Here is a 60,948-nt window from a genome sequence, read left to right as displayed (position 1 = left end):
ACGCATGTTATACAATAGCTAATGAAGCGAAGTGATTAGAAAGACGAAATTAAGTAGTAGAATATACAAACCAATGGATCAATAACTGAAAGCTATATCCGTAAACAAACGAATGATTTTCCCATCAAATAATAAATTCATTAGAATTAGAAGATACCGAGTTTCAGACTGAAATATAATAGTTTGGTATTAATGTATCTATCACAGAACCTGAAAGCACGATATTTAATAAAAGAACTCAATAAAGTAGTACTTCAGAACATTAGATTGAAACAGGACGGTTGCGTAGAGCTCTCTGATTTTCATTTATTTTAGAATATAAGTTGACATTATGTACAAAAGAGAGAATACACAAAAAAGCCCAATTAACAGTGCATTTTACAGTCTCATCATCATTCTTCTTCGTATGGCAGCTTATGAACAAGTTAGTAAGAAATAAATTAGCACCATTGTGGTTACATTCAAATATAAAATGGTTAATTTTGGGAAAATATAAATGAAAATTTTCAGATAGTAAATTCCCTTCATAAACTCTTGTTAAACAAGAACAACAAACATTTCAGGATGAAGTGAATTCATTTCATTTAGAAAGCTCTAAATTTTCCGCATACGAACTGATTTACATAAATAAATTTATTTGCCCATTAATGTTTGTTGTTCTTGCTTTACAAAATAAGAATTCCTCACCATTTTCATTTCTTTTGACATCATGACCGTCTTCTCATTCAAATCCGTATTTTCAGAACCTAATTTTATTAATGTCTGTTTTTCAGTTGATAATTTAGTTGGACACATTTGTGACATAACCTTAGGTACAATGGCTAATTCACAAGAATCTTCATCACCTGAGTGTGGAATGTTCCTTTCATCTACTAGCACTGCCGTCGATGACAACAGTGAAGATAGTGGCATTGGTGGAGGTAATGATGGTGATTCATTCATCGTAACTCTAAGTGTAGTATGTTCACTCAGTTCTGACTGAACACAAAAATTCGGCGGATTCTATAGACAAACATAAAAACAAATATATATGTTCATGAATTAAAAAATTGTGAAGCGAGAATACTGAATAGTTGTAATCTAAGAATAAGAATAAAGTAAACCACTAAGGTTGACATAAAATATTGGGTGGAGTAGATAGGAGTAACAGAAGAAAAAAGGGTAAGTTATTACTTATATGATAACTTACAGTAGTTATGAGATATATTTGTAGCCATATGAAGAATCCTAAAACTCTTGATTGAATTTTAGAAAAAAATAAAAATCGATGGTTATGAATTTTCACAAAACTGAGTAGAAACTTTTATTAGTGAAACAGGTTCGAATACATTTTCATCCTCATCTTGCCACAAATTTTTACCTTTTCATTATGAAATTTGATATTATATTCACTTTGATGTTTTACCACTCGCTATGCGTTAATTATAAAAGGCGTTTCTATTATTAATGTCTCCAAGTGTAGCTGAATAAATGGTATTCCTTATATCTCACAACGATTTCAACCACCTATAGCTGGTTGATATGCAAACAACTAAGTCCCGCTACATAAAATTGTTCATACTTTATGGCCTAAAAGTCACGAGTTTCCTGTTATCTGATAACAAAACCAATAAAACTCACTAAAAAATGTTTGCATGAAAATGAATCATTTAAGGAGCAATCATTTATAAATTAAAATTATTAAATCAAAAACTTCAATAAATCACTAAATGCAACAGGCAGACAAGAAAACTATATGGTATATAGATAGTCTGCTGTTAGTAGAAAGTCTTATGTTGACTAACAAATTAAAACTAACCTTGTAAACACAGCTCACACAGTAACATCATGAAATATTTACCTAAAGATTGTATAAAACGCACCAATCTTTTAAGATGTAATTAATCAGATTCCTAATTTCACCTTACTTCAGCTTCTTTTCCACACCTTTGCCTATTTCCAAATCATACTAGTTAACGAAATTTCCCTTATTCTACATGCTTGAGCTTTTTCCCATTTCATTTACATGAAAGAACGGAAAAAATCTAGCATCAGTAATATACTGAGAACAATCAATTTTACATATACACTTAGTAGCAAATCTGCCTTTCACAAACAGGTTCAAATAACAAACTATCCAAACTAGTTTTATGAAATTGATGTCGCTTAAAGATTGAACCGAAACAACCAATAAGTTCGAACTACGATCCACGATGAATCCTGAATGCATTTCACTAAATCAATCCGTTCACAAAGTTTGGCATTTTCATTAAACCGTAAGCTTCATTTGAGTGTTGAATAGTCAGTATCCATTTCGTATCTTTATCACATCCCTGACAAGTAAGTATCCAATCGAAAATACTTCTCTAAGTGTTTTGCTTATGACTCTGTCCATAAACACAAGTTGGAAGATTCATCAAGACTCGGAACTAATCCATAAAGTTATTGACTTTAAGTCTGGAGCGTGTAAGGAGATATAAACATTCTTATTTTGGTGTCGATTGTAATCTATATAAGGAGACCTGAAGTGAAATCTCTGAAAAAAGATTTCTATGAAGAATATGTATTGGTCTTTTTCTCCCTCTGAATCTTGATTGTCAACATCAAGCAATACCTTGAGTCCTTCGATTCCATCCAATGTTTTTGAAATTTACTCCTCATTTTTAGCTTTCTGTCGCATCTGAAACCGGTTTCGTTCTATTGTCTTTTGCCTAGTTCATTTCTTCTCTAGCTATTCAGATATGAAGTACGTACACTTGAACCAACACATATTTGTGTCAGATCGTACCTTATCTACAAGTGATCGATGAACTTTCGTCAACTGAGATTTATGGAGCATAAAAAGGCTTATATAAGTGGAAGACTAACATAAATGTACGTCAGGTGTACCAGTTTACCGTTTAAAATGGTAAATAAAGTAAGTTATAGAGTGTATGAAAGCCAAATGTTTCATAGAATACATAAAAAGGACGTCGGATCCCACATGCTAAATATTTTAGTCAGTTCAGACTAGTAGGACAATTTTATTTATTCAGTTGAACTGAATTCCATTTTAGGTTTTTAAAGTGAGATTCCCGATAGTACTTTGCATATAATGATAAGTTTTCTTAAATTAGAAAATTATCAGAATAAGCCACCGAAAACAATTTCCTTAAAAAGACTACGCATACTTGATTACCCGTGTCTCTAAGGCACTTCTCACACATAGTTGGACCGGTGAATGAGTGATATTAACATCAGATCTAATTAAGGCGCAGGGCTTTAAGATGGACACACTAATTTGATACTAACCCATAAACCCGATAAGGGTTTACGTGAACTTTGTTATAGAATATAAGGCATCTACCCTGGAGCTTTACTATGTAGAAAGCAGTGGATACTGATGAAAAGTATAATTAGAGGTTGAAAAATCGTATTAACCTCTTGTTGAGGTGCAAACAGAGAATAACTTATTCCTCAATGCCTATATATTTCGGATCGTACCTTCCATCAGGTTTTTCTCTCGACATTGTTGAATTACCTTCACTATGGCATACTGAAGTACTAAAGGCCAATACGACTTACTGTCGTACTGGATCTCACATTTTATCGATAAGTTAGTCCTATTATAAAACTGAATGGATAATGTCACTAACTCCAAAAGAGACCAGAGTTTATACTTTATTATTAAGAACGAAATCTTTTTTACGTAACCATACATTACACTAATCAGTTCAACAAAAATATGTCATGGTTGAACTCATTACTAGTAAATGACCAAATAACATCTCCATTTTGTACTTTTGAAAAAAATTATGAAGATTTGGTTAATTGAAAATAAGAAACAAAGTAAATTAAAGGAAACTTCAATATAAGCGTTCAAAAAAATTTGTAAAAACATTCACCAATATTGAACAAGCTAGTGAAGTCCAAAACTAAGAACTTTTATGGTATCTGTCACTTAAGATGTTGGTTAATACTACCATTTTGACAAATTAAAATGCAAAGTAGTACAGACAAACGCCTAAGTAATAAAATACATTTTGGCAACTAAATATGTCATTAACAAACCTGGGATATTGAAGGTATTTGAACAAATGAACGGAAGTATTGCATGTGAGATACATTTTCAAAAAACTTCTTGACAGAAATGTGGAGATCTCTGAATCTTTCTCTGTGACCAGACATTGTTCCATTGCCTAATAATTCATGTAACTTAAAGATGACTTGTACGCTTAGCTCATAGAGTGCTGCAGCATCTTGAATACATTGAATGAGTGGAAGAAGTTTACATTGACCAGAGGGAGTGAATGAAGCGGCTTGAATACCCTCCAAAGAAAGGAGCACAACGTCTTTGAAGCGTAATGTTTCTTCTAGCATATCCATAAGATCGACACTAAATTGAAATCTTAAGAAAAGGAACAAGGTAACCATTTATTCAAGAAACCCTGAATCCTGATAATAGAAATGAAACAAACCATAAGATGTTTATCTACATACTTATATAATATTAGCAAAAGTGTGATTTTAAATGATCATCATTTCAGCTATAATCAAACTGATAAAACAACAATCAGATCGTCTGATATGGTGTATATCCTTACTACTGAGCACTAGCCAGAAAGTTTTATTAGAGAACTGGTAGTTATAAGGTATATCGCCGATTCAATATCGTATTTAGCAAATTTAGTTTAAATTAACTCTTTTTTAATCTTTTACTGCCACTCGACTCCCAAAAGATTAAGTTGTCTGAGAATTAGGTTAAAGGTTACATAAACTAGCATGAATCGCAGAACAAACTACAAGTTTGATACTAAATATTTCTTATCTTACAGTTTGTAGCTGTTACATAAAACATGAATATTAGGCCGCTCCACATCTAGTAGGAATGGTCACAGAGTAGAAAATATTGAAGAAAGCTCTACAGAAGTTGCGACATGATGTCAATCAATGAGGAAATCCCTATAGGTCTGCGCAGAGAATGACAACCTTCCTGACTGACACCCTAGAGATTTTGAGAACCAATCTTTGTATAATAAAACTGACAGGCTAAACATCTACACTAAAAACATGGGCAAGGTTGTTTTAGACTCTCACCAGTCCCAAAATATAGATACAAGCATATTCGAAGTTTTTAAGGCTTTCTACTGAACGTCAGAACGGTTTAGAAACTAGGCTTAAAGACAATTTGAATTTGATTTTTTGATTTACCAATAAAATCCTTTTTTCTAATCTCTCCTTTTCTAATAGAAAAGATAAATAAACACTCAGAAATATCCAAAGCATTTATATTCACACACTTTTCAAGCCCAAAACTATTGCTTAACATTTAACACTACGTTGAGATGTTACATGGTCGGGTACATATTCTTATCTGAATAAAATTCTATAGTTGCTGGCTTAACCTATCAAAATGAACCAGTCAGTCAGTTACGTGAAGAGTATAACCTGACACATGTACATCCATCCAAGTTTATATTTCACATTACCACAGCAAGATGAAATTATCAAGACAAATCCCAAGAAAGTAAAAGTAGTAACAGTATGAGTAGTAATGGAAAAGATTAGTTTATCAGAATATCTGGAATATTTTCAGCAATCAGGTATTACGAAAAAATCTTTGGAAAGCCATGGCTCTCTCGCATGAAACTGTTGTAAAAGCAAGCTTCCAGACAAAAAACGGTCGTATAACAAGAAACTTGGCATTTTGAGTAAGTTCATTATGACTTATGTTTTATGATTATAATCATTAGACATAAGTTCGTAAGCTACTTGGGCACAAACCATTTTCTGCCATGAGGGTAACTCATGGATGGAAAATATAGGTTTAGTACTAAAATGACTTACAAGTGGTCTACTTGTGCAGAAAGACAACTCTTCAACTCACTAGGAGTTAGCTCCAGACTTCCAGGTAACACTCCATACTAAAATATATTGATCTAATAAATTTACATAGTACCTTTCTGTGTAAACTGATTTTTCGGGTTATTAGTTGACAAAAATCTACGATCGGGTATCCGCACTTTGTCGCATGATTACTCTAAATTATACTAGACTTATTAGCTAAAATTTACCCAGGCGGACTGCAACTGGGAAACTCTGGTTGCGTGACGTAGTCCATCACTTACGCACTAAAATAAGGTATAAATACATTAATCAGTTGTATTGCTATACAATACTTCACGGTGCCCATCTCGGAACAGTTTATGGATAACATATAGAAACTTCCAGCAGACTACAGGGTTAGTGTATATGGCGAGTTTAAGTGCGGTCTCGTAAAAAAATGACGATGACTTTCCATTAAACGTAGCTAAAATAATTCCACGAATATGCTTTGGCTTTGGTGGGACCTCGTGATCCGTGATTCCCTTCAAAATATGCACAACCTAACAGTTTTTAAAATGAAGGTGATTGAATACTTGTTGTTTGTTTGTGTTGTCTTTCCCGACGGCGATGTTTTTTAAGGAATCAAGGTTAGGTAGCGGCATTCTTCACAGTTTGCATACAAAAACGACCTTGAGGTCTGAAGCACGCTCCTTTGGGCCCATTAGCAACGCAAAACTAACAGATTCAAATGGTTGTGCACGAAACATTAGTTCCTGTCTGGCTTAGATTGTTTTCAGGAACAGTTCTTCTTTTATCTACCCCTCATTTTGGCAGAACAATCAAGTTGCGCTGATCTGGCAAAACTACTGTAATACCCTTAATACTAAATACGCGACTGAATATACGATTGAGATATGTACCCAGTACATCATAAGAAAAGAGAATGGCAAATAATCATGTATTTGAATAAATTGCATGTATACAAATATTTGAATTAAATCTAGTTTAATATGTATATTCATGTTATTACATCGAAACATAAAGTAAATCCCAAATAATGGGACTTGGTTTGTCGAGTGTAAGCACACTTATCTCTTCGATATCTCTGTCGCGAGTCGGTATAGACTGGTTGATTTCTTTGGGCTCACGACTTGGTAGCGTTCAATGTGTGGTAACCTAGCCACCCGATTACAGTAATTCTGGTCAGTTTGATAGTTGCTTGTGAATTTGTATATTTTACATTTCGAATTCGCGAGTATGTCGCATGGCAGTAGGTTTTCTAGTACCGGCGGCTATTTTATTACCAGGTGAGAGGTCAGGTGGTCTCAACGTGCAACGAACAACTGGTGGTTCAAAAATAAAGCAAATCGGGTACAGAGTTTGCAATAGAGGGATTGCGGCAAATGAACAATTATTTTCTTAAAATGTCAAGCTTAACGGCCTCTTGTAATATTCTCCGGTTAACAGTTGAAACAGATCTATAGTAAGAAGAGCTATAAATATATATCAGAGGTGCCAAGAAAGAGACAGGACAGAGTCATACATGCCATATATGTGTTTTCGGGAACGTGCCACTGTGATCATGAAAAAGAGAAGGAAATAACAGGGAACAAGCAAGAGAGTAGACAATGTTTCCATAACGAATGAATATGAATCATTTGTGATGGAAAGGTTGAGATGTGAGTGCTCAAATTTATTTCCTTTTGTTAGATAAATTATTACGCAGGTGTAGTTAGATGAATTAGAGGAAACAAGTCAATAGTACGGTAAAATGTGACTAAAAAACTGTACAAATAGAGGAGATTTGAAAGGGAGGAAGCAGTTTGGGATTATCCTGATCTTCAAAATGTCGTAAAAGAAATACAAAGATTAGATATCCAAACGTTGTTTTAGTTATTTTTATTCAGAATTTTTGTCACTATTATCGTTATTCGTTTTCTCAAAGTCACACGTCAGTCACTCCGTTTTAGCTTAAGAGTTTGTTTCAATTTGCGATAGAAATTATCAGTGAAAATTGAAGCCAATTTGAGGTTACATTAGTGTATTGAAGAGGTGGTTTGGGTAGCAAAGCAACAGTGAAACCGTTGATAAGTTACTTCCAACTAAACCACAGGGAGCCCTTAACAGAGGAAATGCTCCTCATTGCATGCGTGGATGGATTAAGATTGTATTCCCATCATCATGTTTTCTGACTAATAACGCCATCCTTCCATCTTTCGTGATGCTAGATGTTGCATCTAAATTCCCCTTTGGTCCATAATACGATCGACTGATTCACAAGTTGCTTGTTATCGGAGGAATAAAACAACAAAACCTCAAATCAGTTGCCGAAATGTTTATTCGAAGATTACATGCAATCAACCATATATATCGTTTTACTAATAACTCTCATCAATTTCACAACAAACCCCTAAATTTTAGGTTCCTACGGCAAAACCTAGGGAAAAGCAAGATCTTGAAATACAACCCAGAGAACACCAACCCAATCACACTTGATGAAGAAGCTCTAGAAGAGGTGGAATCTCTCACGTACCTGGGAAGCAAGGAGGATTCCATGCAGACGTAAAGGCGAGGATTGGCGAAGTAAGGACATCATTCATACAGTTAAGGAACATCTACAACTCAAAACAACTGTCAGCTAATGTCAAAGTCAGAATCATCAATACGAACATCAAGACAGTTCCATTGTACGGAGCTGAAATGTGAAGAACTACTACAACCATCATGGAGAATGTTGGTGGGCGGCATATACTCCTCCACGAGGGGTAACAAGTGCAAGTGAATAACAGGAAAACCTGCAAAATAACAAGTTAATATATTGTGAAACTAAAAGTGAAGTGGGCCAAAATTATAAACAAACTAGTTCAATAGTTACTTAAAACAAATATATTTACTACAATGAAATTAATGATGTTCAAATAATGGTTAATAGTCGATCAAATACTTTCAGTTCCTCCAGCAACACTCCCTGCTATAAGAAGCTTGGTATTTTCCACAGACAAATAAATTGTCAGCTCTGACCCAGGTGAGAATAAGTATCACAAGCAACCGAACAACTATCAAAATAATCATTCAGAAAAACACAGGCCTCAGAGCTTACAGTTTATTTAAGACCATACTTAACTACACGATCCCCAGAGATTCCGGTCAGTACGCTTAGGAATTCTAGTAATCATCCATCACCTACCACCTAAAGAAAACGACTTTCTAACGTCTCTTACCAAGATCTTTCCTGTCCTCAACTTAACTTGTTTCAGAGGTCCATCAATATGAGTTGTAGTGTCGGTTAATATGTCAAGCCCATATACGATATTACAGCTTCTGGACAAACCAATTCACCTATCCATCATGAGTTGTGTTTTCACCTTGTTAATTATTCACTAATTAACCCTGACCATTTATATATGAGCGTAGGTGTGTGTACACTTTCTTATCCTATTTATCACATGTCTGTCGTTTATTCTTGTCTGACTAGAAGTATTGGTTAACGCTAGAAAAAAGTGGGTTGGCTTACCCGCCATCTCCAATGTGTACCATTTTTGTTTCGCTCGCTGATATCTACTCATGTGCTCATAACTTTCCGGCCTGTGTCATTGGACAATAAACTGTAGCTACCGCTTCCTTTAACCTTCTGGTTTTATGTACCGTTAAGATTCGTATTATAACGGTTATCTAGGTGAACGATTAGCGAAGCACGGCACTACAAGTTACCTCGTTCTGCACTAGATCCAAAGGTCATCTATTTCTCCTAGAGAAATCAGAGCATATCACCACAGAGTCACCTTCCACCATATCTCTCCCTAATTGGGTTCATTTGTGACTATGTTATAACAACGAAATGCATTATTTAGGTCACTACTTCAAAAAATGCCAGTGCCGAAGAATTCGCTTTTTTAAATCATTTACGATACATGTCACTTTAATATCAGTGAATACTTACTTACTTACTTACGCTTGTTACTCCATATGGAGCATAGGCCGCCGACCAGCTTTCTCCAACCCACTCTGTCCCGGGCCTTCTTTACTAGTTCTATCCACTTTTTGTGCATTCTTCTCATGTCTGTCTTTATTTCTCGGCGTAATGTGTTTTTTGGTCTTCCTCTTCTCCTTTGGCCTTCAGGATTCCATGTGAGGGCTTGTCTTGTGACGCAGTTGGGTGACTTCCTCAATGTGTGTCCTATCCACTTCCAGAGCTTCTTCCTGATTTCTTCCTCCACTGGAATCTAGTTTCTTCTCTCCCACATTAGCTTGTTGCTGATAGTGTCTGGTCATCGGATCCGAAGTATCTTGCGTAGACAACTGTTAATAAACACTTGTATCTTCTGGATAATGGCTTTCGTAGTTCTCCACGTCTCCGCCCCATACAATAGAACTGTCTTGACATTTGTATTGAAAATTCTAACCTTGGTGTTGGTTGACAATTGTTTTGAGCTCCAGATGTTTTTCAGTTGTAAGTATGCTGCTCTTGCTTTGCCGATCCTCGCCCTCACATCTGCATCTGATCCACCGTGTTCATCAATGATGCTGCCCAGATATGTAAAGGTTTCCACATCTTCCAAAGCTTCTCCGTCAAGTGTAATTTGATTGGTGCATATTGTGTTGCATCGGAGAGTCTTGCTTTTCCCTTTGTTTATATTGAGACCTATTGCTGCTGAGGCTGCTGCTACACTGGTCGTTTTCTCCTGCATTTGTTGTTGCGTTTGTGATAGAAGAGCCAGACCATCTGCTAAGTCTAAATCGTCCATCTGCATCCTGCCTGTCTACTGTATCCTGTGCTTTCCTCCAGATGTTGACGTCTTCATGATCCAGTCGATCACCAGGAGGAAGAGAAAGGGTGAGAGTAAGCAAGCTTGCCTGATACCGGTCTTTACCTCGAATGGGTCGGTGAGTTATCCTCCATGGACGATTTGGCGGTCAAATCCATCATAGGAGTTCCGTATGATATTGACTAAATTCTCAGGCACGCCGTAGTGTCGAAGAAGCCTCCATAGTGTCATCCATTCCACGCTATCAAATGCCTTCTCGTAGTCAATGAAGTTGATGTAGAGTGATGAATTCCATTCAATTGATTGTTCCACAATGATACGTAGAGTTGCGATTTGGTCTGTACACGATCGATCCTTACGAAATCCAGCTTGTTGATCTCGAAGTTGGGCGTCTACGGAGTCCCTCATCCTGTTTAACAATACTCTGTTGAAGACTTTTCCTGGTATTGAGAGAAGAGTGATGCCCCTGTAGTTATCGCACTTGCTAAGATCGCTTTCTTTTGTGTCTTGATCAGAAGTCTTTTTTTCCAGTCTATTGGTACTTGTTCTTCGTCCCAAATCTTACTGAAGAGGATGTGGAGTATCTTGGCAGTTGCTGCTACATCTGCTTTCAGTGCCTCTGCCGGGATGTTGCCATGTCCCGCTGCTTTGCCGCTCTTGATTTGTCTAATGGCCATGCTGATCTCTTCAAGTGTTGGTGGGCCAACATCGATTGAGAGGTCTGTGGGTGCTGCTTCGATGTTGGGTGGGTTCAGTGGAGCTGGCCGATTCAAGAATTCTTTGAAGTGTTCTACCTACCTGTTTCGTTGTTCTTCAGTGTCGGTGATTACTTTGCCTTCCTTGCTTTTCACTGTTCTTTCTGGCTTACGGTAATTTCCAGCAAGTTTCTTTGTTGTATCATACAGTTGTCTCATGTTTCCCTCTCTTGCAGCCTTTTCCGCTGTCATTGCTAAATCTTCCACATATTTACGTTTGTCGATTGTGATGCTCCTCTTCACTTGCTTGTTTGCCTTTGTATATGCGGCTTGTTCCTTGGCATTTTCTGCTCTTGTTCGGCTGATATTGTTTGCTGCCCTCTTGTTCCCCCTTTCTTCAATTTTATCCAGTGTACCAACAGTGATCCATTCCTTGTGATGGTGCTTCTTTTGGCCAAGAACCTCCTGACATGTTGAAACGATTGCCTCCTTGATACCTTTCCAGTTGCTCTCCATGGTAGTTCCCTCTCCATTGAGTAGATCGTGAAAGGCCTGGAACCTGTTGCCGAGGGCTATGTTGAATTTGTTGAATTTGTCAGCATTTCGAAGAAAGGCCGTATTAAAGTTTTGTGATGTTGTCCGCGCCGTTGTCCAGTGCTTCTTAAGTTTTAGTTTCATCTTGGCGACCAGCGAATGATGATCGGATGCTATATCAGCTCCTCTTCTGGTTCTCACATCCTTCATCATCCTCCTGAACTTTTTGTTGATGCAGATATGGTCGATTTGATTCTGTGTAGTGTGATCCGGTGAAATCCAAGTGGCTTTGTGTATGTTTTTGTGTGGGAATATGGTGCAACCTATGACCAGTTTATTGAAGGCACATAGGTTTGCAAATCTCTCACCATTTTCGTTCCTTTCTCCGAGTCCATGTCGTCCCATGACGTCTTCGTATCCAGTGTTGTCCTTTCCAACCTTGGCATTTAAATCTCCCATCAGAATGGTCAGGTCCTTTGTTGGGCACTTCTCGAAGATCGACTGCAGCCTATCGTAGAATTGGTCTTTAGCGTCTTCATCGTAGTCGTTGGTAGGCGCATAGCATTGGATGACGTTCATTGTAATGCCCTCTCTCTTTGCTTTGAGGGAGGCTTTGATGATCCTTGGTCCATGAGATTCCCATCCAATAAGTGCATTTTGTGCTTTTCTGGACAGCATCAGTGCAACTCCTTGTGTATGTGGGGCATTTTCTTCTTCATGACCGGAGTATAACAGAAGTTCCCCTGAAGACAGTCGTTGTTGTCCAACCTGCTTCCAATGTGTTTCACTGATTCCAAGCACCTCCAGGTTGTATTTTTCCATTTCTGCAGCAATTTGGAAGACTCTTCCAGTCTCCCACATTGTCCGGAAATTCCATGTACCTGTAAGAATTGTCTCTCTGGTTGTTGGAAGGTGCATCGGCCTCATGACTTCCGAAGGAACTCGGCTTTCATCATGAGACGTCATAATTATTCCTTCTACTCCCCGGGCAGAGTTTAAATGGTATGAAAATTTTTTTCTGGTCAGCGTTTTTTAGCGAGTTGGTTTTCTACGGGATGGGGTCGCTAACCCCATGCCCAACCCTCCTCTTTTACCCCGGCTTGGGGCCGGCAGTAACCCTTGAAGGAGCTACAGGCGGAGTTAGGAATACCAGCGAGTACTGTCACATTTTCTCTCGACAGCAACAGCTTGGACAGTGTTATTGACTCGAGACCGTTCGAGTCATCTGTAACAGTAACCAGACTTCAATTATCAACAATACTTTCGGCGCTTATAATAAAGATTCAGGGCACTTATCTGTTAAGGATTGTTTGTTCGCGAGTGCACTTAGTACCTTGCGAGTAGAGTCAATCATGCGCTCCCAGACTCATTCCTAGTGATTAGCAACCGGAGAAGTGAAACGCCAATCAGCCCTCTCCCCAAACAAGTGAGAATGTATACATTCCTCTGCCAAAAATTGAAGGCATTCATTTGATTCATATTCGGTTTCCTCAAATTTAAATGATAATCTCAGCACCTCTCTAGTATAGCCTTTAACAGCAAACATCACTAGTGCCATGAAAATCCAGTCGTTAGTAAACTGCATACCATATTCAGAAGCCAGCTCTCAATCTTGGAAAAATAATGCCACAACCATGGTTTTTTTCGAAACGTCCACCTTAATTATGGCGGGGGTTCCTTCTTTCGCGATGAACATTAGTTCTCATCACCCATGTCACAACTATACGTCTTCTCAATAAGCAAAATCCTTCACGAACTAATACTGTCACGTGTGTAGCCCCAGCGTATCCTTCTAACTTATGATGATACTGCAAAGTCAAATCTGTAATTTTACGCATTGATGACGATATGATAGGTTGTTTTATGGAAACAGACCAAGAACTGTTTTCAAACTGCACAAAATCAAATAATAGTTCATCTATCGTCAAAGGTTTCAACATTCGTTGTGGAGAATAAGTTAATTTTAACTTTTGTACTTGTTTCAGGTGAAAGGGCATCCTAACCTTTTCCCCAAACTTCATGCTTTGAGCAGATAGAACCATTTTTGAGAAAATGAAATGTAAGTTTTCGGACTTGAGCAATCCTATCCGTAAAGCCCAATCACTTACTTCCTTACATATCCGAATATCTCCCAGAACGAGGTATTTCTTCGTTTATCTTAGTGTCGGAATACCTCATAACTGAAATATCTACCACTTTACAAAATACTCTATAATACATAGAAGCACAAACAAGTTGACATAGACATGAAAATTTAGTCCCAAATAAAATAATAAACTTCCAATGCCTTTATTTAAGAACTTTACAAATTTCAACATTAAAATTTTGTCAAGATAAGTTCTTAGACCATCCTCAAGAGGAAAGTTTCCATAGAAATCACGGCGAATTCGAATTTTGTGGTCCTTAACGGACGATGGGATAAATTGCATATAAACTCAGTACATAAGCCGCTTTTCTGAAACTAGTGACGCGTCAAGTCTAGTAGAGTGTATGAACTCGAAATCCATTTACATTGAAATGCATTAAGCCCACTGATCGCCATCACATCACTCATCGGCTTATACTTTGACAGAATGTAGCACGACCAGATTTTTGTTACACACCCAGATATTCGAACCAAGTCACACAGGAAACTAGCACCAATGTAATCAGCGATATCTCATACCTCTCTATATGTTTCGGTACAACATGGTTATCATAAGATCCTAAAAGTTCAAAGCCCTTACTATTCATCAATGTCTCATCACTCATCAAATCATTGGGAATCCTAGATTCCTCAATGTGTGGTGCTCACTTTTCGCTGTCCTCATTCAAAATCATCACACCATTTTGGGTAAATGACAAGCCACAATACATTCCCTCGCTCCCACTTCCCAAGTTATACAAAAGTGGCCACTTATGTACTGCCCATTCCTTTATTGTTGTAAGATACTTTTGAGGCTTAGGTGAATTCTTTCTGCTCTTGTGAACCTCCAGATGCTTGCGTCGTCTGCATAGATCAGTGCCTCCGAGCTAATTTTATCCAACGGATCAATAATATAGATCGGGATTAGGAGTGGACCTGAGATTGTTCCTCGTGAAACTCCTAATTTCGAAACCCTCCAACTCTCGTGCATTCTATTCACCTCGATGCGAAACATTCTGTTCTCCAGATAGTTTTGGAGCCAATGAAGAAGTGGGTCAGTGAAACCCTTGATTGCAACCTTGGTTGCAACTTCCCTGGGTGCAAGGATTTCGGCTTACTAAATACTAATCCAGGGGTTACTTGAACGTTTCTCAGACCCTAAAGTTACCATAGGTTAGAAAGGTATTCAGCGCTTGCAAACTCACGGTATAAATGCTCAATACAGTTGGCACCAAAGATCTCCCTCAACTATAAGTCAAAAAGATCTGCATCAGCACATAACTACTAGTTTGTTGGCTTAATCCTAGCCAAGAATAGATCAGGATACCTAAGGTTAGCTTTCATTTTGTCGAATAGCTCGGCCTGAAATAGCTTCCATCGCTTTGGAACTTGACGGTAAATCTGTTTCTCAATACTATGTCAGAGCTACAATCAGAATCCTCCAGGAAGACTCTCCATTTGTGTCCAACTCTCTGTTTGGTCTGTGGCAGGTATTCCTTTCCTCATTTGACCCAGGATCTTCAGCTTCTAAGTGTGCTTTGCCTGGGATCCATCGGGTAGTACAGCATTCTGAATTATATCTCTCACTATCTTCAAGTGGTCATCCACTGTTAGCCTCCACCACTCTTGTAGTCATCGAGGCGCTAAAGATACTCTCTTATGGTTGTGTAGTCTGCCTTGGTATAGTTGGGATAGGGAGCGACCCCGCTCCCTCGTCCCGAAGTATCTCGTTTGTGGCCACGATAGACAATTGTACCGTGGTCGCCACTTCCTACTGATGTGTGGGCATGGTTATCCTCAGATAGAAGCTGGTCATTTATCAACAAATAATCCGAGTTTGAGGACTTTTCTCTATACCTCACCTCGTGGAGCCATCAACATATTCAGAAAGTCATTATATTTAATGTATGTGGTAAGTCACTCGCGGAACTACCACTCAGATGCTGTATCCTGCTTGCTTCTATCTCAGTATTGACGTCAAGAGCTAGTAGTGTTTTGGTCAACCCTCGGGAGTTGATGTTTTAGTGTCAATTGCGTTATCGTTCCGGGTGTTATAACATGTGAATTGCCGGTATATTACCTCAATTAAGTACTCTGTAGCGTCCGAATGGAAGCGTTGCCAGCATGATTCTGTCATCTTGATCAATTCGGTTCTGTGTGGCGTTACGTCTTCTATATGACTGTTATTGTATGTCACCACTCCACCTCCTGTTTTGAGTACCCTATCGCCTCGGAGAAGTGCCATGCCCTGCAAGCTAACTTTCTTATCCGTAATATCAAGCGATAGCCATTTTTCAGTGAGGACTATGGTCTTCAGGCATAACTGGAAGCACATGTTTTTGATTTCTCCTAGTGTACCCCTAGTCCTCTCACGTTGCTGTTGAGGCACATGATGATTTGTCTCATCACCTAGTGCTCCCCTACATCAGAATCTGTCTCCTGGTATTTGGAACAGATTGTTGTCCAAAAAGAGTTGGCCAGTTCCGTAAGGACTGGTTGCTGTAGGTTTCATGTTTGTATAGCGTGTTCCGTTAGCGGGACCGTGGTAGTATGGGCAAGCCAATTATAGTAGTGATGTGAAGACATGCTACGTGATGGCCAACGCCGCCGTTGCATATCATACTCACGAACTTCATCCCAACTACTACCTACTAGCTCAGGCACACTGTGAACTATTACATTGTTCGGTTCTTGTATGATTGAACATCTAGTGAGATCCTTAGCGGCCTACAGTTCTCCGTGTCTAACTTGGGTTTGAGAGGACCATAAAGCGGATAGTCTCTAAAATGTCGGTAAGTTTTCTTTTGAATCGTGTGCTGAGTCTAAAATTACACTCAATGGAGTGAGTTTGCTTTATGCTTCGCTTTGGAATTTATACAGACGACAAATTTTAGCAGCATGGAAAAAATGCTACTGTTGCGTGTGCTTATGTTAAAAACGAGGATTGTAAATCCAGGTTGTCCATCAAGACACTCATCTCATGTCTTAGTTTAGATGACCATTACTGCATTTTTTTAATGAAAATCCGACGCTGTAGACGTTGTGTATAACTAGCTCAAGCTTATGATGAAACACAGACGATTCACTACAAAGCGTTGTTTTGAAAGGAACAATAACCAATGATTATTGCTGATAACCAGACCAAACATAATTATCATCAAGAAAACTAGACTGTGGTTGGTTGTATTTGTAGTATGGTGAAACCAAATGAAAGTCAAAAGCATAAGTCCAATTAGTAGTAAAAATAGAACAACCTCGATATCATTGACTAAGCGTCTGAACTCTAGCCATAATTGGATTGAAAAAACAACGCGTTCTTATCCACAGACACCAGTGAATTGCGATGATCCAGTCACCATCAATGTTTGCTGGTCAGTAACTGAACCCTCCCCGCACTTTTAATGCCAGGCCCTTTTTAAGTTTATGGTCCGGTTGTGGTTTCGTGCTCTGAGATGAGTCATATGAAGTTGATATTTCGCTATTTGGATTAGCCGAAAGCAAGTGCAGCTTTTTTTCAGTCCAAACGAAAACTCTCTTTAAGAGTCCCACCAAATATATATTGTTTACACTATGTCCCTAGAACCTTGTTTAGGATACGGACAGATTTTTATTGTTTACTTTGAAAAGAAATAAGCCTATCTGAAGGATATTTTGTCGGCTGGAAATGAAAAAGATGTGAAAGATTTGTCATGTACTTGTGTGGACTGTAGCACGCCCAAAATATCTAGATGATACAAAAGTCCTTTACGTTGATTTTCGGCTCTCGACTAACTACTGATGACGGTTTTTGAAGTGGAAAGTTCACCTTCAAACAGCTCTTTTTTCGTTTCTCCGTTTTATGTTCAAATTTTCAACCGTCATCATCACAGTGTCATGAGTGTAATTGGGTCCTAAAATGTAGTCTTTGCTAAATTAGCATTTCTTTATAAGATTCGCCAACCAACGTTAGAGGGTTCAACACTTGCTTCTTCAATACATTCATCGCAGATCTACTAATAACGCTAAAGAAGTTTCTGACATAGAAAGCAGGATCTCTAATAATGGCACTTTTCACTTTTAAGTCTCTCATACTGAAATCATTTGAAGTATTAACAGGAATTCTGAAATATTGACAGGAAAACGACCAAAGTACACCGTGTTAGTGAAAGCACAAAAGGTGGAGTTAATCACTGAATCTACGTAAAACTGTGAATTATCAGGAATAATGGAATTTAATATTCGCGAACTACCTTTCTATTTCTTAGAACAAAAACACAACGTTCATTCCCCGGCCGTTATTCTTCCTTACAATGACATCTCCATCTTTACATATACTGGCATTTACTTCATAGGGTTTGAACCCCTCAAAACCAAAGAGATTGTGAGGCATCTACATAAATTGTATCCCACTCAGAGTCTTGAAGAAATATGCTGCTCTTCTTTGCTCTCATTTTGCTACTAACTATAAGTGCCTCCTAGTCAGAAAAAAACAACATTCGGAATGGAAAAATGGGGTAGTTATGTCTGTAAACAAAGAGCTTGTCAAAGAATGAGCCTCCAAAAACCAACCCATCTTCTTGCTCTCTGCAGTTCCTTAATTATGAGCCCTTAGTCTAGCTCCATTAATTCGGATGATGTTAACAAAAAATAAACCCCGCTTAACCTCGTACATATTGGCTTGGTTCGCGTTAGTGAATAAGAGAATAAAACAAGGTAATTGGGAGAATAGTCCCTAGACAAACGTACCTTATACATCAATTAGCTCTGTTGAACAGTAAGAGAAAAGGTGACCGGAGATGGAAAGCGTGAAAACTTAATCTAATAAAGTGTGACTAAGCATTTATATTCGGACGGAAAAACAAGCTATAGATACGTGAGTGGTAAGCAACAACATATATCAACTCCTGTCACCCCTTGTGGGCTATAAGCCATCCACCAGGGATTTCCAACTAACTCTGTCCTGGGCTCCCCTTTCCAGCTGTTGACAAGCGTCACTTATCCCTTGAATGTCACCCTCCAATTCCTGGAGCGATGTGTTCTTTATTTTTCCTCTTTTCGTTATCTGTTGAGGATTCTAAAGCAGGCCTTGCCTTATGAAGGAGTCTGATGGTTCCTGCAAAATTTGGCTTACCTGTCCCCAGCGTCTTCCACATGATCAATGACTGGAATGCCAAGAATTTTTTCCATTCAATACCAATAAATGCGAAATGCTGGTGGGGAGAAACAGCGAAACTGTATTCAATACGTACTACCTGGGAAATTCTAGCATAACACTAAGAGGAATATCATTTATCATATTGGTTATAGTTCTCTTCACCAGCACAGAGTACGTTTGAGCAATAAGTAGTTCTTAGGAGGACATAAAACACGAAAGAGCTGGGACGGAAATATATGCAAAATTTTTAACTGTTCAAATCGGTTAATTGCGGAACTGCATATCGGAACTTACAATGATGACATCCTCTGCTGAATCTATCAGCGGAAGGGTCTATGATTACTTTAGTTCTGAACGTACTATGGCGGATTACCGTAAGTGCAACTCCCCCACTCACTTCTATTAGCAATTAGATCATTTTTCTTTTGAGTTTTTAGAGGGATTACAATAAGAAAGATACATTTCCGTAACCAAGTATGATCTATAACATCCTAGATACAGATCCGAAAGAAAAAATAAATCTCTAATTCCTCCAGGCAACGTTGCAAACTCTTTTTAAAACCCATTCATCACTTTTAGTTTGCAGGGCGGTCTTTAATTGTTGCTCATCGTTCTCACCGAAGAATAAATGAGGCGTACAGAGCAGTGTATTTGAAATTGTTTGTTTAAGCTCTGTAACACTTGCCTCTTACGATTCTCATAAACGGTGATTGACCAATCAGAAAGATGAAAGGGTCTAGGGCGCGAACGCCATCTTGTTCACGGGATTTCCTGGTCTTATCTATTTCGATTCTGTGAAGATCTCGCTTAAATGCGGCTTCTGCATAATGTAGGTGGTTGTTTTTACGAGAATTGTTAATGATAAATACCTCATGTTGTTTTCTTATCCATGTTTGACCTGTTCTAATTGTGTGTGCAATAATTGCATGTTACAAATGTCTTGGTGTTACTCAGTTTTCTTGTTAATTAAATCATTATATGTTATTTACAACCATAGTTTCATGTCACTGTTGTTCATATATATGCTCTTACATCGATTGTGTCTTTCAGAATTCACTTCATGGCTCAAGAGACTCAGCAAAATGAACCTCGTGGATCTATTAGCCTACGAAATACTCAACTGCAACATCCCAACACATTAGCAATTATTAATAATTACTCATCTTCTGGGGAAATTCATACGATTCAAATATCCAGTTCATCGGCTAAACTGCCTACAGCAACATCCATCTGCTCTTTGTCAGCAAATAACCAACCCATTCAATACATTGGACCGGAGGCCAGGACTTTATGTGTTCCTGTTTGTGGTGCTCATTCATCATATTCCCATTCAATTGTGCACCGTGCATCCCCCAATTCAAATGTTGGATATAACCCTGGATCAATGACTCATGCTCATTGCAGCACTCCTGCCAGCCAGCCTGATATGCTCGAGACATTGCTATCCAGAAATGTATATAATACACAGATTCATGCACAGAATCACTCTCCGCGTGTTCTCGGTCCATCAATAGTCGTAACTAACATACCAAGTCAAAATCCATCACTAATGAGTAGTCCTGCCAATATTCGCAACGCGGCTCCTGTTTCAAGCACTCACTCGATAGGTCAGACATATACGGCCACAACTAGTGCCCCTTCGGTAGTTGCAACAGATCCGGAAAAACGTCAACTCATCCAGCAGCAGTTGATCCTATTACTCCATGCTCGCCGTTGTCAGCGCCAAGAAGATGAGAGCAATGGACGAATAAGCCAATGTACAACACCTCATTGCAACACAATGCGTGGAGTCTTACAACACATGACTTCATGTACACAGGGCAAAAATTGCCAAACGCCGCATTGTGCTTCCTCTCGTCAAATTATATCACACTGGAAAAACTGTAACAATCGGGAGTGCCCTGTGTGCGAGCCTTTGAAACAAAACCAACACTACCAACGTAATCAAATGATACGTCCACCTCAAAACTCAACTCAGGTACATCCAGTCGCGAATCGCGTTCCCGAAGTAAATGGTGTTGACTCCAGTCCTCATTCCTGTGCTGCTCAGCAGCCGCCTGGCCAACCTTTTCGAGTCACTTCCATCGCTAGTGTTCCTGTTAACACGGCTGTTACACGAGCACCTAGCTCAGTCATCCCTAGTACTCAGATCTCAGACGCTTCGAACCTAAATGGTGTCAGTAGTCATGTAGCAGTGAACTGTACTCCTGCCGAGCAAAATGACTGGCGAAAAGGTGTGGATATATCTCAACGCAATCATGTTGTCCGCAGAATGTGAGTGGTGGATTTTTATTTAATTTAACATTTAGTGTTTTATTTAACATCCTCAGTCATGCTTACAATAATTGTCAGTGATATTTGCTCATGCACATATTCGTGTCCTTATAGTATTGCCGTTATCCCATAAATCTGTAAAAGTTGCTTTTTTGAGACTGGAAAATGTTTTAGAGAACTGGCTTTATAAACTAGCTCCATCGGTTTACATTCTTATTGCTCAATAGTGACCGAGTTCTTTAATTTTCTGGAAACTGGTCGATTGTTTCCTTCCATGTCTTCTCGAATCACTTATGTCGGATATTTTATTACCACTTAGAATGTTAATACCTCTACTATCAGATTTAGCTTAACGATTTCACGTCGCTGTTCTAGGGGAGTGTAGCAATCTGGACAGATGCATCCATGTTCCAGTTTCTACGTTGTGTTTAATGGCGTCTTCCTAGTTCTCTCGTTATTACCTGAACTTGGTTAGCCCAAATATAAGTAGAATTTCATATTTGTATATGTAATTTCCTAGCTCTTGTCGTCTTATCAACTATTTGTTAATATCTCATCAAATCCAGACAGTACTTCATGTTGTTTAAGATTGTTGATCTTTAAATAAGTCTACTTTTAATAAGTGCGTTCTGGATCTTGTTATGTGCCGGAATATGAGATGAGTAATTCTGCTATTTCTAAAATTCAGGCCTGTAATTTGTCAAAAATGATGAGGCTGGGTGTGTTGGCCAATCAGCTCATGGCAGTAATGAAAATATCCCATAGAAAAGTACTAGGTTAACCTGGCGATTATGTTACCGAGTAGTCTTAATGACACTTCCATTTGTTTTCGGCCTCCCGTCGTAAAAGGTTTGAATCGGCCTTGAACATCTACCTGCTCTACCATTATTTATTTATTTATTTAAACACATGTATATTGGTACAAAGGGGCACCAGATACATATGCGCCACATAAAATGATGAAAATAGGGAGAGAAAGGATTTAAAGATAAGTGGAACTGAAATGTACAACCAGACGACTCTTTCAGTTAAGAAAGTTAGAACCACTCTTTATGTAGAAAGTAAAAGGAGGTTACAGCAGGTTCGCCACTGGCTTCTATTCTGAGCCATATCTGATAACGTCTCTAGCCACTGTGTTGCACCATCTCTCGGACCCCAACCAGGGAGTCGTGAAGGACCAACAGAAGCTAGCCCTTTGCAGCTTTCTTTCATGCCACGACACCATGTCATACACTGACCTCCTCTCCGCTTTTTCCAACCAGTCCCAGAGTCGGCAAATAATGCACGACGTGGAAGTCTGTGGGACGACATTCGTTGGACACAAATGACAAAATGACGCACTACACTAACTACACTGCTCTACCATTGCTCTAAATTGACCTCACTTCGTATTGATCCCACAGTATTTTTTTGTCTGTTGTAGTAGTCCTCATCCTTTAGTTTCATTTTTGACTGGGGACGAGTGTTTTCAAATTTTTGGTGTTCCTTGACCACTAAAATTTAAAGCTTTACTTTGCTTATAGATGTACCACTATCCAAACGACTGTTGCAATATTCTTTCAGATCGACTTGTTATGTCACTGAGTCATTGCTCGATTATTTCGTACTTATGTTCCCGGGACGTGGAATCACACGATATTTTTTTCTCAATTGTTAGGCGTCAGCAATGAGAAAATGTCGGAATTGTTATCGCATCATTCAAAGCCATTTTGGCAACCTATTGTATAGACACATTAGTTTGTCGTGTTACGAAATTATTTTTGAGGTCTCAAGTAGTGCTAATTAAAGCCAGTTAGAGGTTGTTAACGTACGTTGGTCAAACTATCTGGATCTTGATACAAGTCCGGAGACTCTAAAAGCTTTGTTACTTGCTAATTGCTTTAAACCATGACACCAAAATGCTAACATCGAACCAATTATCGTTTACCCCTTGACTATTAGACTAAACGATATGGTAGTGTATCTTTTACCATTTTGCTTCAATGTTAATATTGCTCGCGTTATTCATGTTTTCTGACAGCTTGTTTTTATTATGGACTGTTGCTGTTCCGGTTACTGTCTTATTAAGGCATCCTACGTCTTTGCGAGTTGTGTCGGAAGAGATTCATATGAACGATAATCCAGTTCAGTTCAATTATCTCGGTCATATTTACTCATTTAGACGAGACTCAGCAAGATCAGATACGAAATATGGTAAAAACATCTGTCCCGTCACAGCTTGACGGTGGTTTTTGAGACTTAACAGAAAGACAACTTGAAATCTTCAAGTATGTATCCGAGCTACCACACATCACGGTTGGATACAGACAAGTGTGAAGGATTGGGAAATACTTGCAGGAGTTGGACACATGAATAGCTTGCGGAAATAAGCGCTAACCAATCGATTAAAGTTAACAACTTACCAAATAATCTACTCAATTCATTCAACACTACGCCTGTTACTATCCTTTCTCGTCGTATCACTAACGGTGCACCGAGAGCGTGACTTAAATGTTTTCTATCCACATGGTCGTTTATTAATTCAAATCAAACCGCTGTGTGGTGTACTCGTTCTTTCGTAAACTAACAGACATTTTCGTTACAGGTAGCACTAGTTGGCAGTAAGAACTTTGCAACGCTTTTGTATCAGTGCATAGGTCTCATCAGTAACTAACGGGTTCGACTAAACTCGAAATACTTAATGCGATCAGTATCCCCACTTATCTAGCTTCCCAAAGTCGGAATTAGGTATTGGCACAAACTTGTCCTTAGGTGACATTTTGGACTCCAGAGCAGAGGAGGTCGTGCCGAATAATTCTATATTATCGCTTTGGGATTAGCATTTCTATCTGGTTAAGTTAGTAAAAATCTTCGAAAAAGATCAGTCTATGAAAAACAAGAAATTTGTCTGTGACAGTAAAATTAGTAAGAGTTGGGTAGCTATGACAAACATCATTCGATGTGGTCAGCTCCAATTACCTGACCAAGTCATCGAGAAAAACACCTGGTTCTCCTTTTGATGATAAACTGCCAAGGTACCCTGTATCGACGAACTAGGATAACGCTCTCAGGTCAAGTAACATGATCATAGCATATCTGTATCCTACAAGCTGGTGAAAAAGATTCCCTTAGTTTCACGACCAGGTTTAGAACCTGGTTGGTGTTCTCAGATATTCTGTTACCGAAATCCGAATAAATATCAGATGACCTCTCAAAATCAGCTATTCAACCATAGATTTGCAGCATTACCAACATTTGTGAGATCAATAAGTAAATGGTTGTGGTTAAACTTTTCGTTTTCTCATCTATGCTATAGTATTCCTGCTGCTAAGTTTTGTATCAGTTTGCAGTTGTTTTCAGTAACCATACCACTGTTACTCAGAAATTCATCTTAATAATTTCATTTTCTTGAGACAACTTAAATCGATGTACGTCTGTCACTTCCTACATTACGTATTTCTAGCTGACGCAAAAATCCATTAAGTTTTATGTTGGCTCAATTACTCAATCAGCCTCCGTGTCTTCTATAAAAAATAGGATATTTTAGAATGGTAACTATGTGACCCATTGGGTCAGCAAAGGAAGTTATGTACGTAGACAAACCTGAGAACATACTTCGACATTGGTTGTCAGGGGGTTGACTTTGATGTTAGATGATAGGTGAAGGCGAAATTCAAAATTCGGCTCAGTAATCGTTCGAAGTTAGTATTTTCTTTGGCCCAACTGGTCTGTTGTTCCAGCTACGTCGCTCAGCTTGTCTTGTGCTCCTTGGTCAGTGACTACCGATCTATCTAACGATGTCCTCAACTCTAGATCATAAGGCGCCACAAATTGCCAGGCCCAAACAGCCTACCTTACACATTTTGTGGATAGTGGCGAACTTCTGGTCAGGGAACTATTTGGGTTTGCAAATGTTTGTGTAGTTTTTTTAACATCTTGGAATAAAGCGACATTCGTCCCCATTTTTAAAAAGGGTTTACGTTGTGTATTCTAAAACAGTTAACTTTCGTCATATTTCGCTGACTTCAAAATTCGTACAAGGTTAACTCACGGAAAACAGACTGGCTTTCATTCTTGTTGTGAATGTGTTGTTCATATCTTTATTCTCCGCCAAATTTTAAGACGTAGGCGCACTCATTGTCGATCAAAGATTGCTTTTTTATGGTCGGGCCGCCTTCGATCTGTCGGACCAGGTCTGTTATCTGGAACTGTCGTAAAGGTATGTTTCTGAAAAGTTTATTAACGTCTTGAAGGTTATATATACAAATACTTCAAGGAACGTGAAGGTACACAACTACCTTTCTCCGTCGTTAAGGAGAGTTACTCAACTTCAATATTCCTCTCTAATTTTTCTGGCAATGATATTCTGGAGACACTTCTGGTGGAAGCTCGTGGTATGGATCTGTTACACATAGAAAGGCTTTTTAATGTCGCATACTACTGTGTGATAAAACAACTTATCTAGGCAGTATTTAGTCAGTTCTCGTAACCAGGTCATGTACGTTGCACCTTTTAAATGCGAAGCAATCTTACAAGACTTGAAGAGACTCGTGCCTGCTCTCTCCGTGGTAATTTGTTACAAGCAGTCAGGAAGTTCTTGTATCTGGGTAGTTGTGTAAGTGCTACTAGTGGCATGGGAGATAAAATCGGCGCCTCTGTTCAGTCGTCGTATCTGAAGAATTGCTAACATCCATGTTAGCAATGCTGAAGTTCTCCAATGTGCATTCGTCATAGTGACGATAACTTTGTGTTACAATCATGAGGCGCCGTCTTTAGTGGATTGAAAATGTTGGATGTATGTCATTCCAACGACTTCCACAATGTTCATTGATTATTAACGCTGAGATTGGGTGAAAAAAGAGACAGTCAGTTGGAGTCCTAGTGATGGTACAACTTTCGCTTGAAATGACCGTAGCTGCTACCTTGAGGTGATGGTCTGGCTTGCCTATCGTGATGACCCAACCGAGCTATATTGACTGGTACATATGTTCCTGTAGGTTCTATCATGCCGGGCAGGTCGATTGGAGAACGGTAAGACTAAAAGCAGCAACTCAAGGTCTGAGGACGAAGTCGTAGTGCTGACTGTAGAAGGGTGTGACAACAGTAAGGTGTTTCCCTCGGACAACCAGCATCTGCAGCAATGCTGCCTTTTCGCAAGGAAGAAAGGAGTTAGACAAGGTCGACCCTGAAAATATCACATTTCACCTTACCCCACCGATTTCCGTCTCCGGCGGTAAGGCCCTTTAAGGAAAGGAGTTAACATATCAAAAACCCACAAAATGGCTGTGCGTGACCGACCTCAAGCAGTTGCCCCTTGAGCTCTGCGGTCACGCTCCGAGGTCGTTAAGATCAACATTAATCCAACTTCCTTCTCAGGTCCGTCAAGAAATACCCTTTCATCGTATGGGCAGCTGGGAAGTGATATCGGCCCACATACTCGTAACAACACACGAAACCAAGTTGGTCACAATCAAATCCTTCCTACACATAATAACTCTCTTATCTCCACGACTAACCCTTCTCACGTCCTTTTATCACCTCGCACCGCTAGGGCAAACGATTCGAGTACGCGGAACGTTATTCCCGGTCTCCTGAAACCACGCTCTAAACTACATGTAGGAACTTTTAACGTTCGAACATTGTGCCAAATAGGACAATAGACTTCCTTAGCTAGAACTTTGGAGTCTCGTACCATCGATGTGTGCTGCGTCTCGGAAACGCGCATACAGGATCCCAGTAGCGTCATTCATTTGACCTCATTATGTCAAAATAAAGAACCAACTCAATCCACATTTCGTGTATCTGGAAGCCCTGATGCTGCTTCCCGTGGCCTCGCTGGCGTAGGTATAGCATTGAGTCCTAGGGCAGAACTTGCTCTTTTAGACTGGATCCCAGTAGACAGTCGTCTGTGCGCTGTCCGACTAAACGGATCAGTAAGGACTCGGAAAGATAGGGAAACTCGTTGTTGCCTCTTCGTCGTCTCTGCCTACTCTCCCACCGACTGCAGCTCAAATGATGTAAAAGATGAGTTCTACAGAAAGCTTTTAGACCTCCTCCGAAAAGCTAGGCGTTCTGATGTAGTAATAGTGGCTGGTGATCTTAATGCTCAAGTAGGTAAACTATGCGAAAAGGGAAGACACCTGGGTGGATCTTATGGTGTCGTGGCGGAAAGAACAGATAGTGGCGACCGTCTGTTGCAGCTATGCTCAGATGACCCCTTGTTTCTTGCAAATACTAACTTTAAGCACAAGGAAACATCTTTTGACATGGCGACCCCCGAATTCGTCCCAACGTTGGACCCAACTAGATCACATCGCTATCAGCCACCGATGGAGGGGCTCGATAGGAGACTGTCGCTCATTCTGGAGCACATGCTTAGATTCAAATCATGCTCTAGTGCGAGCACGTATCTGTCTGCGTCTTACTGGACGTAAGAAAGACGCTGCAAAGAAGCTTCTTAGGGTTCTACTCAATGATAGGCAAGCTAAGAATATATTTCAGGAACAACTAGAAAAACAGTTGAGCAGCCATGCAAGTTGTGTCCACCCTGAGGCAGCGTGGAATGACATCCGAAAAGCTGTGGAAACAGCAGTGATATCTGCTAGTACGGTAAACCATAAGGTTAGGGAGAAACACTGGATCTCAGCAGCATCTACCGCACTGAAAGATGCTCGAAAACTCATCTCATCTGGCTCTGACAGGTTTACCCTTGAGATTTTTAAGGATGGCGGTCCAGTATTAGCAGAGAGATTGACTGACGTCTTAGGTAGAATCTGGGAACTGGGCGTAATTCCATCTGACTGTTCCCAATCACTGATCGTGCCAGTCTATAAGAAAGGACAAAAGTCCTCCTGTAACAATCAGAGGAATCAGTTTGACTAATATTGTGTCTAAAATATTAGCTTCAATATTATTTGGGCGCCTAACCAAAGCTCGTGAAGAGCAGACTAGAGAAAACCAGGCTGGTTTTCGACCTGGACGTGGTTGTATAAACCAGATATTCACTCTACGTCAGGTTCTAGAACATAGACACGTTCAGACGTCCCACAATCGTAGTATTTTTCGACCTTAAGGCGGCATTTGACACTGTTGATTTTGAGGTTTTGTGGCAGTGTTTGTCACTGAAAGGATTACCAAAGAAGTACATTAACCTTATAAACGCTCTCTAATCGAACACAACTGGCCGAGTGAGAGCTTATGATGAACTGTCATCAGGATTGATTACCTCAAGTGGTGTTTGTTAGGTCTGTCCACCCTCTCCATTCTTGTTTAACTTCTTGTTTTGAGTTTATCGTAGACGTGCTTTTAGAAATAACACTTTCCTCATCCAAATTTAGAGGGGTTTAACTTCTACCAGGAGATTCACTTGTTGACTTGGAATATGTCGATGATATAGTTTTATTTGGTGACGACGCTGACAAAATGCAGTCTTCTGACCACTATAAGCAACAATGCAAGCATGTTCGGGATGTGATTCTTCCCTTTGAAATGCAAAATGTTACTTCAGGATTGGGTTGCATCGACACCTGAACTAATGATAGGGAGTGAAGTAGTTGAGCGTGTTGACGGCTTCACTTATCTTGGGAGTCTCATCAGCCCTTGTGGTCTGGTGTGTGACGAAATCTCAGCACGGATACAGAAGGCTCGTCTAGGTTTCGCCAACTTGCGCCATTTATGGCGTAGGCGAGATATCCGTCTAGCAACAGAAGGACGGGTTTACTGTGCAACAGTTCGTTCCGTCCTACTTTATGGCAACGAAACATGGCCGATAAGAGTAGAAGATATTCGTAGGCTACTGGTATTCGACAATAGGTGTCTTCGAAGCATTGCTCGTATATCCTGGGACCACCGAGTAAGCAATGCAGTTGTTAGGAAACGGGTACAAGGTAAGGATGGCAAATCGATCGATGAAGTAGTGAAACTTCATCAGTTGAGATGGCTGGGACACGTATTACGTATACCTAACCATCGACTGCCCCGACGTGCAATGTTTTATGGTGTAGGATTAGATTGGAAGAAAGCTATGGGCGACCAGACCAAAACGTGGCACGAATCCATGAAGTCACTGACAAGTGGACTGAGCCATGTTGTTAGGTGTAGACTACCTGGTTGGGATCCGCGAGATGATAACAACCGATGGTTAAAGACCCTGAATGACATGGCTCAAAATCGTTTGCAATGGCGCAGGTGCATCCACTCTTTGTGTTCTGCCAAATTATAATCTTCTGAATTCTTCATGTCTCTATCTTTTTTCTCTTTCCAGATTTATTTCACTGTATTACATTCCTTGAATAACATCTTCAAACCCTAATCTTTCACATAATGCTTATACTCTTACCACCACTACCACTGTGGGATTTGAATCGACTTCTGCATCTCTGTGCTAATGTTGTATGGTAACTCGAACTGATGTACGTACGTACTAAGTTCCACGTTGTGACTGACTGCATATTTTTCGGTGTAGAAATCGATAGTAACTTTTTTGTCGTTTTCTGTACCATTCATAAAAATATGAACCGTCAACTGGAAAAAGTTAATTTCGCTGCTTTCAACTGATATATATTCTCGTTTCACACATTATTCTTACCTATTTCAAAATCTTAATCCATACTCTTTTATTTCTTCACAACGTTATCTCTTTATTTTGTGTGGTACGTATTTTTTATTATTCAATCATACCTGATTTTATGAGTGCAACACAAAATAAATAATTCTAGTAAAAGGTGGGATTCTATTAGATAAACCTTCGAGCTGAACTATTTTACCAGTATCTCATGATAGATTCCTTTATTTAAAGTGACCATTCAATTTTATCGTGTGAAAGTCTACCTTCGCAAGTCCTATGAGTTTTAGTGGTTTATGTAAACTGCTTCTCGATTGTCCTCCATGACCACATTTGTGCTCGTAGTTGTTTATTTTCAACATGAATCCCCAGTCTGTGTGTCGGTTTAGCTACATTACCAGCAATTTTAGTGTGCAGCTAGTTAAATCTCATAGATGTACGCAAACTTGTAGCGATTTTCGTACCATCGTTTTATCATACCATGTAAAGATTTTTCTAATTTAACACTAATACTCTCCCTTAATTACTAAACCTTTTCTTTTACAGTGTACGTTTCATCTTCCCATTTCCCGATCCTGCTGCCTATTCAGACCCAAGAATGCGAAATCTAATCGAATATGCGCGCAAAGTTGAACGCGAAATGTATGTTACGGCTACAGATATTGATCATTATTTTCATTTGTTGGCTCAGAAGTGTTACAAGATACACCGTGAGCTAGAAGAAAAACGTAAAAGTCGCCAGCTTGGAGTGGACAGTTCAGTAGGGAGTTCTCAGTCTGTAGTAACATCATCTTCTGCTGTTAACTCGTCGCAATTGAATCAGAGTTTATCCACATTGTCTAATCAGTTGGCTTCACCTTCCAATTCAGTTTCTTCTACATTAGGTTCTTGCACAGCGAGCAGAGTTCCGAACTCCAATATTACCAACGGTAACTACAATTCTTCAAATGAGAGCTATGAAATGAATTCATTTGCAACTCAGGATTCAAACAACTCAGAAACTGACATGTCAAGATTCGAGCATTATTTACAAAATGCTTGCAATCGTCATCGTTTCAAGTCAGATTCAGGAACAGCAGGATCTTCTGATTCACCTATTGTGTCCTCATCAGTTACAAATCTGAAAACCTCCACGTCACAGCCCAGTATTAAATCAACAATAGAAGATACAAAAATGGTCAGCACTCCAGCTGTAGCTGCCTCAGGAGATAGCATCCTTGTTAAAAGCAAAGTAGTAAAGGTTGAAATGAAAGCTGATGAAACGCCATGTAACGATCCACCAGTGAATAATGATTCATTTTCTGTGGACACCACGTCAAACCTCAATTCAAGCAGTGTCCCACTTGCTTCAAACATGTTACCTGTAAAACCAGATGAAAGCAAGTGGAAGAAATGGTCACGCGAAGAGCTTTTGCGCCATTTCCTTCAATTACATGAAGAAGTATACAATGATAAGTATGCAGAACCTTTCCGCGCTCCAGTTGATCCAGTGATGCTACATATACCAGATTATTTCCAAGTTATTAAAGAACCTATGGACCTTACGACTATTCGAAATAATTTGGAGGATGGTAAGTACACGGACCCATGGCAGGTCGTGGATCACTTTCGACTGATGTTTAATAATGCATGGCTGTACAACAAAAAAACCTCCAAGGTTTACAAGATGTGCACCAAGGTATGTTAGAGTGATTTCGCTTAACCTTTTCACTGTAGTTGGCAGAACTTTTTCAGAATCGCATAGACCAGGTCATGCAAGCAATGGGGTTTTGTTGTGGTCAGGATTATGAATATCAACCTCAGGGTTTGTATTGTTCCTCTTCAAATTTATGTACAATAAACCGAGATGCTACTTATTTCGTCTACATCAACAAGTGAGTCCTTTAATGCCTCCTTATTTATTTTAGTGATAAACAAATCGGTCTTGTATGTGATAAATATTATCAATGTGAAAAATGTTTTAGCGAAGCTGGAGATGTAATTATATTGGCTGACGAACCAAATCAGTCTATGTAAGCCAGATTTTATTATTTTTCAACTAATTGGTACTTTTTTTAGCCCGATTAAACGGGAAATGTTTGAGAAACGAAAGAATAATGTGAAGGAAAAAGAAGAATTTGTTATTTGTGTGGAATGTGGTAGACGTTGGCATAAAGTCTGCGCCTTACACATGAACGAAATATGGCCAAGTGGATATATTTGTCCTGGTTGTTTACGGGAGCGCGGTATAAAGCGGAAAGAAAATCGGTTCACTGCTAAGAAGCTACCCGTAACGCGCTTGAGCAATTTCCTGGAGAAGCGTGTTAACGATTTCCTTAAGAAAAAAGAAGTTGGTACCGGAGAAGTTACTATTCGCGTGTTGGCAAGTTCTGATAAGGTTGTAGAAGTTAAACCTTTAATGCGTGCAAGATTCACTGAAAGTGGCGAATTGTCTGAATCATTTCCTTATCGACTAAAGGCTGTTTTTGCTTTCCAAGAAATCGACGGCCAGGATGTGTGTTTCTTCGGCTTGTACGTGCAAGAATATGGTTCAGAAAGTCCTCAACCTAATCGTAGAAGGGTTTATGTTGCTTACCTAGATTCCGTTTTCTTTTTCCGACCAAAACAATATAGGACAGATGTGTATCATGAAATTCTTGTTGGCTATCTGTTGTATGCAAAGCGATGTGGTTATGCAATGGCACATATATGGGCTTGTCCACCTGGTGAAGGCGACGATTATATTTTTCATATGCATCCTACCGAGCAAAAGATTCCCAAAGCAAAACGATTACAGGAGTGGTACCGTCGGATGCTTCAAAAGGCTATCATAGAAGGAATAGTGGTCGACTACAAAAACATCCTTAAAGATGCTTTAGATCATCAGCTTGTGTCACCTACAGAGATCCCTTATTTTGAAGGTGATTTCTGGCCAAATACACTTGAAGATATTCTTAAGGTAAGTAAATCTGTTATAGCATTGTTTTCATTCTCTTCAGCGTTTTCATGTGTATTGTTGGTCTTGGCGTGAGCGGCTCTTTGCATTGCACAAGTGTTATTGATTTATATCTGCAGATTTATAATTCACTTTTTTCCAATAAGATTTTCGGATTCTTTACCAAAGTTCTCCCCCCTTATTGTTTATCTTCTTTAGAGAAAAAATGTTGTGGCTAGTTATTGTTACTCAGTTACTGCCTAGGTTTTATTTTCGGAAAACATGAAACTCATATATTCTCCACGATTGTCTTCATAACTAGAGTCTAGACACAACTGTTCATTTTGATTTTAGATGGTATTTTACAGCTTAGTAGCCTAGTGTGTAAGCCGTAGACAGATTTTTTATGTAAAAGTGGAGACTAGTAGTAAGCAACATGTGCTTTGTCAGTACACTTTGTGCTCATGTTTTAGTTCTGAAGTTTTTTCTCATTAACTCGTTATATTATTTTACTTCCAGTTACTACAACTTGCAGCAGCTACTCAGATTTACATAGTTTCAAATTAATAGCACTTGAGTACATGCCGTGTTTCCTATTGGTTTTGTTTCACATTTTGTGTCACGGACTTGACGATAAAGGTCACTAATGGGTTGGTTTTCCCGTTAAATGTTGTAGTTCAGATTTAGGAACTGATCTAAGTGAACCCGTAAGTCACCTTTACTACGCTAGTAAGCATCCACCTTTTTAGTCAACCAATCAAAGATGCCTGTGATCATTTGACTAATTGACAAGTAATGTTGGACCCGGTACAAATGTGTATTAGTCTAAGTAGTCATGCTTCATGTTTCCATCAATATAATAGAGTCAATACGAGCAAAAACCAACACGTTAAGATAGTGATAACAGTAAGCTTTTAGTATTGAAAGAGGTTTCCTGACTTCAAACTATTGGCTTCCGTCATACCTCGTAGATTGTTCAAAACCCGAAAAAAATTGACTTACGAGGAGCATGTTGGTTTTCGTTCTGGTCGAGGATGTATCGACCATATCTTCATCCTTAGCCAAATGTTAGAACACCGTCATACTTATCACAGGCCAATAATCGTAGTGTTTCTTGACTTCGGGGCCGCCTTCGGTCCGTTGGACAGGACCGTTCTCTGTGATTGTAGGCATCGTGTATTCGGTGTCACTATCTTGAAACATCGACTTCGGCGGCTTGGACATGTTCTACGAACGTTGTCCCAGGGAGTTCCACGTCGTGCATTATTTGCCGACACTGGGACTGGTTGGAAAAAGCGGAGAGGAGGTCAGTGTATGACATGGTGTCGTGGCATGAAAGAAAGCTGCAAAGGGCTAGCTTCTGTTGGTCCTTCACGACTCCCTGGTTGGGGTCCGAGAGATGGTGCAACACAGTGGCTAGAGACATTATCAGATGTGGCTCAGAATAGAAGTCACTGGCGATCCTGCTGTAATTTTACTCCATAAAAAATGGATGTGACTTTAATTGGAAGAACTTTTTCTGGCTGTACCTTTGCTAACTGAACTGCCTCTCCCATTATTATGATTACTTCACTATCATACACTAATTTCTGTTCGTTTTTGTTCCTTTTTTCTTATACCCACTTAACTTGCTCTATCCCTTCACATTTTCATTATTATTGTGTGGCGTAAATATATTTGGTGCCCCTTCGTACCAATATTTATTTGTTCAAATAAATAAATCATGGTGCATTTTTACTGCACTGTTTTCTTATTAACCTAGATACTTCTGCGAATATCCATTTCTATTGTGTTATGCACCCGGCCTCTAATTGTTGCGTAAAGTGTTGTTATTAAGTGTTCAGTTTGGATCCTACTCCCTGCTGCCAATAACCAAAGTTCAACACTAGTAATAAGTACAAAGGATATACATGCCGAAATGTACATGAGAACAAAAAAAGGAGATCCCCGTTGACTGTTTTTGCGCAGTTGTCAGACGACAAGCACGCAAAAAATCAAACTACTTAGCAGAAAGGTGATGACTTTTTGCAGTAGTGCTTTGTTTTGGCCCATCCAATCTTTACTTGACTTAATGTAGCACATTTTAGTAGACAGTGGTTGTAGATTTTAATACAACCCAATAATCTCTGAAAACGTTCATAACATTATCTTATTTGCTTCCCTTAGTTATTACTTCACACCTAACGCTCATTGTTCGCTTTTCCTACTACACTCAGATAGTGTCAGAATCACATTACTAAATATCTGTAATCTGTTCATATTTTTTCAGCGATTGGGTCTTACTGCTTTAAAGTAGAACGAGAGCGATTGACAAGAGTTTTCTGTTTGGCAAACACATTCATTTTATGTAGTAATATGACTGGCGTTATTCTAAGAATTTATAGCCTCCATAATTGGTATTTATCCATACTGTGTTTATATCAGAATAACCTATTCATACTTGATATCTCTGAAGCGTTCTAAATTTTGTATTAATCATCCCATCTTTATTCAGGTTTTTGTGTTACGTTTTTTTATCGCTTCTTTCTGACACCATTACAAATTCACTTGTGATCTATACAATAAAGCTAGTTTTGCAAGTTCTAATTGTTTGATTGATATTTCTCACCCTTATTTCTTGACAGGAACTGGAAGAGGAAGAAGCTCGTCGGCGTCGTGAAGAGGCAATGGCTCAGGCAGAGGCTGAAGATGATGAAGCAGATTGTTCAAGCTCCACCAATGAGGGACTTCCTGGAGATCCTGATAAGCGCAGTGGTAAAAAGAAGGCTAAGAAACGCAAAGGTAACAAGAAAGGCAATACATCAACTGCAAGTAAAAGAAAACGCCTAGATGGGCCAATAGACGGTGCTGAAGAACTTTCACGGAAGGTGTATGATACTATGGAAAAATTAAAAGAAATATTTTTTGTGATACGCCTTCATCGACATAACTCGGCTGCCTCACTTCCACCCACCACTGATCCAGATCAACCTGTACATAGTGAGCTAATGGATAGTCGAGATGCGTTCTTACAGATGGCCCGGGAAAGGCATTTAGAATTTTCATCGTTGCGTCGTGCCAAGTATTCTTCTATGGTCCTGTTGTACGAACTGCATATGGAATTGCGTCAAAGCTTTATGTATAACTGCAATGTTTGCGGTGCTCAGATCGAAACTCGGTGGCATTGTAATGAGTGTGAAGAATATGATCTGTGCTCTCGTTGTTATAAGACAGAAAATCATCCACATCCTATGGTTCAATATGGTCTTGGCATAGATGAAGATTCAGGCACAAATGAAGAAACAGGTGATAGACCCAGTGGCACTGGTGCTACACCTGATCGTCGAATCAGCATAGAAGGATGCATAAGGTCTTTACTTCATGCTTGCCAGTGCCGAGACGCGAATTGCCGTATGCAGACTTGTGCTCAGATGAAACGAGTTTTATGCCATACTCGAAACTGTACCAAGAAAGCGACAAACAGTTGTTTGCTCTGTCAACAGCTGTTGTCACTGTTGTGGCACCATGCTCGAAGTTGTGAAGAGTCTAAGTGCCCTGTTCCCTTCTGTTCAAACATAAAGTATAGAGTTAAGCAAAAGCTATTGCAGCAGCGGTTGCAACAAAATAAGTTGCTCAGACGTCGTATTTCGACAATGCACCGAGGAGCACTGCCAACCAGTGAATCACAACCTCCTACACAAAGTTGTCCTACCTCTGCAATTCCATCTATCTCTTCTACTTCTTTAAATCAAAGTAGCATTAATTCACTGCATCAAACTCAGTCTCCCAATCACCAGTCTTTAACCACAAACACAGTAAGAAACCCACAGTTATCTACTTCCTCAAACTCTGTAGAAAAGCCTCTAAGTAATACGACTCCTGTTAGTTTTCAACCACAAGCTCAGGTACAACAACAAGGTCCAGTATTGCTTTCCACGGGAAATCCTCAGTATTCTCAGCCACCTCGTATCCCAGTGCCGACTGTCGCTTCTCAGAACAACCAGGGTGCAAACCCGCGTCCACCTGTTGTATGTTCTTCAGTAATGCCTTCTGGAGGTCGTGTCATAATGCAGCCACCAATAAATACAGGCCCCGTACAACGTACAAATACTCCAGTCACTGTGTCCGTCACCTCAGGTTGGCGAGCTCGCCCAGTAATAGCTACTGCATCTCAAGGTACAGTCCATTCGTCTACCGGACAACTAATACAATCACAAGCGCAGCCAGCTACTGCAACATCAACTCACTCTTCTGTGTCTATCCTTAATCCTGTAAACAGTCAAAAACCAACCATATCTAACAAACCTACGCAAGTTGAAATAGACCATGTTAGTCAAGTAATCAGCCTTATTAAGGCTACCGGAACTTCAAGCGATGAACAAAACCGTCGGGTGAGCAACTTACTGTTTTTAAGAATGTTGATACACCGTTTTTTTCTGTTGTGTATGCTCACTACATAAACCGTATGCATAAACATTTTAAAGCTTAGGTCAATTATTAGGTAATCTTTGAACATATATGAAGATGTTTGCTAATATATTACAAATCGAAATTTCTTGTAATGCGTATCATTAAAAGTAACAAATTGATAAGTAGCTCATGAGAGAATTAAACTCGTTCACTTTCACCATACGATATATGTTAACTTCCCCTTAAATTGTATTTATATTAGGTGGTACTTTGAATGGTACTGGAATATTGCTACTGGTTTTGATATCTGATATACCACTGTTTTATCATTTTGTTTAATAAATAGTTAACAAATCTCATAAACCAATATTTACTTGTTTGTTTTTTTATTCTCTCATAGTTTATCGCATGGATCAAACGCCATCCCGAGTTTCATGCTGCCTTTTTTGCTCTACACTCACAACATAAACAACAAGCTGAGCTACGTGCTCAAGCAAGTCAAAGGCGTGTGACTACATCGGGAAGTATGCCTGGTACGTCATCACTATCTACGAGTTCTGCGATTGCAACTTCCTCGATATCTGACGCCTCCCAATCTCTTCTAGGTTCTAGTGGGGTCACGGGTAACGTTGTTATCGTTCCATCATCTGTATCTGCTAATTCGAATTCTCAGAACACAGGATTAAGTCGAACCCAAAATATAAACAACCTTTCTACACCTATGTCGTCCATGTCTGTCGTTACTGGTTCAACCTCTTTAGGTTCCACTCCTACTGTGATGCATCAACCTGTTCAGTGGATTTCTATTCAGTCACCAATCACTACGAATCATCACCAACCTTTGATTACTGGATGTACTGCACAACCAATCCAAACTGTCCCAAACACTACGACTCTGCGTTTCCGAGCAGTTCCAGGTACTGCGACATTAGTGCAGTCACAACCACAACAAGTACAGCATTTCTATAATACGACTCAACTTGGTCCAGATTCTGCGTTCAGTGGCAATGATTCTGGATCTAACATGTTTGTTTCAGCTACTGGTCCCAGTATATTGTCTGTAGGAAATCAGCAGTCGCAAGTTCTTAGTGCCGTTCCTCAGCGCTTAACTCCAGCTTCAAGTTCAAGTATTGGTCGTCAGTCCTCTACACCACAAGCAGCTATTGTGCACTTTAGATCACAGCAACACCAACCCTTGAGTGGTACAGTAAATCCTATGCAGCCTCATATAATACTTACTAATACAACCGCTCCTGCAAGTGGCCCAACCCACCTCTCCCACCAGTCCCAACCACAGCTTGTTTCTGCCACTTCCAATGGTCGTCAAGTTGTTGCTTTAATGACCCACCAAAATATTCCTCATACAAATGTATCTGATCCAGGAGCCCCTTTACGTGATTCTGGTTCCAATAATTCTGCTAATAACCTTGGCAACGGCATACAATGATTTCTGTCTTTAAACATAGTGAGAACACACTTTCATGTTGCTGGCTGTGTAAGTAATTTAAAAGCTGTTTTTGAGCTGACATGACATGGTCATGTTTTCTGTATCAATCCAATTACTAGTTAATTTATCCTAAATTGCACTGATAAAAACACTTATACGAATTGCAGGCTCAAACTATTATTCAGGGAGGGGACTGTTAATAAATGCTCCGTGTCCCTTCGCTCTAACAACTTTGTGATTCGTTAAACCTTAACGTCGCATTTATGTTAATTTTGATTCCTGAATTTTCAAGCCAGTTGTGTGCATTCTTTCACTTTGCTCCGGTGGTCGTTCGCTCTGTTTGGTTGCTGCGCACATTATTTTGATACATTTTGTAGTAACCCCTCCCTGCTTGACAGTGCTTACACATCAAATGAGTTCATAATTCCCGAGGATATCCAAATTATTTTTCCCCGTTGTCTTTATTTCCTGTTTATTACGGTTTTCGGAACAACTTCACAACTTCATCAGATCTTACGAAATTCACTGGTAACGAATGATTTGTTTACTTTTAGATTCAAATTTGTTTTCTTATTTAAATGTATAAGCTAATCTTTTGTGGCTCATATTTTTCTTTTCTTCAGCTTGTTCTATCAAATCAGGTTGAAGTGTGTTAAATATTTATCACTGTACACATATATGTCAGAGTTTTAGAACTGGTTTGGTTGCGCCTCCATTTGTTCAATATCCCAAGAAATAGTTTAACATTGCCTTTCCCCCCAAAACATCTTTATTCGAACTTCGGGGTAATATAGACTTGTGTTGTATATAGCCGAAGAAATTAATCTCCTAAATACCCTTCTTTATTGCCTAGCTTTGTACATGCGACACATACTTTGTGCAGTTAACATTTTTCTTTCTATCAAATTTCCTTCCATTATAGTATAGTATAACTTTGCTTATGTATATGCTTTTAAAATCCGGTCTGTTGTCTTTTCACTGATGTATCCCCAACACTTATTATCTTCGATTTGTCTTTGTACGCATGAAATGCGCCTGCTTATAGGTCACCCACAAAATTACTTTACTCTGTCTTTGTAAATTATTTTCTCTTTTTATTAAGAGTTCTATTGTCTATTATGTCTTTTTATGAAATTGAAAATCGGATAATTGGATTATGTGCTGTTGAAATAATTTGTTTGGTTTGTTGTATCAGGATTAAAAATCTCTCCTGACTTTTGGGAATTGGCGTTAAATTTAGTCGCATTAGTCGTTCAGGAACACAGATTAATCGGAGTTTGATTCTAGAAAAAGCTTAGTTCTGTCATTATGGTATTATATCATAAAACAGTCATGATTTATTCTCTAGAAATGCAGTTTGAGACCTGCGATTTTAAATTCCGCACTAAATACAAATTACAAACCAGGCATTCGGGGATTCTAAAAGTTTCCGTTTTCGTGGCACAAATAATTCGTGTAGTATACATCTCGATGGTGGTTTTGTATGGTGTAGTTGTCATGTCCATCCTGTTAACCAGTGATTGAATGTACTAAGTAAACCTTATTATCCCCCCAGCTATTCAAGTGATAAATCGAGGGTTCATGTCAATGTGCATTACTTCAGAAGTAATATGATTATACCTAAACTGCGTTCGTTGGACTTATTCTTCATTACGGGGCTTTAAATGACTCTAGCGTTTCTAAAAACGCTTTTTGAGTTGCTACGTGTAATTATTTGTGCAACAAGATTAGTTCACAAACCAGTTTTGAGACTGGTGTTTAGTAGTAAAAACCATTTTGCATACCTAGTTACAGATACCTCTTGTGGTCAGGATGATGTATTTTCTTAGTAAGAGATTTTTAACCGATTCGCACGATATACGATTCATGAGGACCTTAAAATTTGGTTGACGTCTTATGTTTTACTACCATTCTGAAGCCATCTTTTTGGCCGGTGATCATAGTTTTTAATTTGATGTTTATATCGACAGATTACTTAGTCATTGTGTCGTAATACGATTCGTATTTTAACAGGCTGGTTCATATTTTCACTCCATATTCATTCGTCGGTGAATAAAGAGCGATTATTTCATACAAATCCTAAACGAGAAATCTTATCCTTTTAACTATGAGATAGTAATCAATGAAACTCATCAAAGTTAACATTATGTAGAAATAAGAATATCTTTGTTTTTTGTAGGTTGATATTAATTACCAATCAAATTGTTTGCGAATCTTCAGTGTTTTTCACATCAAATAGTTATTGATTCCATTTTTGTTGAATCAGTTTGAGACAGTAGGTAAATTCACATGGTTTTACTTCGTTTCAGATAGACACCAATTATCAAAATTAGACGTAAAGTTCAACCTATTATCAATTATTTACATTAAACCAAGATATCCAAAGTAGCTTGTGAGCAAGACGTTTCGAAATATGTAGTCGTAGGCTTTAGGTTTTCATGGGGACAGATTTTATCCCTGTTAACAGGCTGTCGCTGAATGGTATTTAGAAAGAATCAAAATTAGTCGTGACTTTGATATGATGCTATGAATGAAACCAGTGACGATGATATAAATTTTTGAACATGGAACTGTAAGCTTGATTGGTACGCGGTCAAAAATGCTAATCACTACCCAGACATTTAAAAGACTCAGTTGTGTTTACTGATTCATTTTTTTATTAACGATTCCATTTTAGTGAGGTAGATTGACAAATGCGTCTCATATTGACTGAGTACCGTGGTAATTTTCTGTTCTGAATTTAATACTGACAATTTAGTAAACATTACTCTTACATTTGTTTGAAGTTTTTAGTTCAGATTGAAATATATATTTTAAACTGCGCTACTTAGCGTAACTTCACAAATATGTTGATGTGAATCACCAACTAAAACAAAATATATAATTTAATGGTTTATACGTCGACATTTCAAATCCTGGTGTTATAAGAGAAATGTCGCTTACTTCGTACAGACTAATTTATTTACGTCCATTTTTCCTCATTTAAACGCTTTGACTGCTAGATAAGGAATTCGGATATCAGGTAATAGTTTTCATGTTTGAACTCCCTAATTTGGTTCTAGACAACTGATTAATATCATTAGTTTTCATACAGTATGATTCTACGCCGGATACAGAGCATTGTACTTGGTCGGTGAATTATATTCCTCCAGAAGTCAGTTTCTTATATTTAGCTAAAATCATTTCTAGATCGATTCTCCCCCAGCATGCTTTCACCAGTACTTAGTTCTTAAAACCAATCAAGATTGAGGTGAAACCATACTTGTACTAGAAATTTATTCTTATTCTAAGGAGTTCTAGTAGTTTCTATAGGAATTTCATAGAGACTATGAGTATTACTTGATTATCTTGAAATAATTTAGGTTTCTGGGTAATATTTATCCTTGGGATACTAATGATATATTTCATTGATCTGATTAATACATTAGATGCGTGCGTGTTTTCGTAAAAATCCCACTGACCATAACGTTTTTTTATTTCAAATCACTGGGATCCTTAAGTGAATTCTGTAGAGATAGCTTTTATTATTTTGTGAATATCTTTTTTGCTTAGTGTTCCAAGGCGATTAGAATTATGAATAGTAAATGTTGAGTTCAATGAGTGGCTACCGATCCATGCAAAATTAATATAGAAAAATGTACTACTGAATAATTGACACTTAGTAGTATAAGTTGGTGAGTATTTCACAAAGTTGTCTGCAAATGAATGTTGCTGGTCATATTAATGTAGGGTAGCAAGTTGTTTGTGGGAGTGGTTAGGTTTTCAACTCAGCTTCATGCAATAAATACTCTGAAGGATTATTCTTGTTAGGTGTATATCAAGCAAGTTTACCTGTATACAATACTAAGAAACAAACACGTAATTTTCATAAATGATTATTATTAGAAGGGGTTTCGTGGAGATTTTAGTAATCTTATGGTTGAATTCATGAGTCCATTGAAGCTAGACCACCATGGAAAACCTGGAAGCACTGGGCGGACGTTTCGTCCTATTTTGGGACTCCTCAGCAGTGTACATCCACGGTCCCGTCTCACGAGATTCTAACACAGGACCTATCAGTCTCGCATGCGAGCGCTTAACCTCTAGACCACTGAGCCGGCATCCAACGGTGTTAATGTTTGACTTCAACCAATCCATGAAATTGAGCAACCGTCCACCATTGTCTTCAGTGAGTTACTGCGCATTGCTAAGGTGTCCCACAATAAGACGAAACGGCCGTCCAGTACTTCCAGGTTTTCCATGGTGGTCTAGCTTCAATTGACTCATGAATTCAACTATAAAATGATTATTAGTCGGGACAAGTTCATTCTAAAAAATCACATTATAACAATAGGTTTTCGGATGATCATAGTTATTTTGAAGGCCGGATTTAATACAGTTCGTTCTTTTCGTTGTATTACTTCCAGAGGTGTACTGGAATACATATTATCATGTCCTACAAAAGGAGAAGTACACATATTATGATTCATAGAAAAGCAAGATAATTTAATGTTGAATACATTATTTCTAACGCCTCTAAGTCTATGGAACCATATCCAGACAGGCCTTTATGTTCAATTACTTAGATCTTTATAAACAACAATGTTTCAAGGTAACCTATCATCAGACATGCAGAGGATCCATTCGAAGAAAATAAATTCGTTTAAGCCAGTCAATTCTATGCACGAGGTAATGATCCTGAGTAATAATGTCAACTTTGCTTTCCACTTAGCTCTACCAGAGGTGAAAGGCAATTCTAGTTAGGTGTTTTTGATGGAATTAGGTGTTATTACTCACAAAAGTAGGAAAGGATTGAGCACATAGTTTTTGTGTATTTCTTTTAGATGGTTATTGCATTTAAAATCAAAACAAACTATGCTGTTCGTAAGCAGCTATACCTCCGAATATTATTCACAAATCTTAGCAGCATTTACAAACATATGTGTGGGTTTCAGTTTGATCAACACTTCCGAAACGTCGAATCTGATCATGACAGGTGTTTCAGTTCAAAGTTATGCCTTATTGTAGTGTTTTTTAGTGATACGAATCTCACAAGAAATACAATCCTCCAATTAGTTTGTTTAGTGGTCCGTAGTCCTTCAGTACCTTTACTGGAAATGATTTTTCTCAGATTAGTTTACTAGAAAAGAAGTTGAATATAACTCGAGTGTAATGATTGACTTGATGGCTCAATTATACTCACTATCGAGATGTATGTTATTACTCATCGTTTGTCATCTCAATTAAACGTAGTAAATTGACGAACACTGCAAATTTTCATTCCTTTTTTATTCTAGTAGGGTTATAGTTTCTTTCAAGTTGTAATATCCACAAAATACCTAAATTCATAACATTTTGGTAGGCTCTTAATCACCATTAAATAACCACAGACAAACCAACCAAAGGAATAAAAAATTAGCAGATTTAATGGTAATAATCTAGTTCAACAATGGAAAACCTGAAAACAAGTGATACTTCATACTATCGAAGCGCTTAAAAGTCTTAACTTTTGAGGCAAAGAAAATTATCATAATCATTTCACTACTTTCAAGCAATCACAGCGTCCTTTTTAAAGTTGTAGTTGCCAATCGGTAATCCTTTAAGAAGGTCGAGATTAATTCAGAAGTACCAATAATCAGCCATTTTATTAACAAAGGATCGTCGCGTGGTAACTGAAATTGACTGAACATAATTTAGCTATAACCTAATGGATGGTTTATATGTACATCGCTGGTGCAACAACAAGGTAGCTACCATTATTTCAGTCAAGTCTCTAAAGCTAAGGTAAAATCATACCTGGTTTATGATACATATACACTTGCAATACATACTTGATTTAAGGCGATCCCTGCCAGTTATATTCTTGTTTCTCCTCACGTAATATCACCTCTCATCTTACAGTTCCTCTTTTGTTTATTCCCCTTCATTCATATTGTTATTTCTGCCTTTTTAAATATCTTTTCAATCTAGTTGACTTTCTGTTGTATATATGTTATTAAGTAAAATAATTTAAACTGATATGCACTTTTGTGCTTTTCTACTTATCTGTCTGACCTAAATGGTATTATTTTCAAAACGACCAAGAACTATCAACATGTATATACCTGATAACTTTAGAATTAAGATCAACTATAGCTATTCAGTATGATCTCAGATTTTTAGGTATAATACATTTTTTCAAAAGGTCTGTAACGGAATTGTTTATATATATATATATATATATATATATATATATATATATATATATATATATTAGACATTGTTACTATGCACTTCTAAATAACAGTCATTTCTTAAGTACACTCAGTCTTTTTTAAGAAAAGATAGAATTTAACTGCTTAAAAGTAAGGACAGTCAGAATTTACCTTGAAAGTTCATTGATTAAAAAAATTGTCTTATAAACAATTTCAATCAACTATTTACAATAAGTTTATTAGTAGCTTGATTTCATCAAATTAATTGTGGTTATAAGATTAAACAACTTAAGGAAAATAATTTGACATAATGGATTTGCTTATTCTTAGTTAAAGATTGTTTCAATCATGGAAATTAGTAGTTAGGGAAAGTTAGAACCTAATAACTGTTTACTTCACCAATTATTGACTACTGTTGAGATGATGTTTTTCGGAAGATACAATGAGAAACCATTGTGCTTCGAATTAACAAGGTTGGGTATGAGTCAGTTATACTCTGGTGGAATTAAGTGATGACATGTTTCTCATTGTAACTAAACTAGAGTTTGGTTGTAAATCTAGAACCAATCAATACTTGGCGATGTCTTTTTATATTTGTTTTAATATACCATCCTTGACTGATCCTTTCATTTATTCAGTGAAGTTAACAACACATCAGCATGTATTAACTAATTAGTTCGTGTTTTCATCATTCCCAAACTATGATCATGACGCGTAAGTTGAATTGTTTTCCAAACATCACATTTTTTAGTGTATACAATCTTTGTGTATTGTTTTTTTCTTGTGGTTTCAACCTTTTCATATTATCTACCTACCACCAAAAAGTAATAACTTTTTCAAGCTTCACCTTTCAAAAAGTAAAATCAATAGTGAAACCTTTATTTAAATAATTTTACATTCATTAACTACTCTAAGCATTATTTTGTTCATCCATTCTAGCCTATATCTTAGTGTAAGGGTTAGTTAGTTGCACTTAGGTATTATAACAGCTATGGTTTATTATATAAAGGAAACTATTCTACATTCGAATAAGTAATTTGAATATTCAACTTTTCATGTGGAAAAAACACGAGTTTTTAATATCAATCAAGTGGTTAGGTTTTACGGCGATTTCCATAAGAAAACAGAATTTTTCAGACTATATACATGATCTACTGGACACTGTTGCCGGTTTGAGGTAGTAACAAATAACCTGTATGCTATATTTAAATAAGTAATATGGGTAGTTGCCATCCATTCATGACTATTATAGCTGATAAGACTAATATAACTGATATAAACCCAAAAAAGATGAGTTTACTCATAAAGTTGTGATCATCAAGATTTTATTCTGTTCAATTTAACCTAGAGTCGGATCACTTAAATATGATTACCTTACGTCGGTGATGTTTAAAAACTTAACAATCCATCTAATAGAATGATTTTGAAAATTCGCTCATTAAATTAGGTGGGGATATTTAGGATCTTAGTGACAGTTAGTCCTGGAATGTGAATTTAGATCAAGTTATCTTATAGTCATTTAATACGTAAAAAATGGAATCAGCGGTAACGGCGACTCCAGGAAGGAGGAATTTCTTATTTAACTACAACATGATGACCATCTCTGCTTAGTGATTACCTTATTTTCTAAAGTTTCATTACAGATAAATTGTGATACTGTTTCATTCTTATCTTAATTTGAATGTTATCAATATTATTTCAAGTGATAAATTTAACGATTTTGAGTTTGGAATTCGTTTCCTCTTTATCTGTTATTAGTTCTAATGTTATTTAATAATGGAAACTATATATTTGAGTGTTGATTTCTGTTAAGGTAACTGGTTAATACTCTATGACTTATGTCGTACTTAGTAGTAGCATGCAATAGAGTCTGTGGACAATTCTCCTTCTGTGTTTTAGAATCGTCGGTTGAACTTATTCACATTCCAGTGATGGTTTGGATTTGAATAAGACAACCATTAACTTGTGCTTCAAAAGCTTGGAAATTATATATTATACTTCATGGGTAAGACAAGTTGGGTATTCTCCATTGAGAGCAAGGGGAAACGGGTAAGACTAATAAAGGCTACTCACACAAAAACGAGCATCAAAAAGGAGACAATAGCAAAGTAATCTCACAAATATATTAATTATCTGTTACACTTGTGGCCGAGTGGATGCCTAGTTAATGTGTGACTTGATGAGACCGCCAATTAGAGAGCAGCGAATTGTCGATTGGAATAGTGACACGAAACCGTACGAGCAGTCTAGAGTGCTAACCGGTCCTGCGATCTGCCTAGCCCAACCAGTTAAGTCCGAAACACCAATAACAGCCTCAGTGGTATGAATCATTGTATTTCAAACATACTGAGTTTATATACCAACCAAACAAACCATATCGACCCATAAAATAGATAATAACATTTGTACAATATTTAGCCGAATGTGGCTGTGAATAGTAATCAATAAACTGATGATAACTCAAGGATCGTATAATAATAGTTCAAAGGTCAAAATAAAGTTAGTGATAAGAGGAAACGAATATGATTAGGTTAATTACAATAGGAAATATACATATTATATTGACCAATAAATAGTCCTCAAAAGTTACCATTCGTAATTCTCTTCGGGATACAACATTATCAGAAGGGGTCTTGTGGAGATTTAGTATTTTCATAGTTGAAAGCTTGAGTCAATTGAATCTAGACCACCATAATATATTACCTGACTAAATGTAATTCCCTTTTGTACATATTCCTGTGATATTACTGGATTCCTGCAATAACAGTAACGTCACACGTTGAATTCAACTACAATCTCATGTTGTCTTGGTGTTGAAGTCAGTACTGGTTTATATTTTAAGATAAACATAAAACTATCTCTGTATTCTGACCTATATAATAAATGTTTCAGTTATCTCTATCTTTAGGAGAGTTTGATCAAAACCGAACATATACTTAGAGTAGACAAATCGAACCTCAATCGTGTCTTGTGTACAACTTCATGTCAAGTGAGATATTGAAGATTTAGAGTCAGCCTATAGAAGTCAATTGTAGATTTTAGGCATAACTGAATTTTAGATACCTTTACAAAACAAACGAAGTAGTATATTTTTACTCTCACTGTGATAATGAAGCAATCAAATCCAATGAATTTGAACAATAATAAAAATGAAATAAACAAACTTCTATTGGCATTTAATAAATTTAAATTTGAACAATACAGGTTTTAAATTATTTAACCATAGATATTTGTTCTTTGGTATTTGATACTTTCAACAGCTTGTCAGTACAAACATTTTTTCGTATCTGTAGATTCCAATCGTTAATTTTATTTACGACTTTAAATTTGTAGCTGATACTGGAGAACGTGAATTGGAATGGAGGATTTAGGAGTTCCTTCAAAAATACAGATACTTTTCAGATAAGTTCTAACTAGCAAAAAATAGATCCACAGTTTCTTGTTGATTGTTTTTGACCGCATAGTATCAAATACATATAAGAGAATTCCAATTGAGCTACAAATCTTCACCATCTCACAAATATGATGGGTCAACTAGATTAGTGAACATACCGTAAGTAGGCCGAAAAAATGTGATTAGCACTACTGACTAGACTACATGACAATGTTTAAGACCCAGTCATTAATGTTTGTCAGTCATGAACTAGGATGAAACAGTTTTCCAATGTTTCCTGGTTTTTGATTACTGTTTTTCAGCTTATGTCAGTTCATGAAAGCGACTAGTAGAAAATGCAAAAGTTACAATATTTCATAGATCATTTAAATAGTCGATTGACTAAAAAAACCATAATGATGTATAATAAGACTAGTACGAATCCAAATGGTAATACCTAAATATGTTATATTTCTTAACCCAAAGGTGAATTGGTAAATATAATCATTTATAAATTTTATTGTTGTATAAATGTATTAATACTAAAATACTTCATGAGATATGAACACAAAAAGGGTCATTCAAACGGCCAGTGAAGGTATATAAAAGTTATGGTCAGATAAAAACGTACATCCATTTCGTCCAACTTATATTTTTAGATCATTTATTTACATGTTTTGTGCTAATAATCTTAATGGACGTTTTCATCGTTGAGGTTCGTTTCATAAATATATAATCTATTCTGGTGATTGAAGCATCACAAAAATAACTTCAGCAGTTTGATGCTAATAGGAAATTCGATTATATCTGCCTTACGAGGAAGGTACTGGAAAGTTCAACATCTGTACGCATTCCTCTTTATATGGATTTATGGATTCAATATAAAATTGAGTATATTTTCATACAGAGAATACCGAGTTGATACATTTTGGATAATTATCAGTTATATAATAGTTCAACATAGATTAAATTGTGTTTTGAAATTCTATAATCGTCATTACTAAATATTTTCGAAATATAGCCACAATAATCATGTACAAATCTAAATAACAGCTCGACTTACGGAAAGAGACTGATCAACCGAAGCTTGAGGAAAAAAAACACAAGAAGTCCCAATCTTCGGAGTTTTCTGATTCTTGAAGTTTATGAAAATCTTAACGTTTTGATGTAGGTATGCAATTGTAAATGTTCAAATTTGAAAGAACAAATATCACTCAAATAGAACTAAAATAATGTCGGTGGGAACTATTCTACAAAATGACCTAATAATTTGCATTTTAGATTAGGTGGATTTGCAAAGATTATTTTATTCTGTGAGGACTGATCTCAGTTGAGGTGATATTAAGAACTAAGGAGTATTAAATATCTGTTTCTCTGTTGTATTTAAGAGAAATAAAAACTTATCATAATTAAGATATTTCATTTGTAACTATTTTCAATGCAACATTAACTACACAATCATTACAAATCAGAAAGTACTGGTATTTAAATGTTTCCGAAATATTTTATAAATTGGGATCGATGAGGTTCAACTCAAGATCAAACTCATAGCCTTCAGGTCTGATATGCTTGATGCTAATTACGATTTCTCTTTACTCAGTAAACGGAACGAAGGACAATGACACAGTGACACGATAGGCTATTCTAATCTGTTGTCCCAGGCCCCGCCAACTAGAGTGGGAAGTCCAAGAAGAATTAGGCAATATACTCCGGAAGCACAAGCAATCGCAATAGGAATAAATCAAACGTATATATACAGCATAAAATTGTCCTTGGGAAGCATTACAAAATAGCACACTAAAAAGATACAACGGACTAATAGTGTTTAAAATATTCTTAAATGGGAAATACGACTCGAAGGTGAAAGGAGCGCTTTTGGCGCGAAAACAAAGAATTCAAATTTTCAAAATAAAATTACAAAAATAAGTCATTTAGCAAGTGAGTTCTGGTGATTTAACATCCCCAACAAGGTCTCATGGCAAGCACTTAACACTTGCATCACTAATTTGATATCCGAGAAGACCATACTTCGGAATTCAGTAGACTGGCAATATTTCACAATCATCATATTTTTAAAAGAAGCTTTAAATTTATCTAATACAGCTAAACACATCTTTTAATCATTACTATAGTTCATCAAAGAAATTGTAAATTAAATTCAACAATATACTGATTCGTTTAATAACTGTAATTTAGAATTCAGCAAATAAGTCACTTGATTATAAAAGAAAGTTGTAATAATCATAAAATTGAAAAAAAGTAGCACGTTATATATTGACGTTCACTTGGAAGCAGGAGCGACCTAAAAGAACAACACAACAGTCAGGACCGATAAGTGCCTCTGAAGTGAGAACACGGTGTAATGGCAAAACAGATATATATTTGAAATTGAAAGACGCAGTCCGTATACGAAAAGAGAAACTTATTACAAAATAGTTTTACTCGTTGTTCTGCAGGTTCAGATCGCCTACGGCTTGTTCCTCTTCTTCTAATGCGTTTACTATTTGTTGCCCTGCAATGAGAAAAACAGACTCGCATTAGTAACGTCGCATGTAATGATTTTTAATACCGTCACAAAAAATGTTTTTAAAATTTACTCCATTTTAAAAAAGCTAATACGAAATATTATGGAGTCTTGCTTATTTTTTTTAACATACAATTTTTGAATACTAGAACATCGGTACGTCCTAGATTTATTTGAATATTCACTATTCAATTGTAAAATGGTATTATTGTAACTTTCTTATTTAATTAAATATTTGAAAATATAAACAACTAATGTAAATTAGTAAAGTATTTTATATGTACATTTCTTATAAACCTTCATTTATACTTAACATATACAAACTTTATTATAACTGATCATATTGTTCTTTGATTCATTAATCATTACTACAATTTTCCCATCTTATTCTTATCAGTTAAATTCAATTTGGTTCTTGAATATAATTAAATATTGAATATTAAAATGATGAATCTGAAATCTATTTACATTAACTAAACCATTTTTAACTATAAAGCAAACGAAACAATAATAATAATGTTAATAATCACTTGGTATTGTTTGTTTGGATCTTCCCGTTGATGTTTAGGACTGCAGTTGATCAGGGCTCAGCAGCTGAGTGGATAACGCAATGGCGTTTGAAGCGAAAGGTACTGGGTTTAAGTCCCAGAGTGAACACCAACTCTGAGATGCAGGTACATCCAGCTGACGAGTCCCAAATAGGACGAAACGCACGTCCTAGATTCCACTGCTGGTCACTACCCATCTTTGTTTACAATGTTAATAATCATTGTAAAATTTTAAGAAGTTCAATGTAAAAAAGGAAATCTTACTTCTTTTATCTTAAAATGAAAAAAAGTTGTATGTAAGTAAAATTAAATAGTTTGGTTACGTAATGAATTGTTTAATAGATATAGATAAAACTGTTAACTATTACTTTACTGTAAAACATTTCAAATGACCAATATTTATGTTTTCTCTTATCGCTTCAAATAACTAATAATCATGATTATGAGTTAAATATTTATCTCATATTTATTTCTCATTTTTATTTATTATCCGATATTAGTGTTGTTAGTAGACAACTTGTTAAATATTTTCATATCTGTCAGCTCTCAACCCCTTCTCATCAATATAATAGCATATAAAAACAAACTAGAAGAATATGATGAAAGGTTTTTTTAAACAATAAATTTACCTATTCACTTATTTGTTATAACTTGTGAGTGCGTGCGTGCCTTGTTTGAAATATGAACGTACTGATTCCCACCAACCAGAGAGCAGTGAATTTATTGATCGCCCAATAATACACAAAATCCGTATGAGTAGTCTCGAGTACTTGTCAGTCCTGCTTTCTGCCTAGACCAGACAGTTAAGTCCACAACACCAATAACAGACTCTGCAATATCAATCATCATTCTCAAACATACTGGGTTTATATACCAACCAGACAGACCACATCGTACCATAAAATACAAAATAACATTTGTACGAGATTTGGCCAAATGTGGCTGTGAATAGGGGGAACAGTAATTAATAGACTGGATATAACTCAAGAATGGTAAATCGTATAATAATAGTTCATGGGTCAAAATAAAGCTTATAATAAGAGGAACACGAATATGAATAGTTAAGTTACTTAGCAATTATACAACAGGAAATATACATATCATATTGGTCCATAGATAGTTCTCAAAGTTACCATTCATAATCCTCCACGGGATATAACATTATCCATGATATTCAGCTTTTCAGTGGATTAACTGAATTGTTATTTGACATATACATGGACATGCAGTAGGTTAACATGTATCCTTTTTATTCTTTTTGTGTTTAAATTCAAATTAATGCACCAATCTAACATTTGAATATACTTTATCATGTGAAAACTAATTTAATATTTCTAATATTTTTATAATTAATTTTACTGGATTCTATTACAGTATTATAATAATGACATATCTGTTTAATAATATAATATGATTCCAGTTAAAGGTTATTCTTGTTTTTTTTTCTCCCACAAAACATGACACAATAAAACTTATAACACGTATCTACATATATATGTAGCGGTAACTGAAGTGTACATGATAGATGTAGAATGTTAACTTCAATTCATAATGATGATAAAAACACTCATGTAAAACTGTGTAATTTGGGAAGCATTAACAAAACCGGTAACTTACATACTAGTCAGTAAACTACTTCTCATCTATTTTTTTTTGTTGATTCTACGTGTAAAAGTTCATACATACTGAGAATACAAACATACTATGATAATCTAAGCATGAGTTAATCATAATTAAATGATCATTAAATGAATTTTACTTCAGTATATACTATCAAAATTTGATGGTTAGATTTTCTTTATTTAGAATACTAAGGCTTAGATAATATAAATCAATTAATTCTGTTTCGTTTTTGTTTTATATTCACTGACGACTATAATGTTAATATCCGGATGTAATAACTACTGGAATTTACATTTTCATAGATCATTTTTCAATCTCAGCTTTATATTTCACTAACATTCTAAGTAGAGAATTCTAAGAAGAAGACAATTGTATCAAATTACGTCAGGTATAGTTTCTCATATTAATATATATATAGGTAAATCTACAGTGTAAGTCAAATAAACTTATCTTAAATTTATGGATTAGTTTATTTAAAAATAAAAACTCAGCTACGTTTCTGTTGATTCAAAGTTAAATTCTCATTTAAATTATAGAACAATATACTTCAGGTTTATCTCTGTATATTATTTATTTCTTCTTATATAATATGACATTACGACAGTTAATAATACCCTCAAATACATGTTGTAATTGTCAGACTAGTTATTACTTCTCTTATTGTAATCAATTAAAGTTAAGAAAACTTAGATTTTAACAGTTTATATATCAAATGAGCAGATATTAGTATATCATTTTTTCAGATAAGTGTTGTTCAGTGTCCAATTACATTAATCAGTTATTTTGTGATAATGAACCCCACATTTATTTAATCCTGCTAATAAAATTCGAAAGTGATCACTAGTTAGTAGAAGGTGGTGAATCTAAGTTACGTACTAGTTAGCAGTCGTCAGCAAGATATATTTACAGTTTTAGTATCACTGTGGGATGAAGCAGATAACACGACATTGTTAACTACTACGTCATCATTTAGAGAAAACAACTCATTCCTACTAGATGTCAGTAACAATAAAGAAAGGTCATTAGTGACAACTTAGACCTCAACACTGAAGTCAATATTTTTATTCCCATGGGGGTAGTTGTCCCTCAAAAGTGCAAATACACTATTATTAAGTAGAAAACTACCACTCATACAAGATTGAGGGCTTCCTGACAGTATTTGACTGAAAAAAAGATTTATTGGCAGTTCAAACATTATGTGCTTTTTTAGTGTTAATCAATAATTTGCCAGTAATTTAAAATTATTTTGGTTGAATCTGACCAAAATGCATATTATTAGTTATTAGTTATGTTTATCTAAATAATAAAAAGCTTTTCAGCTTTGTTTTTCCATACCCTAATACATTAAAAATATACCTTTGAAAGCTTATTATTATTTCATAATTAAATTATATTGCCTAATTTATTTTATTATTATGTTGAATTATGTGGATATTTATGTAAGAAATGGAATTGTTGCTTATTTACACAAGTTTAGTTTGATTGATATGCATTGAAGTAAGCAAAAATTGGGTTGACAAATCCCAAAAGGGATGAAACACTTTAATCATTTTAAATTTCATTTCCTATCACTATAATATAAACAACTTTAAATAGCTGTTTCAAGTTATATATTAGGGGTATCCGGTGTAAATAATACTATATATATATATATATATCGATAATATACATTCATCTCATGATGAATTTTTTAATAAAACATCTTTTAGGCTTATCTAACAAAGAAGCGAATTGTTTTATTTCTTGATATGAATTCATAACTTCTAATTATTCATAATGTTATTTAAAAACTATTTTCAGGTACCTCTAAAACACGTGGATACACAGAATATTTCAATTTTTGATGCAATGAGATCTACCTTAGATCAGAATTTCTTCCTTAAAGATTAAAACTCAGATAACCTGGTAATGTATGAGATTAACTTCATGATTTATCTTTTAACAGTTAATAATTGAATATAGTGAATATAGGTTTTAGATATAAGTGATTTCAAGCAGGAAATTTCATGATTTTAAACGACTAACGGTAAACGGTTAATCAAGAATTTCATCTGATCGTTGTATGAATAACATCTACAGATGAATATGTCAATAATTTATCATATTTGGTCTGACGTGAAATGATTTTTTCCAATTCCAATTGAATTGTAGTAGTTAAGCCCCCAAATGCCTTGGTACGGCCGAGAGTGGGGAGAGTCAGCTCTCCCTCTCCAAATACTCTCATATGGCCACAAGTATATAGCCTCTTCCAGGGAAGTCCTACTCACTGCATTCTCTGAAAGGGGGTGTTGTTTACGAAATTGAGAGGACAAAAAGCGAATGTCCGGCGCTTTAACTGGGTTGATGCACACGAAAAGACCACCTAGGGGAGTTGGAAAACCCTGATTCCAAACCAATGGTGCACATGGGCTCCAATATCCTGAGGGAACAAATTGCGTATGAATCAATCGTTGGTCACCGACTACCATCATCTTAGATTGATAATGTTTACCACATTTTATCGGTAAAATTACAATTTATTTATCATCATTGTAAGCATAGAATAGATATTCTGTCAGATTAAATTCTTTAATATCAATTCTTCTTTAACTGATATTTGTGTATCTGTCATAAACCATCAGTAAAAGAAGCTACTTTATGTATTTACAATGTTATAAGTTCAATGTAATGTGAATAAATGAAGAAAAGCACTTATTTTTGTAATAACCTAGGGATGTCACTATTCTAGTAGATAATATTATTGCCTAAGATATTTATGATATTATCATGAATAAGGAATTTATCAAGAAATAATAACGTTGAATCACATATTGTTACTAAGGGTATAGATAATTACATAAATTAATATCTATTTAAGATCATAGCGAAGCATTAAAGAAAATTTAAATTTAAACAAAATAACTATGTGGTGTTTCCTAGTTTAGAATGATTGTAAATCTATGATGAAAATTGTCTCTAAACAACAAGAATCCTGTTTTACATTTAATGATCATTGTAATCCCACCCCAATTCACAATTCGATCAGATCACTAATAAAAATGATTGAAAATAAATAAATAAATAATGGTCATATTAAATGAATGTCAAATGAGAAAATATTGAGTAATTTTCTAAAGCACTATGCTTCAATACAAAACAAAATATACTGACATACCCAGATATTTCATTGGCCCTCTTAATCACTATGATCGGTGCGGCCTATGCAGAGTACTTGACTGGTTTGATTACACCAGCTTGTTGCAAGCGATTAAGTTCCTGATCGACTAGTTCAAGAGCAGCATATGGTACAGGACGTCTCGGACGAAAAATAGGTTTGGCATCTGGTTTAACTGGTAAGTGAGCTTTTATCTTAGTACAGTGTCCAAGGCTATTCTGAAAAACAGAGGCAAACTTTGTCTTCAGTTTTTCTAGTAACCTTTTACCCATCTTCTTTGCAAGTACTGGAGTGTCCAATGATGAACATGACACACTGCAGACACTGTTAATGGGTATATCCATTATTCCAAGTTTTTCTAACATATCTAGACCAAGGAGATCAAGGTTTGGCCGTTCAGTCAGATAGTATGTTCCTTTGCAGTTAGTTCCATTGAAGGAAAATTCACATTGTAATTCACCAACTAGTTTTAGTACACCTCCAGATGCGTTTTTAGCCGTTTTCTTCGATGACTTCATTGGTGGCTTTCCCAGCAAGTTATACGTTTCTCCTGATACTAGGGTAATGTCTGATGCCGTGTCAATTTGAAGACGAGCTAAAATGCCGTTTATCTGGATAGTAACATACTTTCTCCGAATGTCATAGTCTGTTTGAGAGGCTGCTACCAGAGAAAGAGATTTAGACTCGGTTGATTTCACCACGTGTCGAAGACGTTTATATTTCTTCTTGGGCTGGGACGTACGATTCGATGGACAATGGCCTTCTTTATGTCTACGTCTGTTGAACACCTGACATGTATGCTTCTTAAATGGACATAATCGTACATAATGCCAATCGCCGCATAACCAACAGGTAGCCGTTGGTTTGTTTCGACTTTTATTCGGCTTCTGAACTTTTAACTTGGTAATAGCATTGACATTACTGCAGGTTAAATTAGGATTTACCTGTTCAGTTAACTGATTGTCGTGTCTGATGTTCTGTAGCCGCTTACACTCATCTGTCGATGTCCTGAGTGTGACGTTTGGGTCTTGATCCAGGCGAATTAAAAGTCTAGTCCTAATCTCAACATCTTGTGGTAACTGAAGAGCTTTGATAAATATTGGGCATTTAAATTGGTCTTTTGTCAATGAGCGTAACTTGAACCGTTCACAATCTCTGTTGACGACGTCTGATAGAGCACCATATTCATGGACTTCACGTTTCACCAAATACAGACACTGGTATCGAATACTAAACAATGAGAAGGATTCACCGAATATCTCTGACAATTGTGTTACTGTCTCATCGAAACTAATCTCTCGAGGTAACTTTGGAAATATATGGTCAGCATAACGTTCATGTTCATTGCTTCCCAACTTACTCATCAACAATGGAGTCTTCCATGCGTCATCTTGTTGACAAAATTCTATTCTAAATGTATCTTCCCAACGCTTGAACCACGTGAGAAAGGTATTTCCACTTTCGGTGTCATAGATGGATTCTGGGATGCTGCTAGCAACTGCATCACAAGAAGTACTTGAAATAGCATGTGAACTCGAGTAGTGGAGGTTAAACTGTTCAGTCAGAGTCTCCAACAACCGCATTTGTGCATCAAGTTGTGCGTGCTGTTGTTCCAGTATTCGGTTGAGCTGGTCATCTGATATAGGCATGCTGATTGTGCTTTTCTTTTTCATCGTCGCCACTGTTATAATTTCACTTATTATGATCCAGCTATTTCGATTACTTAGTATTCTTGGACGCCAATACACTCGACAATTCCCCAAATCAGAACACGAACAGGGAAGAAATTTTATTCCGAATAACAAGGATAAAAGGAAGTAAGAAGCTCAATAAGAAATACGTTAGTATATTTATAGATTTTACATGAGAAGATTCTAGAGTCTTCTCCAAGCATCGGCTAGCGCTGATTGGATAAGAATTAGCCAATCAGCGTGCAGCAATACAATTGTGCATGGAACATCCAATCTATATCCCGCTAACACTATCTGAAACAAGTTTGAATTCATACTTTTCATCATTTTTATAGAAAGACAAAATGAAGAATTTTATTTCTTACGGTTTAAATTGATTTCTACAATAAATTATTGTAGTCCATCGAAATGTATTTTAATATACTGTGTAAATTTCAAGTTCAATAAATAGGCAAGAATGATTAACTTTATATTTGAAAGATAGGTTTGAGATTTCATTTGAAAAAAAAGAGAACATTTTATGCATGAGGCTCATATAGCAACTATCCCACAACTAATTTTGATTATGGTTAATTTTGGTTAAGCCTTTTTATTAACTTACTTAACAGGCAATGTCATTGGGATAGTAACAATTCGCATATATCTTTCTACTGTTATGATCACTAGAGCACATGACATTAACTAAAATGTTGATTGCTTAAATATCACTCGATGATTCATGCTCCTCCCCATATATGTATGCACTCAAATCCTATTATTAGCTTTTGCTTTGCCTTGCTGCGCCCTTATACAGTTTGACTATAAATTTGCCTCTATGTTTGCCCATATATACTTGTTCGCCTCTTCTCTCGATTTGTTTATAGCTTTATGGCCTGTGCTATCCGATAGTAAACGGTTGTTGCCACTTATCTTTGCCTTCTGATTTCAAACATCGTTGAGATTTATATTATAACGTTCATCAAGGTGAACGATTAGCGAAGCAAAGCCACTACACTCTAATCATTTGAAAAAGTAATTCTTTTTATACTTGATAGGTATCACTATGAGGCTGATTTCTTCAAATAATTATGGTCCCAAACTAACTTCAGCTGATGACTCATTAAAAATCAAAGGATGCTGAACATTTGCTTCATTCTAAATTGGAATTCTACGATAGTGAGAAACCTAAACTTGTCTAGGAATCAAAGCTAAAATCTTTCATCCTCCTGGAGAACTCTCTAACTTTATATCGCTTTGTCAGAACCTAGTAGTTCTTATTTGAGTTCGTTTATGATATGGTGTGAATGTCATCCAATGTGGTCGGTGATACCTTTCTCACTCCAGACATTGTTGAACATAACCGGTGATCATTTACCACTAGAACAGTAAGAATTTACCTCGAAGTGGGTCACTGATGCGCACGTGACCTGTTTTAGGTTGGTTTGTAGTGGACTGAATTTAGCTGATGAATTATTGATAGATTTTACTTATACACAATTACTTCTATTGGAAAAATCTTTGAAACTACTTCCTCTTACCACCACATCAGAAAGAAAAACTTTGTCAATTTTAGAAAGCTGGATTTTAATTTCGAAATAAAACTGTAACTAACTAATATCCCATAGATATAATGTTAAAATAATATTACACCAGAGAACTGCTTTGTGTTATTTTACGACATACCAATCGGTCTTCTTTCGCATTTTTTTGGCTTGCTTAGTGACGTTCCTAATAAAGTTTTTTTCCGAATTCTATTTCTGGAGCAGTCAAGCACCAAAATCATTATCAATTAATGACTCAGATTATGTGATATGAAGATTTGTAGAATTACAATAGTTTTATTTATGATTTATAAAGCATGATAGGCTACGACACATGAACAAATAAATCTTGATTTTTAAGGGATATGCACATTAAAATATACGTCAATAAGAATGTGAATATTTCTATAAATTAGTCATGAAGCAATATATATTTAGGTAAAGACTATTAAAAACTACAACTCAGTAAGTGTTTGTGTTTTTTCATTCTTAGATTAATTTATCCAACTAGTCAGTAACCATGTGCATCCTGAGTAGATCACCTTGACACCATCGTTTTAATTGGAAGTCTCTAATATTTTTGAATTGGGACTGGCATTAGAATACATTATGTGAGTTTCTCCTTGTTTAAAACGTATCAAGTGGATGCACTTATATCTCAGTATTACTGTCTACACTAAAACTCAACATCCGGCCCCTGCGAATGCAAACCCTAACGCCCTTATTCACTAAGCTACTGAGTCCAGACGGGCACTCACTTTTTCAGTGCATCCGGCTAACAAGTCCTAAACTGAACGAAAATAATCTTCTGGATTCCACTGGTGGTCATAATCTGAATATAATCTAAGAATATTTCCTAAGAAAAAAAACCTGACTTTTGAGTAATAATTCATGTTTTTCCATATTCCACTAAGTGATTTCAACGAATTAAATGAGTCTTGAAATATTTGTTTTGCCGAAATTAAATGAATAATTAATATATTATTATATTCAGCCATATAAGAATTTATAAACATGGTTGATGAGACACTAGACTTGTTCGCTGATTAATTTGTAATTATTGACATTGTAATTTTCTTGCTAATTATATATATATATATATATATATATATATATATATACATATATATATATATATATATATATATATATATATATATATATATATATGAATTCTACAGTTACCAAAAGTGTGGCAACTATACATAAGATGTAATTATTTTTGGATTATTTTTTATATTTAAGATAACCAACTGGAGTTAACGATATGATAATCGACTGTGTCTAGATAACGTATTGAACATTTTGTTTAAACTACCTACCGTATGTATTTTTTAATACGTTAAAGCAATTAATTGTTTCTGTTATGTCGTGTGAGTGCGCGCCCTGTTTATATATGTGAGTGATAAGACCGCTCAATTAGAGAGCAGTGAATTTATTGATCGCCCAATAATACACAAAATCCGTATGAGTAGTCTTGAGTACTTGTCAGTCCTGCTTTCTGCCTAGACCAGACAGTTAAGTCCACAACACCAATAACAGACTCTGCAATATCAATCATCATTCTCAAACATACTGGGTTTATATACCAACCAGACAGACCACATCGTACCATAAAATACAAAATAACATTTGTACGAGATTTGGCCAAATGTGGCTGTGAATAGGGGGAACAGTAATTAATAGACTGGATATAACTCAAGAATGGTAAATCGTATAATAATAGTTCATGGGTCAA

The 60,948-nt window shown here is 36.7% G+C and overlaps 2 protein-coding genes across 2 annotated transcripts; one reads left to right on the top strand and one right to left on the bottom strand.

Annotated features, from left to right (window-relative positions):
• Nucleotides 1-633: 633 nt before the first annotated feature.
• Nucleotides 634-6,151, bottom strand: Smp_181360 (huntington inteteracting protein-related; the record flags this gene model as incomplete). The annotated part of the gene is made up of 5 exons (XM_018799215.1): nucleotides 634-1,002; nucleotides 4,030-4,366; nucleotides 5,806-5,882; nucleotides 5,918-5,996; nucleotides 6,087-6,151. The coding sequence occupies 5 exons, from the start codon at nucleotides 6,149-6,151 to the stop codon at nucleotides 634-636; spliced, it is 927 nt and encodes a 308-aa protein (XP_018651026.1).
• A 13,603-nt stretch (nucleotides 6,152-19,754) lies between these two features.
• On the top strand, nucleotides 19,755-39,749 carry Smp_105910 (CREB-binding protein 1 (SmCBP1)). Its single transcript, XM_018799214.1, has 8 exons — nucleotides 19,755-19,867; nucleotides 20,089-21,312; nucleotides 30,401-31,532; nucleotides 31,571-31,728; nucleotides 31,762-31,866; nucleotides 31,913-32,792; nucleotides 35,393-37,138; nucleotides 37,558-39,749. Exons 2-8 carry the CDS (start codon nucleotides 20,099-20,101, stop codon nucleotides 38,602-38,604), a joined length of 6,282 nt encoding a protein of 2,093 aa, XP_018651025.1. The 5' UTR covers nucleotides 19,755-19,867; nucleotides 20,089-20,098; the 3' UTR covers nucleotides 38,605-39,749.
• The last annotated feature ends 21,199 nt before the right edge of the window (nucleotides 39,750-60,948 follow it).

Source organism: Schistosoma mansoni, chromosome 3 (genome assembly GCF_000237925.1).
Source record: "Schistosoma mansoni strain Puerto Rico chromosome 3, complete genome".
Taxonomy (NCBI): domain Eukaryota; kingdom Metazoa; phylum Platyhelminthes; class Trematoda; order Strigeidida; family Schistosomatidae; genus Schistosoma; species Schistosoma mansoni.
Note: the sequence above shows the minus strand (reverse complement) of the source record. Positions and strands in the feature narration are given on the sequence as shown.

Coding starts and splice junctions, on each gene's coding strand:
- Smp_105910 (XM_018799214.1), top strand. CDS start 20,099: ATGGCTCAAGAGACTCAGCAAAATGAACCTCGTGGATCTATTAGCCTA. Junction 32,793..35,392: donor CACTTGAAGATATTCTTAAG/GTAAGTAAATCT, acceptor ATTTCTTGACAG/GAACTGGAAGAGGAAGAAGC. Junction 37,139..37,557: donor GCGATGAACAAAACCGTCGG/GTGAGCAACTTA, acceptor ATTCTCTCATAG/TTTATCGCATGGATCAAACG.